The sequence below is a fragment of the Vicia villosa genome, linkage group LG3 (genome assembly GCF_029867415.1).
Source record: "Vicia villosa cultivar HV-30 ecotype Madison, WI linkage group LG3, Vvil1.0, whole genome shotgun sequence".
NCBI lineage: Eukaryota > Viridiplantae > Streptophyta > Magnoliopsida > Fabales > Fabaceae > Vicia > Vicia villosa.
The window spans coordinates 59,111,055-59,183,143 of record NC_081182.1 but is presented as its reverse complement, the minus strand read 5'-3'; the positions used below and the strand labels follow the sequence as shown (position 1 = coordinate 59,183,143).

Here is a 72,089-nt window from a genome sequence, read left to right as displayed (position 1 = left end):
CTTATGAAACTTCTTCTTGGGATTCTCCTTCTGAAGTTTTGGACACTCGTTCTTGTAATGTCCAGGCTCATTGCACTCATAGCAGACAGCCTTCTTCTTGTCAGATCTTCTGTCACCAGAAGATTCTCCTCGTTCAAATCTCTTTGAACTTATGAAGCCTCTGAACTTCCTTTGCTTGCTCTTCCAGAGTTGGTTTACCCTTCTGGAGATCATAGACAGTTCATCATCTTCTTCTTCAGATTCTGATTCTTCAGGATCTTCTTCTCTAGCCTGAAAAGCGTTAGTGCATTTTTTAACATTAGATTTTAATGCAATGGACTTACCTTTCTTCTGAGGTTCGTTTGCATCCAGCTCTATTTCATGGCTTCTCAAGGCACTGATAAGCTCTTCCAACGAAACTTCATTCAGATTCTTGGCAATCTTGAATGGAGTCACCATTGGACCCCATCTTCTGGGTAAGCTTCTGATGATCTTCTTTACATGATCAGCCTTGGTGTAGCCTTTATCCAAAACTCTCAATCCAGCAGTTAGCGTTTGAAATCTTGAGAACATCTTCTCAATGTTTTCATCATCCTCCATCTTGAAGGCTTCATATTTCTGGATTAGAGCAAGAGCTTTAGTCTCCTTGACTTGAGCATTTCCCTCATGGGTCATTTTCAATGACTCATATATATCATAGGCCGTTTCCCTGTTAGATATCTTCTCATACTCAGCATGAGAGATAGCATTCAGCAAAACAGTCCTGCATTTGTGATGATTTTTGAAATCTTTCTTTTGATCATCAGTCATTTCGCTTCTCGTGAGCCTTACACCAGTAGCTTTAACAGGATGTTTGTAAACATCCAACAGAAGATCCCATAGGTCAGCATCCAGACCAAGAAAGTAACTTTCCAATTTATCTTTCCAATATTCAAAGTTTTCACCATCAAATACTGGTGGTCTAGTATAACCATTGTATTGCTCAGCAGAGCCAGATGTAGATACAGGTGGATTTGTTTGAGTTTCACCAGCCATCTTTTACTGATGCTATTTTCTCTTCTTGAATCTTTTCTAAACACGGTTAAGTGCTTGCACCTTAGAACCGGCGCTCTGATTCCAATTGAAGGATAGAAAAACACTTAGAAAGGGGGGGGGGTTCAATTTGCACAATTATTTTTATCTTGGTTCGTTGTTAACTAAACTACTCCAGTCCACCCCCACGGAGTGATTTACCTCACCTGAGGATTTAATCCACTAATCGCAACAGATTACAATGGTTTTCCACTTAGCCCATGACTAAGTCTTCTAGAGTATCCTGATCACAACCTGATCACTCTAGGAACAAATGCTTAGACACAAGCTAAGACTTTCTTAGAGTATCCTGATCAACACTTGATCACTCTAGTTACTTACAAATTAATGTAATTAATTCTAAGAGTATTACAAATGCTTCTGAAAAGCTATAATCACAACAGTGATATTTCTCTTAACGTTTAAGCTTAATCTCACTAATATATTACAACATCAATGTAGTGAGCTTTGATGAAGATGAAGTTTCTGAGCTTTGATTTGAACAGCATTTCAGCAAGTTAATTATCAGCAGATTCGGTTGAGGATTGGGTAACCTTGCTTCTCATCAGAACTTCATACTTATAGGCACTTGAGAAGATGACCGTTTGGAGCATTTAATGCTTTGCGTGTTCCGTACAGCATTGCATTTAATGTTTCACGCTTTTGTCAACTACCTCGAGCCTTGTTCACGCTGTGTCTACTGACGTTGCCTTTAATAGCTTCCAACGTTCCTTTTGTCAGTCAGCGTAGCCTGCCACCTGTACTTTCTTCTGATCTAATGTTTATGTATACAACGTTTGAATATCATCAGAGTCAAACAGCTTGGTTCATAGCATCTTCTTGTCTTCTGACCTTGAAGTGCTTCTGAGCGTGATACCATGAGAACTTCAGTGCTTCTGCTTCTGATCTCAAGTTCTTCTGATGCTTCCATAGACCCATGTTCTGATTCTGCCTTGACCATCTTCTGATGTCTTGCCAGACCATGTTCTGATGTTGCATGCTGAACCTTCTGAGACAAAGCTTCTGAGCGCTGATTTGTGCATACTCTTTATATATTTCCTGAAAGGGCAATTGCAATGTATTAGAGTACCACATTATCTCACACAAAACTCATATCCTTGTTATCATCAAAACTAAGAATATTGATCAGAACAAATCTTGTTCTAACAGATATGAGATCGTCTTAAACAAGATTGTGCTTTAAACAAAGCTCGGGGAGGCACGTTTGCAAAGAAGGTCAAAAGGTTCCCATAGGGGGTTATTTTAAGGAATGTAGGGTTTCAGACAAAACTTGAGAAAAGACATTTTGAAGAAGATTACCCTATAAAGGATAGGAGACCGTCCCAAAGAAGATTGTACTTTAAACAAAGTTTGACAAGGTTCTTGGAGGTATAAGAGAAATCATGGACATGTCTTAAAAACTATCTGAAAAGATTGACGGGTGTCTTAAAGAAGATTACTTAGAAAGGTTCCTGGAAAGGTGAGGGATATTTAAGAGAAAATTACCTGAAGAGGCCTTCAGAAAGGGCAAGGAACGTCTTAAAGAAGGCTACCTAAAGAGGTTTTTAGAAAGGGGTATGTCTTAGAGAAGGCTATCTGGAAAGATTTCTGAAAATGACGAGAGACACCTGGAAAGGTTTGTAGAAAGAACGAGAGGATGTGTCTTAAATAATACTATCTGAAAAGGGCTCCTAGAAAGGATCATAGATGTTTGACCATGTCTTAAAGAAGACTGCCTGAAAGGATTAAGAGACGTCTTAAAGAAAACTTCCTAGAAAAGGTTCCTGAAAAGGATGTGAGGGTGGCGTTAACAACATTTGACACTGAGTGACCTTTTGCAACGTGCCCCCCGGTAATGGACTTGCCCCATGGGCTATTCAGAGTCCTTGAGAGATCCCATGGGTCTTGATTAGATTGCCCCATAAAATAGGATGATAACGGGCTATGCCTCGTGTATACACTAGCCATCCGAGTCAGGCGTAAGAGATATTTCTTCTTTGATATGCTTTTAAAGCTACTTCGCCAGTCGGTGGGATTTTTTTAGCCATTAGCCATGCCCCATGCAACTTCTCCCTGATGTAAAAACATTTGAATCTATATAGACCAGTGTGCCTTACGATGAAATTCATAAGATGCGAATGCATATGTCTGTCTTGAAAGCTTAAAAACATTTTTGAGTAAAACAAAGTTTTTTTTTTTAGAAAGTGATATCAACTTCAAGAGTTATAGTAGACCTTAAGGAGTCGGGGTACCTTTTGGTAACGGTATGCTTTCGAACTAACCATGCTTCAGTTAGGGCTTTTAAGGGTTGTAACGTGGCCCGGTTCACAGTTTTAAGAAATAAAGGATAATGGCTCAAAGTTTATTTGTACCCATCCCAATCTTCGTGACGTTCTCTAGTCCTACGCTCAGTTAACTATGCATTTAGGCTCCAAAAGACTTTGGGAATTATAACATTGACATTTATGATGGTTCAAAAACCAAAGGTTTATCTGCAGAGGCAGTCATCCTCCTTTTGTAATATTTTCCTTTTGTCGAGGGTATGTAGTGACGTCTTTTTTCACTTTATTATCCCTAATTTTTGCCTGCACTGTTTATTTAAAACTACAGTCAGCGGGATGCCCCAATTTTGCCTAAGTCTCCTTAATAGGTTTTGACTTGGCGGGCCTTGCGTTGTTTTTTTCTTTTTCTTTGCGGACATTGACTGCCAGGCTTAATTATGACGGAGAACCATCAGTGATTATGTTCAAAGGAACAATTTGGGATAATCAAGTTAACTGAACAGCTACCCTACCCCAGGTTATGCTTTGAGGGTTTTTATTTTGAACGTGAAGGAAAACTCCTACTTCTTAGGCTCAAAAGGGTTGACGAGGGATTAACATCCTTATATCTCCACTGTATTGGAATTGAAACAATGCCTGTACATCGTCAACACGGTCTGTTCGAAAGCGTACTGTATGAGATTGCGGTATCGTTTTCGTCATTCTCCCTCCAAAGGCTTACAGTTTTAACGAGAGTCGAATATCACAAAAGAAGAAAACCAAGTAAAAACCAGTTTTAAATATAGTGAAAACACTAGGAATAATCCAAGACACACGTAAGCAATGCATTAATGATTATTGTAAAGTACATAGCGTCTGTCATACGACAAATGTTTAAACAAACAGAAAAGAGATTGCAAATGCAAATGAAACTAATGATCTAAGAATCCCTCCTTCTAGACATCCATAGCATTAGACTTGTGCGGCTCTTTAGGCTGGCCGGACTCAATGACCCCTTCTTCAATTAAATCTTGCTTCCCCTCCACCATGCATATGCATCCTTGTTCAAGATATTGCCCCCAGTTGGACTAATCTTTGCCCCACAAACCATTGTAAGGTATTCTCGTAAGCTTCGTTGCATTCTAAGATGAACCCCTTTATAAGTAAATACCCCTTAAGTGCATATATAGGGGAACTTCTTTGTTGAACCAACTCCTGCTCGGTAACGACTTCTATTGCGTCGACTGCCCCAACATGAGGAGGCATAGGCGTGGGCGTAGGCGTAGGCGTAAGTATGTAGTTTGTATAATGAAGGGCAACCTGTTCTCCTTGTAGGACCAAGCTCTTTTGAACATTCAATGGTTGATTCTCCTCTCTCCATATTTTAGGGCTCTTCTTGAGTTCATTTATGAGTCTCAGGAAATCAGCCAACGTAGTTGTTGATTAGATAAGGGTGAAGACAAAAATGCAAATGTAAATGTATGAACGCATAAAAATGTGAATGCATGCGTATGCGAGAGACTCCCTTTTTTCTTATGTATTATAACTCCTTGTATGTAATGCCATGCAGACGTGCGACATATATAATCCTAAGGATAGCCTTAGAGGCGACATTAGACCCTAGTGAAACCTTGCAAGATAGACGTTATGACATGCCAATGGAAATCCCTTAGATTAGGGGGTGTGTAGAAGGTAGCGGCTGGTGACCGTTCAAGACAATCATCAAGTCTCATGGCCATCGAGAGGCTAATCAACATGTACCAATGAAGTTGTCCTTGGTGGGAAGGTTCTCTGTGTGGAACACAACTTATCTAAGGACGATATCAGATGAAGTAAAATCCCTACAAGCCAGGGACGAAAGATGTATAAATGGGAATCCAAACCCTATAAATTAGAGGGTGCGCGGGAGCAAGCATGGGTTGACCGTTCAAGACAGTTACCAACTCTCATGGCCATCGAGAGGCCAATCGACGTGCGTTAACGAAGATGTCCTTCGTGGGAAGGACGCGATTTTAAAGTATAATCCCTACAGGCTAGGGAATGCGTAAATGCAGGCGCGGGGTGACCGTTCATGATGGTCACTAAGTCTCATGGCTATCGAGAAGTCAATCAACGCGCGTAAATGGAGGTTTCCTTCGTGGGAAGGACATGGTTTTAGAAGTGGGGTCCCTGCAGGCCAGGGAACGCGTAGGTATACCTGCAAAAATTAAACGCAGGACATTCGCAGTATATAAATTGCATGCATAATAACCACGTAAGCACATAAGCCCTAGGTTCATAGGTTCGGCGTAACGGCTTAGGGTGCCTACCCTTCCCATTGGTATGTTCTAGAAGGTCTCATGGGATCGTTCGTAGCCGCCGAGACTTTTTGTCTGTTTGGATTTTAGAACAACTCATTTTATCCATGAGGTTCGAGTTTTAGGGGTAGGTTTCCAGAGAGATCAGCTAAATACCCAGTCCAGCCCTCAACAAGGTCGAGCCTCGTATCAGACCTTTTCGAATATTTAACCCACTCTGAGTGGAATTATAACAAGACTCGTAGGCGATGTAGTTCCCCTCTGGTCTTAATTATAATTCCCACGCTTAGGCTTAACAGCAATAATATATAACCCAACAGTGCAAATTAAATATATATTAATATAACATTTAAACATTTAATGCAAATATATTAGCATAAGCAATTAACATTTAGGCAAATAATAAAATTTAAATAAATAAATAAACAGAAATTAAATATTTATTTAAAAAAACATAACCCTAAACCAAACCCTAATTTTGGCAGATTTGCCAAACCCTAAAAAAGTTCGCCAAAAACCTAAAAAAGTTTGCCAAAAAACCTAAACCCTACCAAAACCTAGGAGCATAATAATTTACAGTTTTGTTATAACTATGGTCCCCAGCAGAGTCGCCAGTTGTAGCAACCTGCCCTAAAATATAGCTTTTAGAGTCACCACCTATTCTGAAGGGCGAATAGGAAACCCTACACAGTTTAGAGATTGGGTAAGATTATTATAATCAGGTCGAGGGAAGGTGTTAGGCACCCTCAACCCTTTCTTATGGCTTTGAATCTAAGGTAACAGTTTTATGGCAGAAATTATTAAGGTAATAGCTAAAGAATTGAATAGGGGAAAAATTGAGATTTTAGGGAGGGGGACTCGCCTTGGCTGTCCAAGTGCCTACGTATCTCCTTAGGGAGAATCAGAGTCAACGTAGTTCGGGCACAGGGTTGTACGCCTTTGAATTTGAATTGATATAGTTTGGAGGCTTTTTGAATGGCCTATCGTAGTTTGAATTTGATTTTGAAAGGCATTTGAATTGCCTAGGATAAAGATCCGTAGTGTCGTGATTTAGTGTGTTTTGAATGTTTGTTTGGGCGTACAACCCTGATTTGATATGGCACCGTTAGATGCGGTGACCAATAGATTTGGTCAGTATAGCTAACGGATTACGGGGCATTGCTGATTACTCGGATCGATAGATTGATCGTTGCGGGCAGCAAATTAAAATGTATTTTAATTTGTGTATTTTTATCTCTCGTCTAATGCGACTAATAGCTTTAGTCGGGTCGAGGAGAGAATTAAACTTGAATCGATTATATCATTAATAAATAAATTAGTATCGACTATATTATTAATAAATAAATTAAAATCAATTATATTATTAATAAATAAATTAAATGATAAAAAATTATTTCTCGTCTACTGCGACTAATGGATTTAGTCGGTTCGAGGAGAAAATTGGATTAAATCATCAAGAGAGAACAAATAATTAAACAATTAAAATTTCACAAAATTAATTAATTAAATGTTATTTTTAATCTTTGTATGGGGGTGCATGTTGTTAAGGGTAAGCAGAATTGGAGGGTGTCAATAGTATTAGGCTAAGCCCAGTTAAACTTATGGATCCATTTGATCCAGTAGGTGAAGGTGTATGGGATTATGGTGTACCAACGCATTCTAGTACGCTTGATGTAATCAGACAGCTCCCAAGGTCTGGCCTCAAGGCCATCGGATCTGAAATCGTAAGATGGAGGGTTGAGATTGCGCTGGCTAAATGGTGTACGATTCTGGGCCATACACGCAACCTTGGATGGCCACATGTCGTGATGTCACGAAGGCAGAGGGGGATAATGTTTTTTCTCATTGAGTTTTACAACTCATTTCCACGCAAACTCTCTCTCTCTCTCTCTCTCCAAGCGACTCTTCTTCCTTCCTCCCGCCTCTCTCTTCGTTTTGCTCTCCGCTCTCACCTCTCTCTAGCTTTTTCTCCCATCTCTCTTTTCTTTATCATCCATATACCCCCATGAAATTAAACATTCATGAACCGCAAAAAAAAGAACGAACAAAGACCAAACCGCGGCGGCACTTAAGAACTGGTGACGGCGCTCATGAATGGCACGGCGGCCGACGCGGCGTCGCCTTAGCGCGAACCCAGAACCACAAACATGACAACAAGCTACTATCGCAACAAATCTTAAAAGCTAAGTGGATTAAAGCTTACCTTTCGGTCTTGTTTTTCTGTAACGTGTGAGCCCCGATCTCTAATCTCCTTCTTCTTCTTTTGATTCGCAGGTCCGATTATGGTGGTGAAAGTCCAAACTTGAAGATTCACGGCGGCGCTTAGGGTTCTTCGTCCCTAGAAAATTTTCGTCCCCTCTCTTCTGATTTCTTTCTTAGATTTATAGTATAGGGTTTAGTCTTTAATTTAGGAATAGTTAGATTTGTTTTGATTTTGATTCAAGTTGTTTGTAAATTTCTAGATTTCATCTCGAGATTTGATTCATTTGTAATATCTTCTGATTCAATGAAAGAATATATATTTTTCTCAGATTTGCATTTGATTTCGTTTTTATTTTGTTAAGATTTGATTGTGTTTGAAGATCCATGGGCCTGGGCGGGATGAATGAGATTAGGGTTAGTTGGTGAGGGTTTGTGCAGCGGCGACCATGGCTGCGTGATGGAAGGAAACGAACAGTGTAACACAAAACCCTAGTTCTACTTGTTGACTAGGTCAACACTATTATTAAAATTAATTAAAATAAGATGGGTTAATTTAACTAATAAATATATTTGTCATATAATAACTTAATTAAATTAAATTGAAGAGCATTACAAATAGAATAATCTGCATTTGTACAAAAAAATAAAATGAAAATGATTATTTATTTAAAAGGAACGCAAGATTACCTTTGTTGTTAAACATGATTTTTGAACGTAATGATATTGAAAATAGTAATAATAACAGTAAAGTTAAAATTAATAACAATACTAATAAGGTATTAGTTAATAATATTGCAATAGATATTTAGCTTCTAAAAAAAAATAGACAAATGATTAGTGTAAGATGGGTAAATTTGCAAAATTGTATAAAATTGGATGCTTTAAAAATAAAGTAAATGGGCCAACTGATTGGGTCAGAAATAACTGTTAATTACACCCTATTATTTTTTTTACAAGGTTTTATAAGAGATTGGGTTTAACAATAGGTATGTTAAACCCCATGACTCCTAGTTTCAATACCCTTGAATAATTTAATAGGCGTGAATCGTATCGGGTAAATTTTGGGGTATGACACAAGTGTACTATTTTGCCTATGTAGTAGTAATAGAAAAATCTCAAGTATCGAATCTCAAGGACTGCTTGACGATACAGAGTTTTACAGCAATTTCAATTAAACAAAAGATATAAGGGGTTTTTGTTGATTTGATATTGTTGAAATTAAAGTAAGCAAGTGAACTATTGACGATGAACAGAGATGAGTAGATTGTTAGGGTTTGGTGAATGATTCTTCATGCAACGAATTTTCTCTCTCAATGCAACAACATACTTTTCATAGTTAATTACCGGTTCTTTAGAGTATCTAATCCTAAGGCCTTAGTGAAGAGATCTTTGACCTCACAACCTAATTACTATGTCCATAGATAATTGCGGTTATGATCAAGCATTCCAAAACAAGAATTTCCGCTGACAATATGATATCCCTAGTCCTAGGTGATATAAATATTATATGTTCTTAATCGTGTCCACAAATAATATGCCGTCCAGCTACACTATTCATTCATATTCATAATCCGTTTTTCTGACGGATAAAGCATTACTAACAGATGAAGAACAAATTAACAAATATGAAAATTAAAATAGTTATTGCATCAATTGAACAAATTCATCACAATCAGAATCAGGGTCACCCCCTAGCAATGGGGGGTTTAGCTACTCATAAAAATAACAGAAAACATAGTGTTAATTGTAGACATTACAGATAAATGAAGGAAATCCAATCTTCAATGGCAAAAGCTCATAGAATTCTTCAATCCTTGCATCAAATATGAGTTCTCCAGCCTTCTACAGTGTATTTTCGCTCCCAAAATCGCCGAACCCTTGTCCCAACGCGTTTTCCTTCTTTTATTCCAGCATTTCTGAGCTTTTCAGACCAAAAGGCACAAACAGTACGTGCACACGCGTGTGGGGACGCGTTTGGGACAGTGGGACGCGTCCCGGGACGTGTTTGGACAGAAGGGCATTTTTCCTTGGGTTTTCTTTCTCCCGAGACGCGTCTGGCATGCATGCAGAGTCAGGGACGTGTTTGGGACTATGGGACGCGTCTGGGCACTAGATGGCACTTTTCACTTCCAAACGCGTTTGGGGACGCGTTTTGGCAGCTGATTGCATTTTTCTTCTTCCACACGCGTCTGGGAACGTGTTTTGCCAGTTTATTCACTTTTCTTCAATTTTGCACTTTTCCGCCTTGATTTCTCCCATTTTATTTACCTGAGCCTACAAACACTATAACACACAACCAAAGCATAAAATGACGAATAATGAAATAAAACATAAAATAAAATACTTCAAAAGCAATTGTAATACGGTGAACTGGCTTTTAAAGAAAATGTTGCGGATAGCAAGAGTCACCATCGACTTTTATTTTATCCAATTTAGGAAAGGCTAAAAGAACAGGAAAAGACCTTTTAAAGAGATTTTGCGTTCGGGGGGTAAGTTATACATAGGGAAGGTGTAAGCACCCTTTGTATCCATGGGCTCTTAATTGCTTAGCTCACTTTGTTTTCAAAATGTTTGAAATGTAGTGTGTGAATAAAAAAACTTTGAAGAAGAACTTTAGCTTGTAAGATGAGCGTATCCTTTTTGAAGGTTTATGAAAAAGTGTAAGAAAGAGATTTTTAAACCAGAGCAAAGCAATTAGGGGCAAATTACCTGATAGAACATGGGGAAGGGGAGAAAGCAATAATAAAAACCCAACATAGCAAGGAGGTTTGACATAAGTAATAATTTAAAACAAGGAAGGAAATGAATTAGGTTTTAGGGTTACCGACTAATCGAGCTTTGACCGGCTGAGTAACCCTGAAAATTAAAAGGCAAAAATAATTAAATTAAATTGAATGTAAAAATAATTAAAAATAAAATAGAATCGGGGACTTAGCTTTGATCTGATATGGTTCGTAGTCGGAGGAAGTCCTGATGCTAACCCTGAAAATGCACAAAGAAAAGGAATTTTTTTCAGTGTAGGCGTGATCTTTGCAAACCCTGATTAGGGTACAAATTGACTAAGTTTAATATAATAAATGAAATCGAATTAATTAATTATTGGTTTTCAACCTAATTAATTAAATCGGTGAAAATAAGGTTTCGAATGAAATATCCTACCCTAATAAGTATTTTTTATCAATTAATAAAAATTAACTAAATAATTATTTAATTACTTAAATTCAATGAGAATAATTATTATCTATTAAATCAATTTAACAATTATAAAATAAGAATTTTTAAAATACATATTGTTTTATAGGAAGAAAAATAAATTGTTAGAAAAAAAGATTTGAATTGAAAAGGATTTTTTAAAAGAAATATGTTGAATAAATCAAATCTATAATAACATTTGAATAAAAAGGAAAACAAAGAAAATTAGAAACTCAGCTGGTAATCCTGCATGGTGAGGCTCTGGGGGACTATGGTATGCCAGCGGTCTTTGGTCCTTTAGATCTTAAGATCCATCCATCCATTGGTGAAGCGCTGAGGGCGCACCTTGGTCTTGCGTGGACATGCCTCATGGGATCTGCATCTAAACACCATGCTAGAAAAAAATATTAAAACGCCCTAGCCAAAAATCGAACCAGGGACATAGAGGTTGCAAGGAGCGCCTTTGGCCTTTTCTACTGCGTATTGTTAGTCGTGGAGATAACACATGAGATAAATTTTATACAAAACAAGATATTAACGGACCAGTCAAACCAAACATTCAACGTGGGCCCCCCACTTACGCGCGTACCCAATTAGGAAGAGAGAGAGAGAGTGTTCATTCACGAACTAACCAGTAAAAAACTGCCTAGACGCCACGCAATACTGTTGACTGGCCTGAGAAGATTCAAACCACCGCCTGCGGCGGTTACCTTCATCTTCTCCGATGAGGAGTTTTTCAATACCTGCGAAAAAGCCATGATAAATGCAGAAGGAAGACCCTACCCCCCCTATTTTGACCCTTGCGAGATCGATGCAAGCATTGGTTCGTTCTGAAAGTGCCTGCATAATGCTCCACGAAGAAATAGAAAAGCATGCCCTAACAATGGCACTTTGAATTCTAGGCATTTAGGTTCACATGTAATACGTTGAAATCACTATAAATGAACCCCTGAATATAATCATGCACTTAAAACATGTTAATTATGCATGAATCAGCGAATACGAAGCCAACAAAACTCACCTCACGTGAAGACGAAGGATGCGATTTCGGGTGGCTTCAAGCTTTAGCAAAGGTTGGGATGAATTCCTGGGATCTCCAGGAAGAGGACTGAACGCTCAGAACAGAATAAGAATGGCCGTGGAGAGAGTTCTCGTATCCCCTAGCTTATGAGAAATTCTTGAGAATTTGAACGTGCTCTTTGAGGCTGCCCCCCCCCCCCCCCCCCCCCCCCCAAAACCTCCTTTTTTAGATTGGGATAGTATATAGACTAAAGGATTAGGTCAAATGCTTTTAGATTGAATCTTTTTAAATCATGTAATTGTAACTTGATTTTCAATCATGTACAATATTTCCAAATTTGCTTCAAATCATGTTCAGTTAAATCAAATTGACTTGCTTTGGTGTCCAAGGCTCTTATTTGATTAATTTTTGATTGAGAAATAAAATCATGCGCCATATTCAAAGATTTGGTCTTTTCCTTTTATTTATTTTGGTTTATTTTAATTTAAATTAATAAAAACCAAAGATAAATGAGATAAAACCATAACCATGCATATATGGGCTTGAAAGGTCTTCTAATGTGTTAATATTCATGTTCACACCTCCCAAATTAGGCCCATTAATCAAAAATCCAAGTTTTGATCACTTAGGATTTCCTGTATTTTCTCAACTTTAGCAATGCGTATCTCTCTCAATTTTAACCCTATGAAGGTGTTCTTGACCATTTTAGAAAGCTCAAGGTGTCTTCTAAAACCTCCTTTTGGTTTCATCTCAATTGAGTTTACCGTGTTCAAGTTATGAGCTTTGAGAAAAAAAGGACCTTTTGTTGACTTTCTGAGCAATTGAGTGATCAATCTTTTGAATTGAGCCCGCAATTTTGTCATGGAGGTAGTTTGGAATATCATAAACCATATGAGATGCCTTGGAGCTTTTGATCCATTGACTATCTTCAGAATAACAAAAACCCTAGTTTCTTGAACTTTTTTTAGGAGGAGGAGTCTTTGAGCATTGTGCCTTGGTATGAGCTTGAATAAGAGGAATGAGATGGGCAAATTTTGGGGTATGACAGCAACTAAAAACAATTGTAAATATATGTGTGAAAACCACTGATCATGTATAGTGATCACAAGAGTTTGAATTATTTGTTTGATCAAAGAGAGTTGAATATGAGGCAACGAAGATGGTTGGAATTCATGAAAGATTATGATTTTAGTTTGAACTACCAACCTGGAGAAGCGAATGTTGTAGTCGATGCATTAAGTAGGAAATCATTGCATATGTCTATGTTGATGATTCAAGAATTGGAATTGTTGGAACAATTTAGAGATTTGAGTTTAGTTTGTGAAGCGACGTCTTCGTGTGTTAAGCTTGGTATGTTGAAGCTTACTAGTGGTATTTTGGATGAGATTAGAGAAGGTCAGAAATCGGATTTGAAATTAGTTGATATCATGACATTGATTAATCAAGGTAAAGGTGGTGGTTTTCGGATTGATGAGAATGGTATTATGAGATGTCGAGATCGAGATTGTATTCTGAATGTTACGGATTTGAGGAAGAGAATTCTTGAGGAAGGGCATAGAAGTGGTTTAAGTATTCATCCCGGTGCTACTAAAATGTATCAAGATTTGAGGAAAATGTTTTGGTGGCAAGGTATGAAGAAAGATATAGTGGAATTTGTTTATTCATGTTTGACTTGTCAAAAGTCAAAGATTAAACATCAAAAGCCGTCTGGTTTGATACAACCGTTATCTATTCCCGAGTGGAAGTGGGATAGTATCTCTATTGATTTTGTTTCGGGTTTGCCGAGGACATCGAGTAATTGTGAGGCAATTTGGGTCATTGTGGATATATTGACAAAATGTGCTCATTTTATTCCGATGAGGATGGATTATTCGATGGAAAGACTTACTAAGTTATACATTGAGAAGATTGTGTGTTTGCATGGTACTCCGTCGAGTATTGTTTCGGATAGAGATCCAAGGTTCACTTCTAGATTTTGGGAAGGTTTGCAAAGTGCTTTAGGTACGAAGTCGCATTTGAGTTCGGCGTATCATCCGCAAACTGATGGTCAATTGGAGAGGACTATTCAGTCGCTTGAAGATCTTTTGAGGTCTTGTGTTTTGGAACAAGGAGGAAATTGGGATAGTTTCTTACCTTTGATTGAGTTTACTAATAACAACAGTTTCCATTCGAGTATTGCAATGGCACCTTTTGAGGCTCTTTATGGTAGAAGGTGTAGGACTCCTTTGTGTTGGTATGAATCGGGAGAGAGTGTTGTGGTTGGGCCTGAGTTAATTCAAGAGACTACGAATAAGATTAAGATGATTCAAAAGAAGATGAAGGCTTCTCAAAGTCGTCAGAAGAGTTACCATGACAAGAGGCGGAAGGCTATTGAGTTTGAGAAGGATGATCATGTGTTTCTTTGAGTTACGCCAATAACGGGTGTTGGTAGAGCATTAAAGTCGCGTAAGTTGACGCCGCGTTTCATCGATCCTTATCAAATTTCGGAAAGGGTAAGAGAAGTGGCATATCGGAATGCATTGCCACCGTCTCTTTCTAATCTTCATGATGTGTTCCATGTGTCTAAATTGAGGAGGTACATTGCGGATCCATCACATGTTGTTCAATTAGATGATGTTCATGTGAGAGATAATTTGACGGTTGACACATCACCTATGCGAATTGAAGATCGAGAGGTGAAGAAGCTTCGTCATAAGGAGATTGCTTTGGTAAAAGTGATATGGGGTGGAGTGGCCGATGGCAATATCACTTAGGAACTCGAGGATAAGATGAGGGAATCGTATCCGGAGTTGTTTGTTTGAGGTAATTTTTAAGGCCGAAAATCTTTTAAGTGGGGGAGAGTTGTAACACCCTATTTTTATTAGATTTAATTAATTAGGATTATTTGATATTTGATAATTGTTTGTGTGTTTTATTTAATTATTGTTTGAGTTATAATTATTTAATTGGGTGGTAATATGTTATTTAGCTAATTAATAAATGGTAGAATTTTATTAGAAATTAGTTAAATGGGCTTAGTTGAGTGAGAAAGAGTATTGGGTGGGCTAAGCCCAATGAAAAAATGAGATTTAGGAGAGAATTTTGTGTCATAACCTAAATAGAAAGAAAAGAGGAAAAAGATAGAAAAGAAGAGAAGAGGAACATAAAAGAAAAGGAGAAGGAATTTGTAGATTCTTGAAGAGGGTGGACTAAGAGTTAGAGGTAAGGTGAAAATTCTTGTATGACAGACTCGGAAGTCAATCCCGATGTCAAGACATCTGATCTGTTATTAATGTAGCACAAGCAGAATAGAAGGATCCCCCATTATTTAATTACTCTTAGAGAAGAGTCAATGAGACCTGGGATCACACATGTTCAGCATACATAACCATATTATAAATTTATATGGTTCTGTATAGGAACATCTAACACTTCTGAACCTGATGTTATAACCAAAGTCATAACATCCATAACTGAACAAATAATGCAGAAGATAAATAACATAGTTAATTGTTAGCCTAGTTCGGTCTAACTACCTACTCTGGGGGCTACCAAGCCAGGAAGAAGATTCCACTATCAGTAGTACTATTCTATATAAACAACCTCTGGTTTGCAGATAAACAACCTATGGTTTACCTATTCACTATCCAATGCAATCTCTATCTCATAACTCCATCCAAGATAAGAAAACCTCTGCTCACTCTCTGGTGATGCCTAACTGTTACAACCCTGCAACAACTATTTACACAATTAACAATGAACACATACTTGATCTTACTTCACAGCTTCAATCAAGCTTACAATACTCAACTCTTACCTACAGGTTTCGAGTGAGGACAATCACTTCTCTAACCTACAGGCTTCGAGAAGGACAAGGCAGCCATCCCACAACCTCGGTGGTCTACCTACAGAAACCCTAATGATTACATCGTTAAAACCAGGTTTTCTATTTTTTCTAGGTTATAAAGGTTTCCTATTTATAATCTGATCCCAGTCGGACTTGGGCTTACAAATCGCAGCACTCTTGCTGTTACAAATATGCAGAAAATATTCTTCTACAAATAAGGTCTTTTAATCCTGAGTTTCCTAAATTAGAAATTGCTGAATCCAATCTTATAATCTGATTCTTTCTGAATCTTCAGTCTTCTGATCTGATTCTTCAATTATTCTTTTGACCTTTAAATATGCGCCACATAGGATTACATAATATTCACATAGAATATTCTGTATCTGTTAAGTACAAACTGAATCTTCCTTCCAGTTCTACAGGCGCGATGTCATGAGTTGATGTCATGACATTCCTTCTAACATCTTGCTTAAACCTGTTTTGTTCTTTATAAACTTGCAAGATTCACATTTTGACCAGTTGCTGCTATTATATGTTTTAGCCAAACATTAGACAATAATACAGGACAGACAGAGCATCAACAATCTCCCCCTATGGCTTATTTTGGCTAAAACTATTCTTGTAACAGTCAGCAGCAACTTCAACTTTCTAGACAACAAGGACTTGGTCATGTTTGCTTTCACTAGCAAAATCAGCATATGTATCTCTCCCCCTTCTTAGCCATAATATGACAAAGACTGACAATATGTCATATATTGCAACTGGATATAACGATAGATCCTGAGAGATACTTGTTGTCTGTGTCAAGAAATCCACTCCTAGCTCGAGTTCTCAAGAGAACCAAGACTGGATTCTTGTCGTTATTCCTTGTAACTCAGAACACAAATCACAATTTGTGTTTGTAATACGGTGAACTGACTTTAAAGAAATGTCGTGGTAAGCAAGAGTCGCCACCGACTTTTATTTTATCCAAATTAAAGAAAGGCTAAAAGAACAGAAAAAACCTTTTAAAAGAAATTTTGAGTTCGGGGGATAATTTATACAAAGGGAAGGTGTAAGGCACCCTTTGCATCCATGGTTTTCCATGGGCTCTTAATTGCTTTGCTCTTTAATTTTCAAAGGTTTAGAAATGAAATAAGACTTTAGCTTGTAAATAAGCGTAGCTTTTTGAAGCTTTTTGAGAAAAGAGTAGAAAAAGAATTTAATCCTGAGCAAGCAATTAGGAGCTAATTACCTTAACATTGTAAAAAACTTCTTTTAGCCTTTCAGGGCTATCCATACCATAGGAGGGTAGGAAGTCCTTTTATTTGGAGGTTGAAGGGTCGTCGAAATTATCGTTTGCCATAAGACGGTCCCTGCCATGAAGAGGGCAGGTAGTCTAAGGGAAGGATAGGAATAGTCATTATTAGGCAACCAAGAGGACACCTCAGCAATCAAAAGGGACTATGACATCATTTCTAGGCAACCTCGAAGGACGAGATCATATAACCGAACCGAAAGCAACATCATAAGGAATTGTGATCTTTAGCAATGAGAATGAACTGAGGGCAACATTTGCTGAGGCATCCTCGTATCCGAGGGACTTAACTATTCTGCACTGAAAAGGCAACAAGGCAACAAGCAACAGGAAACAGGCAACAAAAGGGGTTACCATAAAATGTGTGTAGGTGCACAATCACGTGATTCAATTCAGATAATTATCTTGTAAATTAGTTATTCTAAATTCATTTCGAGGTTGCACTCCCTAGAATTACTAATCACGCAGTTATAATAACAGTTTAAGTGCCTTCAAGGCCAAACAATACAACCCAGGAGCAGTTACAAAATATCAGCCATGGGGAAGGGGATGAAGCAATAATATGACCCAATAAAGCAATAGGTTTAACACAAGTTATAATATCAGAGAAATTAAATAAGAACGAGTTTAGGGTTACCGAAGGTTTGAGCTTTAATCAGTTGGTTAACCCTGAAAATCAATGAAGGAAAAATAAAAGGGGTGAGTGTAGGAGTAACTCACTGACTGTTTGAAGTAAACCCTATTATGGGCAAAAAGGCACAATAAAAATTAAATGAGATTTAAACAAGAAAAGAATTAGAAACTCAGCTTTTCGATCTGGTATGGCGCGTAGTCGAAGGATCTTGATCAACCCTGAAAGTCAGGCATGAAGAAGAAAAATGTTAGTGCACGAGTGATCTAATGACGACCTCGCAACCCTGATTATGACACAAGTTAACCATGGTTAATATAATATAAAAAACCCCGAGTTAATTAATTATTGGTTTTCAACCTAATTAATTAAATCGGCTAAAGTATATTTTCGATTAAATAATTATAAAACATTTTTTGTAATCGTATAAAAAAAATTATTAGAATAAGTAATTAACAAACTAAAATAAATAAATAAATAAATAAGCTAAAAGGGAATTATACAATAAACAATTTAAAAAAAAAATTAGAAAAGCTTAGCTTTGTTTAGGTGTGGATGGTCTCTGAGGGTGCGTGGTGGACCCTCAGCTTCTGATGCGTTGGATTTAGCCTTACAAAGATCCAGCGGCAAGGAGAATGAGGCGTATCCTACGCGTGCGTGAACCAGCTGCATGGGATATGAAATCACAATTAAGCAAGAAAATTGAAGGAAATAGATGCAAGAGGCAGAGATTGAACCCTTGCCCTTGCGGTGTAAAGCCTCAATGCACGAGCCTCTTCCACTAGATCACATTTGTTACGCTGTTGAGATGATCATTCAAGAAGATAATATATAAAAAAAACATGCAAATGAAAAGAGCGCGCGTAGCCAGCATTTAAATTCAGCCAATGGGACAACGCCACATATCATCTTCTTCATCTCTTGAGCCCAGTTTCTTTTGCTAAGATTTGGCTTCCCTCTTGCTGCATTTTCTTCCCTAGCCACAACCTGTCAAATTAAAGCTCAACGAAAACAACATATAAACCAGATTGGAGGACATGATTCGGCTTAAAATTATCTCCTAGTCTCAAATATATCATTAGTTTTGGTCAATTCCTCTTAATTCCAAAATCCCTAATTCGAAGCTTTCTTAACCTAGCAATGGCATAACGCTGGACCTGCACTTAAAACTCAATTAAAGTATCCAGAAATCTTGAAAACATGATTATGAACATGAAAATACAATCAAAACATATTTATAGTGCGTAAATCGTAGGAATCGACTCTTCGAAACGAAGTGCAAACCGTGACGTGTGAGGGGCAATTCGGGACGCGTTAATTGAAGCTGGTGATCTGAATAGCTTCAGAAATACCCAAAGAATGCGTTTGAAGCCTTAGAATGCTCTAACTCTCTCTATCTCCAAAAACGACTTCCACTTGTTCTTGAAATTTTGAGACCTTTGTGAAGAGCTTGGAGGCCGAATCCTCTCTTTTTTCAGGTCTGAATAGCTTCCATATATATATATATATATATATATATATATATATATATATATATATATATATATATATATATATATATATATATATATATATATATATATATATATATATATATATATATATATATATATATATATATATATATATATATATATATATATATATATGATGGATTTAGGTTAACAAAACTTGCTCAAATCTCTTTGAATCCAATAATTGGAATTTTGATTGAAACTTGATTTTTTTTCCTTTTAAAATTGGCCTAATTTTGAACTTCTCTTTCCAATCTCAATCTTCACGAAAATTGATCACATATAATGTCCAATTGGTGATTTTATTTGGTTAAAAAAATCTCTCCAATCAAATCTTTGATTTTTGTTTGAATTACTTGAATTATGTTAATTTTAAATGAATGAAAAATTCATATAAAATCTCATAAATTCGTGGCAATTAGATTTGATATCTTGGATAACTTGAGGATCAATATTGAACTTTAAAAAGTTGGGCCTCTCTTTGCAAGAAAATCCATTTTGCAGCCTTTTGTTTCACATTTTTCCCTTTAAAATTGCCCAACTTTGACAAGACATATCCCCCTCAATTTTTAGGATATGGAGGAGTTCTAGGACTTTTTGGAAACCTCAAAATATCCTCTATAAGCCACTTTGGAAGCTTTTTTACATTTGAGGATTTTATCTTGATGATATGGGTGTCATACCCCAAAATTTGCCCATACTATTTCTCCTATTCCAATTCAAATCAAAGCATAAAGCTCAAAGACACTCTCTCCTAAACAAGGCTCAGAGAACTAGGGTTTTATTGTTCTGAAGGAAAATCAATGAATCAATGGCTCTAAGGCATCCCATATGGCTCAAAATATCTCACATTACCTCTATGACAACTATCAAGTCTCAGCTTAAAGGATTGGCCACTCAATTGTTCAGAAGGTCAACAGTCGACTAGATCGACCTAAAAGTCAACTATGGTCAAAGTACAGTCAAAACTCCTGATTTTTTGTCAACATACTTCGATTGAAGTATCATTCACCATTTGATCAATAATTGATCATGGTTCATCAAGGAAAGATCAAAAATCAACATTTCAAAAAGTTTCTAAATTAGGGTTTGTATAGGAGAAAGTCAACTGAACTTTGACCAGCCATAACTCTTACATGGAACATCATAAATTTTCCATCCAAAGCTCAATTTGACGGAAATTTGATTCTCTACAACTTTGTCTCTCACATGCCAAGTCTAAAAATGCTTCATTTGAGAGGTATGGACCAAAACATTATAGGTCCTTTTCAAAAGTCAACAAAAAGTCATTTTTTTCAAAAGGACACACAAGGAGCATGGAAAATTATTTTGATATGAGACCAAAGACACTGGATAGGGGACTCTCTGAGGTTTCTAAAAAGTCCACAAGATTGAAAAAATATTGAGATATGAAGAAATGGCATGGTGTACAAGTTCACCTGTTTTTAAGGGTGTACAAAAGGAAAAAAACCTAAAACTCAAAATATTTCTAAATGGGCTTGCATTCTTTTTGTTCTACCCTTATGATAGGCCCATCCACGTGTTGAAAACAAAGGCTTCTTATTTTTACAATTTTATTAATTATTTTATGGTTTTAATTCATTTAAATCATGATTTAATTATATAAAATATAAAAATAATGCAAGATTTGATTGTGCTTCAATTTTAAGCCAAGAAATATATCAGATCTCACCCACAAATAATGCCAATTTCGTTCATGATGCTTGGAGCCCAAGAAAATCAAATTTTAGAAAGATTTGGATGCATATTTCAATCAAATTTCTTAAAAAATCAATCTCAAGATTCAAAGAGATTTGATCCAAATTATCAACCCTAATCCATCCATATAAGTACACAAACAGTCCAAGGGCAAGGGTTCACAATTTTCTGCAGCCAAAAACCCCATACCCGAGTGCAAAAAGTGAAGAAAAAATCAAGTTCGATTTTGGAATTACAAGAGGTTGCAGAGAGATTCAAGGATCCTAACACGTTCAGTGAAGGTTGCTGAAGCTATTCAGATCATCACCATCAATTTGCACGTCTAGAAACACCTCTAAAAGCTCACGGTTTGTGTACTTCTAAATCAACTTCGATTCCATTTATACATGCATCATAATTGAATTCTAATGATATATTCATGTTTGTATTGACTCTCTGATCGATTCTGGAAATTTAATTGCATTAATACTCGGTTATGGGAGTTCTACCATTATTAGGGTTTTGGATCTTGAATTAGGGTTCTTTGATTTAGACCGAATTAGGAAGAAATATAGGTACCAAGGGCTTCGCGTGGACAAGACAGACTGGAATATGGTATCGATTTTAATTTTTATGTGTGCATGAAGATTTTGACGGTTTATAGGTTGTTAGCTACGAATGTAATCGTAGCTAATTCGTAGCTAATGTTATCCAGAATTTGCAGGTCCTGAGGTAAGAGATGATGGCGTGTCAACGCATCATTGGAGAATTTGAATCTCGCGCGCGTGTTTAACCAATGCTTGTTTTTTTTTATATATTTTATGATGCGCATTCAATAAACAACTAGCGACGTTTGGTTGGGTGGCAAGGCATTTGTTTGGTAATCTAAAGGTTTAGGGTTCGATCCCTGGGCTTTATCCTTTTTTTCAATAAAATGCTATTGCAGATCCTGTGCATCAGATTTGGAGTCATTACCATGGGCACTCAGAATTACAACCATTGGATGGCCATCATCATAGATCTCACGCACAAGACTGGAGGGTGCATACCATGGATCACACGCCCGCCCACATAGGATTGCCAGCTGAGTTTTCTAATTCTTTTATTTTCAACATTAATTATATTTAATTTATATTTCATAATGAAACCTCTTTTAATTTCTCTTTATATAAAAAAAATTATAAGCACTTTTTTTTTTAATAATAACTATTTTATAATTAAATAATTACCTTGACTTAATCATTAGTAATTTTTATTGGAATAATTAATTAATTAATTTAATTTGGTTTGTTTAATTATTTAATTAGTTTAATATTTTTGTTAATTGGTTAAAATATTCATTAGGGTTGGATGATTCAATCGAAAATTTATTTTTGCCGATTTAATAATTAATTATTTATCCTATTAACTAGGGTTAACTTGTGTCCGAACCAAGTCTTACGAAGATCACTCCCTGCACTAAAAATATTATTTTTTCTGTGTCTTTTTCAGGGTTAACTTTTCAAATGCCTTCCGACTACGCGCCACGTCAAACCAAAAGCTAAGTTCTGATCTTTCTTTTTTATTATTCAAATTACTTTCACCTTTTATTTTAATTTTTGCCTTATAGGTTTAAATTAAGGTTTATTTTCAATACCAAAGAACTTTCATACACTCACTTCCTGCTACTTTGCTGCTAATTCTCAGATGTTCAGAGTCAATTCTTGAGGCAACCTCTGCCCATCAACCTTCATCAATCAAAGCTAAGTGTCCTTTATCCTTTTTCTTTTATTAGGGTTAATCGTACCTGATTTATGAACTGATAATGCACTCATCTATGTTTTATTTTCTTTTCCCTAATTTTCAGGGTTTGCCAACCGCCAAAGCTCGGATAGTCGGTAACCCTAAAACCTTGATCTTATTTTATTACTTGTTCAAATCTATTGCTCTATTGATCCCGCTGGTTTCATTCTCCCTTTCACCCGCTGGTTTCTTTTTCCCTTCCCCGTTATTGCTTTAATTATGCTGCTGTGGTTAGTAATCCTAGGGAGTGATAACCCTGAAATTGAATATAGAATAATTAATTACAAGATAATTTTCTGAATCGAATCACGTGATTGCTACACCCACGCACACTTTTTGGTGATCCCTCTTTTTGCCTTGTTGCCTTGTATTCTTTGCAGAATAGCCATGTCCCTCGAATACGAGGATACCTCAGCCATGTTGCCTCGATTAAGATCATAAGTCCCTAATGATGCTGCCTTCGATACACCGATATGATCTCAGCCCTCGGAAGTTGCCTACGAAAGGCTGAGGTATACTCTGGTTGCCTACGAAAGGCTATTCTGGTTCTTCCCTTAGACTACCTGCCTCTCTATGGCATGGGACAGTCTTATGGAAAACGAATTCTCGATGACCCTTCAACCTCCAAATGAAAGGCTTCCTGCCCATTTATGGCATGGATAGACCCTTTCACCCTGAAAGGCTAAAAGAACTGATTTTCTACATTATTGAGGTAATTGCCCTAATTGCCTTGGTCTGGCTAAAACTTTTTCATATTCTTTCTCATAAACCTTCAAAATGGCTACGCTCATTTACGAGCTAAAGCCCGTATTCACTTCTTCTACATTTTTGAAATCAAAGAGCAAAGCAATTAAGAGCCCATGGAAAACCATGGATGTAAAGGGTGCCTTACACCTTCCCTTTGCATAATTACCCCCCGAACTCAGTTTTTATTATTTAAAAGGTTTTTCCCATTCTTTTAGCCTTTCTAATTATTTGGATAAAATAAAAGTCGGTGACGACTCTTGCTTAACCGCGACATTTCGATAAAAATTCAATTCACCGTATTACAATGGGCTTTGACAAAAAACTATTTTTGGTTGACTTTCAAAAAGGACCTATAATATCTTGATCCATATCTCTCAAATGAAGCACTTTTGGACTTGGCTTGTGAGAGACAAATTCGTAGAGAATTCAATTTCCTTCAAATTGAGCTTTGTATGGAAAATTTCTGATGTTCCATGTGGAAGTTATGGCTGGTCAAAGCTTAGTTGACTTTCTTCTATGAAACCCTAATTTAGAAACTTTGGATTTTGTTGATTTCTGAACTTTTCTTGATGAGTCATGATCAATCCTTGATCAAATGATGAATGATACTTCAAAATTAGGTTGTTGACAAAAAATCAAGAGTTTTGACTGTACTTTGACCACAGTTGACTTTTAGGTCAAACTAGTCGACTGTTGACTTTCTGAGCAATTGATTGGTCAATCCTTGGAATTGAAGCCTGAATTTTGTCATAGAGATAGTTTGAAATATCATAAGCCATATGAAATTCATTGGGGATCTTGATTTATTAAGTTTCTTCAGAGGAATCAAAACCCTAGTTTATTGAGCCATTGTTTAGGAGAATGTGTCTTTGAGTCTTGAGTCTTGGTATGAGCTTGGGAAGTAAAATGAGATGGGCAAATTTTGGGGTATGACAGCTGCCCCAGTTCAATCTTCTTAAACCTTAAGATGTAGAATGGTTTGTATGCCAGTCGGTATCTGGAGGTGGAAGAGGATTGAACACTAGAATACCCAGAAATTTGTACCATCGGGGAATGGGCTTAGAGATGCTATCCGGATGTTGGGGATATGAAGTGGGCTTTAAGATGCCACTTGTCTTGATAAGTTTAGAACAAGTCATATGTTATACTATATCTGAACTTGAAGTGTTGAGAAATAGTTGTTGAATGTTAGTCGTGTCAGCACCGTTCGTAGTGCCTGAATTAGACTTTGGAAAAGCTGATCGTGTCTACACCGTTCGTGATGATAGAATTAGATCTTTGAAGGTTGATCGTGTCAGCACCGTTCGTAGTCACTGAATTAGATCTTTGTCGTGTCAGCACCCTTCGTAGTAACTGAATTAGACTTTGGAAAGTTGATCGTGTCTACACCGTTCGTGATGATAGAATTAGATCTTTGAAGGTTGATCGTGTCAGCACCGTTCGTAGTCACTGAATTAGATCTTTGTCGTGTCAGCATCGTTCGTAGTAACTGAATTAGACTTTGGAAAGTTGATTGTGTCCATACCGTTCGTGATGATGGAATTAGATCTAAAGTCTCTTGATTATCTCTGAACTATTCATGGAGAATACCCGAAATTAAGTATCAGAATTAAATCTTGGTCTTGATTATCTCTGAACTATCTCTGGAGAATACCCGGAACTAAGTATCAGAATTAAATCTTGGTCTTGATCATCTCTGAACTATCTCTGGAGAATACCCGGAACTAAGTATCAGAATTAAATCTCTATCTTGATTATCTCTGAACTATCTCTGGAGAATACCCGGAACTAAGTATCAGAATTAAATCTTGGTCTTAATTATCTCTGAACTATCTCTGGAGAATACCCGGAACTAAGTATCAGAATTAAATCTTGGTCTTGATCATTTTTGAACTATCTCTGGAGAATACCCGGAACTAAGTATCAGAATAAAATCTCTGTCTTGATCATTTCTGAACTATCTCTGGAGAATACCCGAAACTAAGTATCAGAATTAAATCTTGGTCTTGATTATCTCTGAACTATCTTTGGAAGATATCCAAAATTAAGTGTCAGAACTAAATCTCTGTCTTGAATGAGCGTTAGAATTAAATCCTTGACTTGATTATCTTTGCACTATATCTAGAAGATACTATTTATTTGGTTTGTAGGAATAGACTGAAAAAGCAGTATTAATTTTATGCAATGTCGTGATGCATATATTGTAATGTCTATTTTTGAAATGAATGAGATTGTATGCATATGCCATGAGGCGTTTATATATTATGTGTGTGCCATGAGGCGTATGATGTATGAATGCAAAATGTTTGTTAATAATGATAGAAGATTGTAGCAGCGTCTGGCGGGGAAAATAAATTCTTGACTGTTGTGGAGAATACAGAACCCGAGGATACTTAGCTGGGGATTTTTGGCTTCTGCTTGGGGATGAGAGCCATTTGAATGATTGATCTTGATGTACCCTGACTGGGGATAAGAGAGATGAATAACTTTGTTTGACGAAAAGAGAAGTATCGACAAAACGGCAATGTCGGAGATGTAAACTCCATTGAGGAAGTAAATCTTTGTTGGGATGGGGACATTTGAAGATATCTTCTTAATAATTACTCTGTGGGGACATGATCCTGTGAAACCGGTTTTGTGGGAAGGCATGGATGTCTTGAACGTTGCCCCCAGTATTATATTAACTGTCATTCCTGGATTTGTATTGATTGGGACACACCAACAAGTGTTGGTTGAAGTGTCAAACAGGCTTTGCACAACTGTGCCCCTGCTAGTAGGGACTTTGAAGAGATTCGCCTTGTGAGGACCTTTAGACATGTATTATGGGTGATGCCCCCTAGTACCCATAAACTTAGGGTGATGCCCCTGACTGATCGGAAATTATCTTCAGACCCACTTGGGTGCATGCCCCTGATTGTTTGGCATTCTTGAGAGATTCTCGGAATCTTGACTTGGTTGCCCCTAGATCAATTGGCATTTGTGAGAGATTCTCGGAATCTAGACCTGATTGCCCTGTATTGACTGGATGGACTGCGTCATGCCCCTTGCATATGTTGACTTCTAATTGAGTCAAGTGTAAGAGTTATTGTTACTGAAGTGGTTTCGTCTGTCGGGATGACTTTTAGTCATTAGTCGTATCCTGTGCAAATTCTTCCTGATGCTAACATTTGAAATTATGTAGCAAAATATGTTTAATAATGAATTCATGAGATGCAATGCATATGTCTTTCTTGAGTTTTTGAAAAACATTAAAACAGGATATGTAAAAGCGTGATATTTGTAAAAACGTGATGTTTGTAAAACGAAATATCAACTCAGCATTTTTGATAAACTTTAAGGAGTCAGGATACCTTTTTGGTGACAGTATGCTTTCGACCATGCTTCAGTTAGGACTTTCAAGGGTTGAAACGTGGCTTGGTTCACGGTTTAAGAAACAAAGGATAATGGCTCAAAGTTTATTTGTACCCATCCCAATCTTCGTGATGTTCTTTGATCCGATGCTCATTTAACTTTGCGCTTAAGTCCTAGCAGTGCTTTGAAGTCGTAACATTGACATTTGATGATGGTTAAAGCACCGACAGTTTATTTGGACAAACAGTCATCTTTTTTGTAATTCTTTTTTCTTTTGTCGAGGATTTATAGTGACCTCTTTTGACTTTGATTTTTGTTATCCCTAACTTTTGCCTGAACTGTTTATTTTGAGATTACAGTCAGCGGGATGTTTCAATTTTTGGTAAGTCTCCTTCATTGGTTTTGACTTAACAATTTTTCTTTTTGGTGGACATTGACTGCCTGAATGAATGATTGCGGGAACCCATCATTATTTGTGTAAAAAAACGGCTAGTATAATTGAGTTAACTGAGTAACTACCCTGCCTCGGGTTATGGTAAAGGTTTTAATCTATATGAGAAAGGAAACTTCCACTTCTTAGGCTCAAAGGGGTTGACGAGAGATTAACATCCTTATATCTCAACTGTTTAGGAATTGAAACAATGTCTGTACATCGTCAACATAGTCCGTTCAAAAGCATACTATCATTTTTGCCATCTTCCCTTAAAAAGGTTTACAGCTTAGCAGGAGTTGAATGTTACAAAACACATGCAAAGTAAAGACATAATTTAAAATGAGTGATAGCGAAATAATTTATTCAAGACAAACATATGCAATGCACTGATGACGATTATTAAAACAGATAATGTCTATCATAAGTCGAATGTTTAAACAAACAGAATTGAAATTGCGCATGAAAATAAGATCTAATAATTAAAAAATTCATCCTTCTGGACATTAATCAGTCTTGTCGTGATTAGGTCTGGGAGTAGTGATCACTACAGGAATCTTTGGATGGTTGAATTCAATTTCACCAGCATCGATCATGTCTTGGATCTTGTTCCTCAGCGTCCAGCAACTATTCGTATTGTGACCAAGGCTACCGGAGTGGTATGCACATCTCGCATTGGGATTATAGACGTGAGCGGAAGTACTAGGATTCTTGGGGGGATCCTTTAAAGTAATCAACTCTAACTTCAGCAAGTATTGTAATGCCTGAGCTAGTGACATATTGATATTTGTGAACTGACGCTTAGGGGTGTCTGGCTTGTGTCGTTTTTGTGGAACTGGTGTAGAGATCAGAATCGTCCCCACATATTGGTTGCGTTTATTAAGACCTTTCTGATTGTACACAGTGTTAGCCATGTAAGGCTTCTCAATTGAGTTGAAGTCAATGATCTTGTCATCAATGAGGTCTTGAATCTTGTGCTTCAATTGCCAACAATCCTCTGTATCATGACCAAGACTATTCGAATGATATGCACATCTCGCATGGTACTTATACCCAGGAGTGGGATTAGTAAGAAATGAATATGGAGGCAATAGAGTTATCAAGTTCTGATTGAGCAGTTGTTGCAGAACTTGAGACAGCGGCATGTGTAACAGAGTAAATGATCGCTTAGATTTGGATATCTGATTATCTGAACTACCTTGCTGCTTATGTTGACTCTTCTCCTTCTTGATCAGAAGTGTCCTTAATTCTTCTTGCCCCTTGGCCAAGTTAAGGATCATCTCTTGGAACTGGTTGTTCTGAGCTTGAAGATTTTTGACTGATTGCTCGAGATCCATGATGCTTAAATAAACATCGAGGAAGGATGAGAGACCTGCTATGCGATGTTATGAATGCAGATGCAATGTTTTCAAGGATCTTTAAGGAATTTAGTTAGCAACATTAGAAATTTAATCAATCACAGCTTCGTCTAAAGAACCTTGGCTTTCGTTTTTAAGCGTCCTTCTTTAAGAATCAAGCTCACCATATCGAGTGGGTCATCGCCTCTAATTCGGGATACCTCTGAATTTGAACGCATATGGCTAGAGGAAAATAAATCCTCTTGCCCATTGATAAGTGCTGAGCCTTTGAATGGGAAGGTATGTGGCTAGAGGAAAATAAATCCTCTTGCCCCTCGATTAGGAATTTTGTCCTTGATAAGAGCACCTGAAATTGTGCGCCCTAAATTCCTAAGATCCTTGAAAGGGTTAGCTAACATATGATGTTATGATGTTATGACGTCATGATGTCATGCGAATGCAATGCATTAGGCAAAGCGCAAGGTAATAAGGACAAGTATGTCCTACAATCAAAACCTGCAAGGAAATTATGTGGTTAGATAACAAACAAGTCACACAAGAGTCCTTGGGTTAAAAGGCTTGCATGGCATCTGACCAGGTAACTAACCTTCCCCAAAGGTACTTCTATGGATAAGGATGAGATCAGCAACGGGTTCTACCGAGTTACCCAGAATTGTCAGCCCTTATAAAGCACCCTCGAACATGATATATACATACCATGCAATGATACTTTGAGAAAGAACCTATCTGAGCTGTAGTATCGGGTAGCGACTATGCTCTCAACATACATCAAGAGTAGTCCCTCCACTACGTTCCTAAAAGTCAAGATGGGTTAAAGGTAACTAAAGGTCCTTAAGCTCCGACTCACCCACAGACATCCGCACGAACCTCCCTCATACAAGAGAAGCATGCAAACACCCATAGAGGCCTAACTTAAGCGTGAACTCTCATATTGACCAATCCTCCACATACATGAAGGAGGTCTCCATGACTATGCCACTTCCTATCTTAGGTGTACTTGAATCCAGGTGTAGGATTCGTCCTTCATTTAATTCCCAAAACAACCCTAAAAAATAAAGCAAGCAAAGCAAACAATAAAAAACAATTAAGTGATCCTAAACTTTTAAGGTAACCCCTCTTTTATTCGAAAAATCCCCAATAGAGTCGCCAGTTCTGCAATACGATGAACTGACTTTAAAGAAATGTCGCGGTAAGCAAGAGTCGCCACCGACTTTTATTTTATCAAATTAAAGAAAGGCTAAAAGAACAGAAAAAACCTTTTAAAAGAAATTTTGAGTTCGGGGGGTAATTTATACAAAGGGAAGGTGCAAGACACCCTTTGCATCCATGGTTTTCCATGGGCTCTTAATTGCTTTGCTCTTTAGTTTTCAAAGATTTAGAAATGAAATAAGACTATAGCTTGTAAATAAGTGTAGCTTTTTGAAGGTTTTTGAGAAAAGAGTAGAAAAAGAATTTAATCCTGAGCAAGCAATTAGGAGCTAATTACCTTAACATTGTAAAAAAGTTCTTTTAGCCTTTCAGGGCTATCCATACCATAGGAGGGTAGGAAGTCCTTTTATTTGGAGGTTGAAGGGTCGTCGAAATTATCGTTCGCCATAAGACTGTCCCTGCCATGAAGAGGGCAGGTAGTCTAAGGGAAGGATAGGAATAGTCATTATTAGGCAACCAAGAGGACACCTCAGCAATCGAAAGGGACTATCACATCATTTTTAGGCAACCTCGAGGGACGAGATCATATAACTGAACCGAAAGCAGCATCATAGGGACTTATGATCTTTAGCGATGAGAATGAACTGAGGGCAACATTTGCTTAGGCATCCTCGTATCCGAGGGACTTGACTATTCTGCACTGAAAGGCAACAAGGCAACAGGCAACAGACAACAAGCAACAGGCAACAAAAGGGGTTACCATAAAAGGTGTGTGGGTGCACAATCACGTGATTTAATTTAGATAATTATCTTGTAAATTAGTTATTCTAAATTCAGTTCAAGGTTGCACTCCCTAGAATTACTAACCACGCAATTATAATAACAGTTTAAGTGTCTTCAAGGCCAAACAATACAGCCCAGGAGCAGTTACAAAATATCAGCCATGGGGAAGGGGAAGAAGCAATAATATGACCCAATAAAGCAATAGGGTTAACACAAGTTATAATATCGGAGAAATTAAATAAGAACGAGTTTAGGGTTACCGAAGGTTTGAGCTTTAATCGGTTGGTTAACCCTGAAAATTAATGAAGGAAAAATAAAAGGGGTGAGTGTATGAGTAACTCACTAACGGTTTGAAGTAAACCCTATTTTAGGCAAAAAGGCACAATAAAAATTAAATGAGATTTAAACAAGAAAAGAATTAGAAACTTAACTTTTTGATCTAGTATGGCGCGTAGTCAAAGGATCTTGATCAACCCTGAAAGTCAGGCATGAAGAAGAAAAATGCTAGTGCATGAGTGATCTAATGACGACCTCGCAACCCTGATTAGGGAAAAAGTTAACCATGGTTAATATAATATAAAAAACCCCGAGTTAATTAATTATTGGTTTTCAACCTAATTAATTAAATCGGCAAAAGTATATTTTCGATTAAATAATTATAAAACATTTTTTGTAATCGTATAAAAAAAATTATTAGAATAAGTAATTAACAAACTAAAATAAATAAATAAATAAATAAGCTAAAAGGGAATTATGCAATAAACAATTTTAAAAAAATTAGAAAATCTTAACTTTGTTTAGGTGTGGATGGTCTCTGAGGGTGCGTGGTGGACCCTCAACTTCTGATGCGTTGGATTTAGCCTTACAAAGATCCAGCGGCAAGGAGAATGAGGCGTATCCTACGCGTGCGTGAACCAGCTACATGGGATCTGAAATCACAATTAAGCAAGAAAATTGAAGAAAATAGATGCAAGAGGCAGGGATCGAACCCCTGCCCTTGCGGTGTAAAGCCTTAATGCACGCGCCTATTCCACTAGATCACATTTGTTCAGAAATACCCAAGGAATGCATTTGAAGCCTTAGATTGCTCTGAGTCTCTCTCTATCTCCAAAAACGACTTTCACTTGTTCTTGAAATTTTGAGACCTCTGTGAAGAGCTTGGAGGCCGAATCCTCTCTTTTTTCAGGTTTGAATAGCTTCCATATATATATATATATATATATATATATATATATATATATATATATATATATATATATATATATATATATATATATATATATATATATATATATATATATATATATATATGATGGATTTAGGTTAACAAAACTTGATCAAATCTCTTTGAATCCAATAATTGGAATTTTGATTGAAACTTGATTTTTTTCCTTCTAAAATTGGCCTAATTTTGATCTTCTCTTTCCAATCTCAGTCTTCATGAAAATTGATCACATATAATGTCCAATTGGTGATTTTATTTGGTTAAAAAAATCTCTCCAATCAAATCTTTGATTTTTGTTTGAATTACTTGAATTATGTTAATTTTAAATGAATGAAAAATTCATATAAAATCAAATAAATCTCATAAATTCGTGGTAATTAGATTTGATATCTTGGATAACTTGAGGATCAATATTGAACTTTAAAAAGTTGGGCCTCTTTTCAAGAAAATTCATTTTGCAGCCTTTTGTTTCACATTTTTCCCTTTAAAATTGTCCAACTTTGACAAGACATATCTCCCTCAATTTTTAAGATATGGAGGAGTTCTAGGACTTTTTGGAAACTTCAAGATGTACTATATAATCCACTTTGGAAGCTTTTGTCCATTTGAGGATTTTATCTTGATGATATGGGCTTTGACAAAAAAAATCTTTTGGTTGACTTTCAAAAAGGACCTATAATATCCTGATCCATATCTCTCAAATGAAGAACTTTTGGACATGGCTTTTGATAGACAAATTTGTAGAGAATTCAATTTTCTTCAAATTGAGCTTTGGAAGGAAAATTTCTGATGTTCCATGTGGAAGTTATGGCTGGTCAAAGTTCAGTTGATTTTCTTTTATGAAACCCTAATTTAGAAACTTTGGATTTTGTTGATTTCTGAACTTTTCTTGATGAGTCACGATTAATCCTTGATCAAATGATGAATGATACTTCAAAATTAGGTTGTTGACAAAAAATCAGGAGTTTTGATTATACTTTGACCACAGTTGGCTTTTAGGTCAAACTAGTCGACTGTTGACTTTTTGAGCAATTGATTGGTCAATCCTTGGAATTGAAGCCTGAATTTTATCATAGAGATAGTTTGAAACATCATAAGCCATATGAAATGCATTGGGGATCTTGATCTATTTAGTTTCTTCAGAGGAATCAAAACCCTAGTTTATTGAGTCATTGTTTAGGAGAATGTGTCTTTGAGTCTTGAGTCTTGGTATGAGCTTGGGAAGTAAAATGAGATGGGCAAATTTTGGGGTATGACAGTGTTCATAACTCATATCACAAATCACAACAAGAACGATTCCTATACTGAAGGTTGTATATTGTGGAACATCTTTGTTGTTATTGCAGAAAAATCCATGGTAGAGACCATCAACATCCCCAGCCCGTGTTTTTCTTTTTCTGAGATGGTTTTGGTATAGCAACCTATTACAATACCAAACCCAGACTCGACTCAAAAGAACACACATGAACGACATTTTGAGAGAGTTTTATTTATGCAATTCACGAAGATGCTATTATATAGCAAATGAAGATTATAGGAAATAACGATGGTCTTTGGTCTTGTTCAATGGTCAAATGGTTAATTAGGAAACAGTTCCAAAATCTATTACTCTTTCCAAAGCAGTTTTTAACTGTTTTTCTGATAGGAGTTATCTTAAATTACCAGTGCATGCATAGTCATTGAATGAACTTTACACCGACCGCTGATGTGTAGATAAACTTCAATTCAGATTTCCTTGTTTGACTGTGAAGATTCAATGTCTTTAAACATGTCATGACATTATGTCAGACATTGTCACTTTTCTTTCCTTCAGGCACATAGCCCGAGATTCCGTAAAAGATTAGGACTGAGCATCATTTGGACCAATTAACAGACTTCATACTTACTCACTAGTCATAAACATAGACTTCTGTTGTTTTTGAACACCTTGAGACTGTTAGCACACAACTACCTCATTAGTGTAGAGAAGGAATAATGGTTACTAGTTGCGCATGGTTGACTTGAACCATTCAAATAAATGACAAAAGTATCCCATTTTCTTCATGATGTAAAAGTATTTTTAACCAAGAAATTTCTCTTGACAAAAGAAGTTACTCCCCCTATCCGAGATAGTCTGAGCTCCCCCAAACAAAATAAGCTTGAAATGATGAATGGAAAATATAAGACTCATCTTCATATCTTCAAGAGCCGCACCCTTTGTTCAACAATCCTGCTGAACACACTCATTATAGCAAATTTGTTTCTCACAATAAATACTTACACCAGAAGTAGAATGTCATAACATCGTGTATGACATTTGTTCTACCAGTATTCTCCACAAGTTTCTTCCCTTTTTTTTCAATAGACCCTTGCCTAAGAACTTATCTCCTTCAGAAACGATCAACAGATGACCCCTTGATACTAAAATCATACACAGAGAGGTTGCCACAATCTCAATAGACAGAACTGCCACTCCTAGAATTTTGTTGAGCATAACCCTACCATGTTTGAATCAGATCATAGTCTGCTTAAGACACTTCAAAATCCTTCTTGATGAGGTGTTTTTCAATCTCACACATTGATGAACATACTCCTTGAACAGAAGAGATTCTCTTTTATCCTTAGCTATGTTGATCCGATCATAGAACTTCTGTCTTCATAGACATCTTCACTAAGTAAAGTCTTCATCATGAAAGTAATTATGTGTGGCCAGAACACATTACTTACATCCAGATCAGAACCTGCCCATTCTAATCCACATTATGTCCAAACTGCCACTCTAAATAATAATGTTGCTTTTTCAAACTTCTATATATTCCCAGTCCTTCTACCGGGGAATATGTACTTTGTGATGTTGATACCTAAGATACAAGTTCATCTGAACTCAAACAAACTCTTGATTATCCATAGAGATAACACTTCCCTATAGAGGACTTGGAACACAAGAAACGAATTGTGTTCACGACTCGAAACAAGACTCTTTATTCTTTACCAAACAATTGTAAAGAATGACCTCAGACTTAACAGGGCCTGAACACTACCCTTAAACCCTATGATTGACTCAATTAGACAATCATAACCTAGACTCTAGACACTTCTCATATTCGAAAGAAGAACATGAGGGACTAAAACAAGACTCTAACAAAATGAAAAGACTCTATAATCCTGAGTAATTTAAACAACATACCTGGACTTCACCCAAAGTCTTAATCAAGAAATGTTATTTGAGAACAAACTGCACCAGGTGGACTCGTGCATAGGTTGGATCATGCACTTAGATTAGAACAAGTGATACACACCACCAATTCATGTCGTCAGATGATAATGCAAAGAATATTCTTTGCTGGTCTTTGAGAATAAACATGACTTGAGTTATGTTCTGAGGTTTTTGTGTGACTTTGTTCTTCTTTCTCCAAGATTATTCTTTGAGAGACTTTTCAAAAGGATAGAAGTAGAAAAACATTGTCTTTGCTGATCTTCATACTCTTTTACTCCCCCTGAGATATACAACTTTAGGACATCTTCGATGTTCGTCCTTGAAGTTCCCTTCATTTGGAATTTGCCACAGATTCCAAGTTTAGAAACCTCAGTTTGCTTGCTACATAAGATCCAGATTGCCACATTATGTAAATTGAAATAGAAGAAACTATGAACGTATAACCATAAATTGATCTTCAATATACACGTCTGAGTTGTTTTATACAGATCTTGTAGATATCCAGCTCCCGTCAAGATATTTAACAGAATCAGTATCCCACATCAGAGACTCTTGCCTTCTTCTTTGATGTGTGATGATAATTGAGAACCCATGGTTGGAAGAACTTCTTCTTAGCATCCAGGTTCTAAACCTAATAAGTACCAAGTCTCCCGTCAAAGTACTTACCAGCTTTTCAGTTAGAATTTGCTACTCACACTAGGTCATTCTGACTGATTACCTTTTCACATTCATACTTTCTGTTCTTGGCAAATAAATAAAATAAATGAGGATTTTAAGATGTTGTAACATCAGATGTGACATCATCCTTCATGGTTCTTGTTAACATCTTTAATGTCAAATTGACAACACTCAGGTTAGTAGCAAAATAATACAATAATCAGCAGTATCCAAACACATCAAGGGATAAAATAGCCAGCATCTCAATAACTTTTTCTTCAGACTTTAATTCTGATTTTGAGATGAAGGATGCCATGGTCTGTACCTATAGAGGAGATTCCCTCAGCTAGGTTTCTGGAACAGACTTAGTCATAGCATAACACTGAATTAGTCAGATCCATCTGACTTCCTTGATTTCAAATCATACTACCCTTTCTGGATAACAACTAGGGCAGTACACATTCTTAACCATATTTCACTGTGATTGAGAAACAATATTCAGCTCCAACAACTTCTCTATGGTTATGAATACTTATCTAGTTTCATTGATCAGAGGAAACTTACAGATATAGGCTCTTCAAAAGTACAACATAAAGGATTAGAAAGGAATACCTTCCTGAGTTTTTCTTAGTGGAACTGAGCACATGTTAATCGTGTCCTAATTAACTTAGCCAGATGTCTCCTCTTCCAGACCAGGAGTAGGTTCCAAACCAATGTTCTCACACTACATTAGTTTAGCACCAAAACATCTATTCTTCAGCTGGTAGCTGCATACCAGTTCTTAATGTCCCAACATCAGATAGGACATCTGTTCCTCCTTCTAGGAACACCTCAACCTTGAAGATTTCAAGGTACACACTTGCATATAATTATGAATATCATTGATCAGGTGACATTCATCAGCTCTAATAAACCATGCCATTATGAGTGGACTTGAGAGGATACTCAAGTATCTTTGACACTTTAATTATAGCTGTCAATACCGGCCATACATTCTGTTGAACCTTCATAACCCTAGGATTCTCAGAGACTATGCAGCGGAAAATAGTCATATATCAACATAATTCATACAATGCTTACTTTAAGTGTTAGTAGTAAGCATGACAACTACAGATTAATTGCTACTCAACCTTGCACAAAGCTTGCTTCTGCACCAAGCAACTGACTAGACCAAACCACCTGACTTGACAAACTTATAAACAACAGAGGTTACCTTATCAACATCTTCACTCCCGCATGAAGGTTTTGATGAGCTTCTTCTCTATTCATTGATACCAGTCGAATTTGTTTTTAAATTCAAGTTCTTCACTCCCGCATGAAGTCCTTGGACTTAGCACTCCTTTTTCCAGCATCAGAGCTCTTAGGTCAGGTTGGTTTAATCACATAGGCCCATCCTCCACTTCAAGGGACCATACAATATGAACATTATTTGTTCAAACACTCTTCTACTGTTACCACAACCAAAATTTATTCCTTATGGATCTCATCCAGAAACAGACAGGATGCCTGCTCTAATACCAATTGAAAATTCTAGTATGACAGACTCGGATGTCAATCCCGATGTCAAGACATCTGATCTGTTATTAATGTAGCACAAGCAGAATAGAAGGATCCCCCATTATTTAATTACTCTTAGAGAAGATTCAATGAGACCTGGGATCACACATGTTCAGCATACATAACCAGATTATAAAGTTACATGGTTTTGTATAGGAACAGCTAACACTTCTGAACCTGATGTTATAACCAAAGTCATAACATCCATAACTGAACAAATAATGCAGAAGATAAATAACACAGTTAATTGTTAACCCAAATTGGTCTAACTACCTACTCTGGGGGCTACCAAGCCAGGAAGAAGATTCCACTATCAGTAGTACTATTTTATATAAACAACCTCTGGTTTACAGATAAACAACCTCTGGTTTACCTAGTCACTACCCAATGCAATCTCTATCTCAGAACTCAATCCAAGATAAGAAAACCTATGCTCACTCCCTGATGATACCTAACTGTTACAACCCTGCAACAACTATTTACACAATTAACAATGAACACATACTTGATCTTGCTTCACAGCTTCAATCAAGCTTACAATACTCAACTCTTACCTACAGGTTTCGAGTGAGGACAATCATTTCTCTAACCTACAGGCTTCGAGAAGGACAAGGCATCCATCCCACAACCTGGGTGGTCTACCTACAGAAACCCTAATGATTACATCGTTAAAACCAGGTTTTCTATTTTTTCTAGGTTACAAAAGTTTCCTATTTATAACCTGATCCCAGTTGGACTTGGGCTTACAAATCGCAGCACTCTTGGTGTTACAAATATGCAAAAAATATTCTGCTACAAATAAGGTCTTCCAATCCTGAGTTTCCTAAATTAGAAACTGCTGAATCCAATCTTCTGATCTGATTCTTCCTGAATCTTCAATCTTCTGATCTGATTCTTCAATCATTCTTTAACCTTTAAATATGCGCCACATAGGATTACATAATATTCACATAGAACATTTTGTATCTATTTAGTACAAACTGAATCTTCCTTCCAGTTCTGCAGGCGCGATATCATGAGTTGATGTCATGACATTCCTTCTAACATCTTGCTTAAACCTGTTTTGTTCTTTATAAACTTGCAAGATTCACATTTTGACCATTTGCTGCTATTATATGTTTTAGCCAAACATTAGACAATAATACAGGATAGACAGAGCATCAACATAAGGGTTTGAATACAAGTTCTTGTAGAATCTATGATTGGGTAATGTATGTGTTGTGTGAATCTCTTCATTCTTTGCTATTTCATGAGTAATGTATGAACCCTAATTTCTATGCTATTTTCTATGGATTTACATGATTAAACATGATTTTGATGGTATATGTTGTTCAATAATGATTAATACTGGTTGTATTTGATGTTTATTGATGTTTGGAAGTGATTTGGAGTGGTAGGATGTGATTTTCGCAGTTCTGAGTTTTGATGTTTTTTTCTCAAAATCGCAGGCCCTGATGAGTGTGAATAATTAGCACTCATTGGCTTAATTCATTTGTTTTACATCAATAAACCTCAACTTTAGCCAATATTTGGTATAGTTTACGTTATAGTGTATATATTGCGTTATCGTGTAAATATCATTGAGTTTAATTGTTTTCATCTCATTTTTGTAGGTATTAAAGCATTGATATTTGTTCATAGTTAGATAGAGTATTGAATAAGCTTTCCAACGCTTCGAACCGGGCGCAAATCGGAGTTACGGTTCTCAAGTTATGGCCGAAACAGTGCAGAATTTTTGATGTTTCTGGTGTGTTTCGCCGGGCGAATTTTGGGCTCGCCGGGTGAGCCTGACTGACCAAAAAAGTGAAAAAGTTGCTGTGTTGAGCCGCCGGGCGAAGCCGTTTTGCCGCCGAGCGAAGCGGTGCTGATATAAACTCGTTTTAAGGGCCAAAAACACATTTTTTTTTTAGGTTATGGTTTGGGTATTTTTTTGCTCCAACAAAATGGCGCCGTTGCCGGGGATTGGTGTTTTATTGAATTTGCATTGCAATAGTTTCTATAGTGTTGAGTTTTGTATATATCGCACATATTGTATATTCTCACTTGTTTATATTGATACTTGTATACGTTTACAATACTCGCACATGTTTTCTATACTTGTAAATTTGTTATAGTATTGTTTGTTTCCTTTCACATTTGCTTGTGTGTGGTTAGGAATAGCTGGGCGGATGTAACTTGGAGGAACGTTCTTAAATAAAAGGCGTTGAGCTTACGACGTAAAACAAGCATGTTTATTCTTTTTAGTTTGTGTTTAGTTTAGGTAGTGTGATGCAATTGTCTAAACAAATTTAGATCGGACAAGTTCTTAAATTTCAAATCTTCACTTTTAAATTTGTTTAGACAATTTCATATGATCTTTTAGTTTGTATATATTAATAGTTGTGTGTTTGTCTTTGAGCTTGTTTTGAGTAGCTAGAGGAATTTGAGGTGATTTTCCAAGTTTGATCGTTTCGACTTGAAAGTGTATGGTAATGATTTTGTTAAAGTTTTGTACACGTTCAAGGTATGTGTTTATCGATTTCTAGACTTTAGCATATTCATGATACTTAGGCTTTTTACAACTTTTTTGTCATTCATTCTTTTGTATACTTGTTCGTTTGTGAATCACTTTAGTTCCCACCTTTTTGTGAGGTAGCTTTCCATTGTTCACATATGCTGGAGACCACAATTCTTGTTCTAACTAGATTTTATTATGCTTAATCTTTTGTTTGTGTTGATTATATGATGCATGAAAGTGATCAAGGCATTTTTGTTCCATTTTGAGCACAACTACCTTGGCCAAATAGTCAATTTACCTTGTGAGTGTGTGATCATTAGTAACCCCTTTGAGCTTTTTGTCAATGTCCATTTTGTTTTGCTAAATGCTTGTCTTTAAGTGTTTGGTTTTCCTTTTTGTATGGATGTTGATTTCTTTTTTCTTGAACCCCCAACTTTGTGTTGTTGTATGAATTTTTACCTTGTCTTAGAAAGTAGGGAGTATTCACATGATGATACAGTTGAATTCAAGTTGAGAAAAAAATGGTGGTGCACTTGTGGTTGATTTCTATGAGGTTGAAAGAGAAGAGAAAAAGGAAGAAAAAAATGTGAAAAAGAAGTGAAAAGAAAAAGAAAGAAAAAAGAGAAAAGTTTTGAAAAAGAAAAGCAAAAAAGTATGGAATAATGTTGTGTTAATAAGTATGTGCTTTGGTGTAAAATTTGGGATTCGGAAGAAGTTTAATTAGAATTTCGTGTTTGAATCTTTGGTGAATTGATCACTCCCTTAAGTTTATGCAAGTTTTTGTTTCGATTAGCCTTAGGAATTATCCCTTGTTTGTTCACCCGACCACGTTACAACCTTGAAAAGCCCTTGTGATTCGTGTGTTTGTATTTTCAATACGATTTTTTGGATGATTGCATAATTTAGTTTTTTGTTTGCAAGATTGTTGGATGAGTGAAAATATCCCACTTTTGTGTTTTTCATTTATCGATGATTGAGTGCTAGGTGTGATTCATTTGTGAACTAGTGTTGTTTTAGAATGTTTGGTATGTTCTTTGTATTTAACATTTGTGTCATGTTTATGTTATCGTCGTAGTTAGTGGTAAGTATTTTTCTTTGTGTGTACCGTTTTTCACTTGAACCATACATTTGTTTCCGTTTTCAAAACTTGTTGTTGGATAGTTGCTTGGATGTTGCTTTTGTTTCTTAAGTTGATTAATTCTTGTTTGAGGACAACCAAGTTTAAGTTGGGGAGAGTTTGATGAGTGCTAAATTGTTGTAAATTTGAGTGTGAATAATTAGCACTCATTGGCTTAATTTCAATTTTTTTACATCAATAAACCTCAACTTTAGCCAATATTTGGTATAGTTTACGTTATAGTGTATATATTGTGTTATCGTGTAAATATCATTGAGTTTAATTGTTTTCATCTCATTTTTGTAGGTATTCAAGCATTGATATTTATTCAAAGTTAGATAGAGCCTTGAATAAGCTTTCCAACGTTTCAAACCGGGCGCAAATCGGAGTTACGGTTCTCAAGTTATGGCCGAAACAGTGCAGAATTTTTGTTGTTTCTGGTGTGTTTCGCCGGTATAATTTTGGGCTCTCCGGGCGAGCCTGGCTGACCAAAAAAGTGAAAAAGTTGCTGTGTTGAGCTGCCGGGCGAAGCCGTTTTCCGCCAGGCGAAGCGGTGCTGACAGAAACTCGTTTTAAGGGCCAAAAACACATTTTTTTTAGGTTATGGTTTGGGTATTTTTTGCTCCCACTCCATCACCAAACATTTTTAGGTAGATTAGCTTAGAAAACAATTACGGAGCTTGCATTTGGATGATTGAGGTGGATTGATCATCAATCGGAGCTGACAAATTGGGAGATTTTTGGTTCATTTCTATTCTTCTTTGTGTATTTCTCTTTGGTTGGGTTTTGTATATGATTTTACTTTGAACTCATGTATATTTGTTGATCATGGTGTTGTATAAAGCTTTCTTTACAAATCATTATTGATGTCTTCCTTAATCTTTTTGCTTTATATTTGGATTTGGGTTGTTATAGATATATACCTCACAAATCTTGATTAAGGATGGATATCTATTAGTTCTAAATTCTAGAGATAGTTTTTGGAGCTAATATTCGTTGTGGGTATCGAAGCTTAATGCCTCTGTGTTGTTTGTGTTGGTTGAGAAATCGTCGAAGCGAGCAATACAGTTGTCTGTTTTGTTGTTGAGGTTGGCTGAGAGATCGTCGCCGAGATGATATAGTAGTTCTCTCTATTTTGGGTTAGAAATGACTCAGGGTGTGAGCGGTGCTTGATGATATTGATGAATATTGTAGGTTGAGTATAACTGATCGATAAGTTTAAGTTTGTGAGAAGTAGATTATATGCAATGCCTGATAAGTCTCTTTTTTCTAAAAAAAATGAATTCTTTTTGTGTTGATATTTACTTTTCCGTTTTTATGCTTAAACAATTTAATCTAAACTCATAACTTTGGAAACTGTTGAACGACGATTCGATATCACTAATCCCTGTGGAGACGATAATTTTTCCCGGAGTAATACTTACAAAAATTTTGTTGCTTTCCGCTTTACCGCTCCAACAGGCCCTGCTAAGCAGAGCTGCGAAAATGGAAGTTTCTCCCTAACTCCGCTGGTGGTCCGCTGAGCGGACCCTGCTGTATGCAAAATTTTCCAACCTTTGAAATGTCATAACTTTTGATCCGTAACTCCTTTTTAGGTGTCGTTTGAAGGATATTGAAGTTTAAATAATTGTATATATGATAGAATAGAATGGATTTGCACTTGTTTGAATAATTATGATGATAATTGGCAATAACATTTACCTATATGTGTATGTTATGGATGAATTGTGCATGATCAATGTTCATGGATGCCTTATGTGATATGATAACCGTGAATTATGTGATTGATTGCTAAATGCTAATTGATGTTTTATATTGGTGGAATGTCATGTTGTGTAATGTTGTGCAAAGTTGGAAAGATGTGATTGTGTAGTTTAAGAGATAGAGAGATCGTCTTAAATGCATGAGTCTTGTTTTGTTGCACATGTACACAAGCATGAGTCTTTGAAAGTGGCACTGTTAGGTAATCTCGCGAAGGTTATTTACTTGTCCCAAACCTAACGAGTATGGGGTTTTAAATCTTAACGAGTATGGGGCTTTGAGGTGGTTATCTAGTCTAGAGAGAATGACAATCGGCATGACCGGAAATGATAACGGAGGGATCCACATGCATATCGCATAGAGTCAAACTTGAGTCGCACGTGTCGGTGTGAAATGTTGTTATGTGTGATTATGTGGTATGAATGTGTGGGTGTGAATTTGATTGATATGCATATATGTGGAATGATGAATCATTTGATATGAATTAGTGAATGTGATGAGAATGAGATATATGTGATTAATACATATTTGATGTGAAATGTGAAGTATATATATATATATATATATATATATATATATATATATATATATATATATATATATATATATATGAGTGATATATGTGTATATATGTAAATCGTCAATATATAAGGTTGTGAATTTGATTGTGATGCTTAATTGTATTGAACATGTTAACTTTATATTGGAGATAAATGCATGTTTTGAGAAAAGTGAAGAATTATGAAATGTATGCTTACTTATGTTGCATTTCCCATTATTATATTTTCTATTGAGAATTTGAATTCTCACCCTTCTGTTTGAATGTTACCCTTGGTTGGTAACATGCAGGTTCAGAAGAGTAGTTGCTTGATTCGTGGCTTAGCCGGAGAGCTCCGAGGTTTCGTTTTGAATAGGTAGTGAGTCATATGCTCTGATCATGTAACACTTGGAGGTTTTTCTTAGACTTATGTTCATGTTTGAATATTGCTATTTTCTATGTTTTGTTGAATATTGGATGTATGTGATAACATTTGGATATGTTAATTGAAGGCCGTTGTAGCCTAGAATTGTGATTTTCAAGTAACAAAGATATTGATATTATTTGAATTTGGTAGATGAATATAGTATGGGATATATTCATTGAAATCTTTAATAGCAACTCAAATTGTTTTCCGCAAGCGTTTATGCATAATGTATGATAACATGAGATTACATTTGTGTTACAATATGATCTTTGGGTATTATGGACGTTGTATGTATGTTATTTCGGGATTTTCATTTTGTGAAAATCAACATGTGGCGCCCTTTTTCCTTTATGCATGCTTACTCTGTTTGATCGTATGATATATTTGGGGTTAGAAAATGGGTGTTACACTTAGCAGTCTCAACTTGTGATTCATCATCATCAGACCAAGAAACAGAAAAACCCTTCTTTTATTTCTCGAGAAAGGTGGGACATTCAGACTTAATTGTACCAAAACCTTAACATTCAAAACATTGAATCCCTCTATCTTGATTGAACTTCTCTTCAGTTCTATTTATTCTTTGAAAATCATAATTCTTGTTGATGTCATGTGCAATGTTCTTATCATCAGGTTTAGCCCTTATGTCTATTCTCTTCAATATCTTGTTAAATTTTCTCCCAGGTAACACAATGGAATTTGACATATCTTCCTCAATATCAAGCTCACATTAGCCCTTTTCATCTTCAGTGTTGGAAACAAAAGATATGCTCTTGTTCTTATTTTCATATTTGTCACTAATAGCCAATTCAAATGTTTGGAGTGACCCAACAAGTTCATATATTCTGATGCTACTAATGTCTTGGGCTTCTTCTATGCGTGTCACCTTCATGCCAAATCTCTTAGGTAAAGACCTGAGAATTTTTCTAACCAACTTTTCTTTTGACATTTCCTCTCCCAAGGCACATGTAGAGTTGGAAATATCAAGAATGCTCACGTGGAAATCATGAATGGATTAATCATTATTCATCCTAAGATTCTAAAATTGAGTAGTGAGAAACTGGAGTCTTGACATTTTAACTTTTAAAGTCCATTCATGAGTGGTTTTGAGAACTTCCCGTGCATTTTTAGCCACAGTACAAATATTTATCAACCTAAACATATTTTTGTCAACACCATTGAATAAGACATTCAAAGTTTTGGAGTTTCCAAGAGCAAGTTCATCTTCTTCTTTAAACCAATCCTCTTCTGGTTTCAAAGTTTCATTCACATCTTTGTCCTTCACAACAGGATGGTTCCAACCTTTTAAGCCAACTATCCAAATTTTGTTATCCATAAATTTTAGGAATGCTGCCATACGTGCCTTCCAATAGTCATAATTGGTGCCATCTAAGAGTGGTGATATGTTGTTGAAAACTCCTTCTTTGTCCATAGTATCAGAAAATATCTTACCAAAAAATATCTTCCTTGGAGCTCATCCAAAACAGAACAGGGTGTCAGCTCTGATGTCAATTGAAATTCTAGCACACAGATACCAGATGTCAAACTAGATGATATGACACTGGAATCAAATCAGTAACAGCAACAAGAATAATTATGTAGATAAAATAGGTTGCTGAAAGTAAAATAACATCAATAATTATTTACTGAGTTCAGTGCAACACCTACATCTGGGGGCTACCAAGCCAGGAAGGAAATCCACTATAATAGTATTATTTTGAAACTTTAAACAACACTTGTTTACAAGTTTCTCACCAAATCACTATCAATACAATTTCTACCTAAGACACTCCTAGATATGAGAACTCCCTCTCATTTACTACTAGTCACAAAGCGGTAACAAACTCTCAATAATAACCAAAAGATAAAAGACACTCTCCCAAGAAAAAATCAGTTTTGTTTAAAAGCTTTTGACTAATGAACAATATGAAACTTGACACACAATTCACTCTTGCTTAAAAGCTCATGAGTGATTGACAATGAACAATAAAAATCAATCTCACTCTGATATTATCAAAGACATAATCGAGTGGACCACAATGAACAAAGAACACACAAAAACCCAAGAGAATTTCTTTCCTGACCCCCTACCTTTTTGGTCACCCGCGGCGAAAACCCCAAAATGCCCTTAAACTTCGGAAATGAATTTCCAAAGTCACCTTTTATGAGAAAAAAATATGGTTTCGAAAATGCACTTTCGAAAACATCTTTTTTTTGAAAAAAACTGATTTCGGAAATGTACATCCGAAATAAAGTTATTTTCCATATAATAGGTGAATTCGGAAGTGCATCTCCGAATTCACCCCCCTTGGAAGAATTCGGAAATGTACTTCCGAAATAATGTCTGATACAGAAAAAAAATAACAAACAACGATGATTCGATTTATTTAAAGAATGAAGATTACAAAGATCACATAACATAAAATTAAAGTTACATATTGTTAAACACGGGTAGGTGAGGATGAGTCAACATTTTGATAACGTCGGCCCCCGATCTTTGAAGTTTCGCATCCAACTCGATCGGACCCTTCGAAGAAAATCGGTCGAAAGTTGACCACAAAAGCGCTAAATCCTCGTCGTTCTTGACTTCAAATGGGGTGAACTCAATGTCTCCCTCGTCGTTAAGCGAAGGTGAGCGGTATTCAAGCTTGACAACCTTCCGATTTTCCGGATATTGCAATAGAGTGTTGAGCGACGTTATCAATTCCGCGAACGGCGTGTCGCGCGAGAAGCGGAATTGGAACGACATCGGGTAGCAACTATTGAAGTAGACAAATGCTAGGTGGGGGTAGGTTTGTGTCATTGGTGTTATGTGGTGTGATGATGATGAAAAAGATTGTGTTGTATTTATAGACTTATTGGAGTAATAATGACCCAACAAACCTTATCTTGCATTCAGTGGATGTTTCGGAAATGAACTTCCGAAATAAGTCTAAAAACAACTATATTTCGGAAATGAACTTCCAAAATTAGCAGAAACAGAGGTGAAAAATCAGATTTTGTGCATTGCATTTTGTTTTGAGATGACCATAACAAATACACATAATAAATCAAGATAGGCACAACATAAATAATGACAACATTAAACATAATTATATTATATATGTATTGAATCGGTTTGATTTTACATGCTAAACGATAATACATACAAAAAATGACACGCACCGGTCATTACAAACAAAAACGGTCCAGTAAAAATTAAAATTCGCCAAACCAATCGGTGGCGCTTAAATCTAAAATCGGTATGTTCTTCGACCGCTCTCTATTTTTCTCACGCTCTTGCTTCATCATTTCTTCAAACTCCGCCATTCTTTCAATGAAAGGATCCGGCCAAGTCTCCGCCTCATTTGTATGATGTGTCGTCCACTGACAAGAAGTAGCCAGTATAGGACACCCCGGTTTCAAAAAAACTTGCACACATTGGCGCGATCTTAGATACCCGATACATATGATGCGGCTCTACGCGTCCAAAGGCGGTCGACTATGAAGTGGAAAGAATGTCTCACATAATCCAAATCTCGTAAAATCGACACACCCGATCGTATGCACTTGCTATTAGATGGCCCATATCGGGGAATAACATCCACTTCGAAACTGGGGTGAGACCGATTAGTGATGGAACAAGTGAATCATGAAGTTTATCAAAGTTTTATTGATTTTCATAGAATCGGCCGTAGATGTCCCTATGCGAAGTCAACTCCGAAATAAGTGCCCGTCGAATAAGAGTGTGATTTTCTTCTCCTTTTCCGAGAAAACTGAAAACGGCCCCATATCCACAATTGTCATCGGTGCCAACATCAACTATGTTATCAATATATTTGTGCATAAAAAGCGGCATCTCATCAATGTAGATCATTGGAGATTTTTTCATCGGAGGTGTGCGAGTCGGCTTCGAAATACGCACTCCTTTGTTAGCACTACACTTGGACTTTGGTGTTGGGTGAATCCGGGATCAATGATCAACATGTTCAAAGTAGGAAGGAGGTCGTTTGGTTGATGTGTCATCTTGGGTATTTTTCGGCTTTTTTGGCACACCTTTGGTTTTTACCGGTTGAGATGGCGGTTTCAAATTGGTGGTCTCCGGAAATGCAATTTTTCGCAATTGTTCTTTTATGTGCATTTTCATGGTGTCATCCGCTTTAGAAAACTTATCCATTATCACTTCCAACTCGTCGGAGATGGTGATTTTGGAATCATTTTCTTTCAGCGGCTCAAAATCATCAAAACGGAGCTTTTTCCAATGGTCAATTACTTCATCCATGCGTACCGGTGAATTCAACTTCATATTTTTAGAAAGTATACAAGCACATGGAAGCCCAAATGTTTTTCTAATTGTGCACCCGCATTTAGAACTATCCGGACTCGTTGTCTCCGCCCGCTTCGCCTCATGAAACATAAAATTCAATCCCGAACGGGATATGTTGTAAATCAATTGCGAGAATAGATTTTGGCCCTTAAAACGGTGTTCCATAACCGTCTTGCTCTGACCGAAAGATGTTTGAATTTCATTGTGTCGATTTTCGACAATTTGGTTCACGGTGTCCCATCCCCGACACAAATCCCCCTTGCTATCACCCAACCATCTCTTCAACGCCGCATGTGCGGATTCAACTCGGTTAGTTGTAGTGCAACCAAGATGTCTTACTCTATCTGTCCATGCACAAACAACGTTTTCCTTTACTTTGTCAAGGATAGTGGATTCGACATAATGACAAAAAGTCTTAATAGAAACACACAAAGACCTAAAGTGTACCAATTTCTCGGTATACAATTCTTCGGAACGTGCATCTAAAATCTCCCTCCATGCGGCCATAATCTTATCCACCACAACACCGGCTTTGATGACTTTATCGTTTTCATCTGGTCTATCTTTCGTGCCAACCGCGGGTTTGAGCTTACTTCTCACATTGCACGTTATGTGATATCGGCAAAGTAATGCGGTCGATGTCGGGAAGACGGTATCGACCGCATTCATCAAAGCATTGTCTCGGTCGGTAACAATGACACTTGACATATTCTTTTGATCAACCAACAAAGACTTGCATATTCCCAAAGCCCATGTAAATTTATCTTCTTTTTCATATTCCAAAAAAGAAAATCCAACCGAAAATGTCTTGTCCGTCGAGGTCACACCGACAATCTCTAGAAGCGGAAGCCTATACTTGTTGGTCTTGTACGTCGAATCCATCACAAGAATGGTTGGAAATGTGTTGAACAATTTGATACTTCCGGGATGAGTCCAAAAAATGTCACGCACCGTAACTTTGTCCTCACACGTTTGGAAGCTTGAAACGTATTGGTTATCGCCTAATAGTTTCAAAAGTTGTTGCATTTCCGACCTCGGGCCCATTTTCAAGACTTTAAGATTGTGTCGTTCATTGTATACTCGCTTGATATTTGAAACACTATCCAGTTTTTTTCGCTTCAAATCGGCAAGTATGTTTCTCGGTGCCACTTTGATTATCGATAAATCCGAAATAACATTCTTCTCTTCGCGGGACAACAGACACGCCATTGGATGCCCATGTAGCTTGGCTTCCAAGGCATGATTATGAATTCCACAAATGACGCTTAAACGCCACAAATCATCAATCCTCCGAGTCATGCGCAACTTAAACGGACACCCACACTTTCTCGATCCCGTGTCTTTGTGTTTTAACACCCGTTTGTTGGTACATACCTCTCACCCCTCTCGCAATTCAAAACGACAAAAGCTTTCCGTCTACTATTTCCATTGTCGGACCTTAATATAACAAAGTCAAATCCAAGTTTACTAGCTTCTCTACGAACCCAATCAAGCAATTGTTCACGACAAGCGAAGCTCCTATCATTTGTAAAGTGTTGTCGTACATCCACCGCACCGATCATGGATTTAACATCGTTAACCGGCTCATTATTAACGTTGACATCTTTCGGAACTACTACGTCATCGGCGACAATGTTGTCCGGATGAACCATACCTGACATATGCAAAAATATGCTAAAATGGTCAAAACTGTTTTTTTAATTCTGCCAAACATTATTTCGGAAGTACATTTCCGAAATTTGTTAGGTGACTTATTTCGGAAATGAACTTCCGAACTGACGGAGTTTTCATCTCTTGAATCAACAACAATGTAGTGAAATAGGGGATAAAATAAGTGATGTTTACCTCAAATTGTAGCTTTCTATGCTCCCTTTAATGTGATCAACCGTTTGAAACTTGATTTTGAGACGAAAAATGGATTAATATTGATGGAAGTTTCAGAGAGCGTTTGAGATTGTTTCGGAAATATACTTCCGAAATAATACCTGATTGTTAAAACCAACGTATATTTTGAATTTTCATGCATTTCGGAGATGCATTTCCGAAAACACCAAAAAATTGGTGTTTTCGGAGATACATCTCCGAAGAAGGGGCAAGTTTGGAATTTCGTTGGGGTCAGGAAAGAAATTCTCAAACCCAAAACCCTTATACCATGCACATGGCTTCTTCTCATCAATTTTTAGGTCTTGAGAGTCTTTATAAATAGATTCTTGTAGTATGGGCTTTCACTCTTCACGCAAATCTAATCTTCCAGTTGTAAATTTTCTACAAAATCTTTTTCACAAAAATAAAAACAAATCTTCAAAATTTTCTAAAACCAATCCGGAGATACATCTCCATAAAACTTATGGAGTATAAACACGAAGTTTTGAAATAATTATTATAGAAATGCATCTCCAAACACAATTTTGAGCAAAATAAGATGATTCGCTCACGAAAGCATTGGGTGTGTAATATGGGATGGATAAAGTAATACCCATCATTAATATATTACATACCTCTAAGTCGGAAACAAAATGCCTCTGAAGCTCACCATTCCAAATATTAGAATCCTGCGTGTCTCCTTTCAACTTAAAGCAATTCATAGTAGTCTATAAAATTTTAACATGTTCATGCATATTCGTATCAAATGTTGGGAATGCTAGTCCGATTGTACCAATAAGTGACATAAATGTAGATGCCGTGAAATTACAAAAGCAACCTATAAAGTAAAAAAAAATCCTAAAGATTTTCTAGCACAATATACTGTCTACAGAAACACCAGCAGTTTAAATTACACAAAAACTTGTCCCAGCTTTCACCCACGTCTGGTATAACTGTATAAGACAACCAAAACGGGCTTCAAGAGAAGGTGGATGCACTGCAATGGACATGATTTCCTGCAAAAGAAACAACGAATCAGGGCAAGGGCAGGGGCAACTCCTCGCATAGCTATGGAGTAGCAATGGCCATCCCATAAAAACTATAACAGTAGGGACTAGAAATATAAACAAGTTATTTTACCCTTAAAATATACTCATAGAACATAAAAACAAAGGCTAAATAAACTATGAGTCCAAGTAACAACATGGCCCCATGATGAAAAGATGCATGTCTAAAACAAGTGTAGCAATTCAGTTTATGTCTTGTACCAGTAAATAGAGTTGAGATGCATGATAAAATAGAGTTTGTTACTAATAATTTTTAGTTGCTATTTGGATACACTCCTAACAATTTTAGAGCTGTTTTATTGTATGAAGTTCACGTGGCTTAAGAAAAAATTTATTATTAGGCCCAGTCATATAAACAAGACTAGCCCCCAAGATGACTAAGGGGGTAAACTCAAGGATATGATAATATTGTGACTTGTTAAAGGTGGATTCTGAAACTTGCATTTGACTGCTAGCAAGAGTTGAAATGCAGAAATTATGATTCCAAACTTCAAGATGGATAAAATTAACCGGCCTTACCCCACTAGATCTAGATCACAAAATTAGAAAACTTGTAGAAGCAAATTCAAAGTGATAGGAAAAGATAAACGAAATACCAAACCAAATTCAATGGAATGGAAGAATGGCTTCCCGTTTGTTAAAAAAGAGCCCAACCATCCCTAAAAAACTGAACAAATTGATGTCGAATAAAATCCAGTTGAACATGAAAAGTGAAGCTACCTTACACACGCCACAACAGAATATAAACCAATGTTTTCAATCAAGGAGTTCCTAGGACCCAGAAAGAGGTTATTGGGACTAGTGAGCCTTTGGTGCATCATGTGGAGGCCAGAGACCTGGAGGGTTTATAGGCATAGAGGAAAGCCAACAAGAGGAGTGTGAGATCATTGATGAGGTGGCAGTTTCTAGAAGGGAGGGGATAACCTTTTCTGTTGCATCAGTTGTAATAAAAGAGTAGTGGATCTATCATGGTGAAATCTTGGATTTAGTTATGTTGTTAGAACGGAAGGCCCACGCTCTCAATACCAGTTGTGCCCTGTGGCAGTAGGAATACTCTATTTCCTCTGCAAATCCCTTATTTTCTATCAATTGCCAAGTTATGAAAAAAGATAGTCCCTCTGGAATGAAATATAAGCAAAAGTGGTATGTGAAAAGTTTATGTTTCTAGTTAAAAATTAGATCAATTTTCCATATACCTTTGTTTGCTTATGTTTCATTCTAGTGGGAATGTGTAAAGTGGTCAAGTTGGAAAAGGGGCCGTGGAACTTAATTTAACAAAAACAGCTTCAAATATAAACCTGGGAAATGCATTTTCAAATAGGGCTAGTTACCTGGGAGAATTTGGTCTGTGTGGGCATTTCCACAGGAATCCATAACCCCCAAAATCAATTATGAAACTGAATAAATTGATGTCTCTATCATCATACTCTACTCTCTGTGGAACTTATGCTAGTAGTCTACTCAAATTTTAACCCCCAGAATGAATACAAACTCATAGGGCCAATTAGAAGTTTCTAAGAAAATTGATTACCCCCTATATAATATAAAATAAAAGCATGCATAAATACTAAAGAAACATTATTATTACCATGGTGCATGAGTTAGTTAGTTTTTAATAGAACAAGATCGGACGACGGGTGGTCCCTTTGAAGCAAGTGGGCTCCAGACATGGGCCTGGAAAGTTGTAATGTTGACAGGATCAACATGGGTAGCAGCATCTTTTGTTGCTTCAAAAACATGGGTAGCAGCATCTTTTGTTGCTTCAAAGGTAATGTAATAAGTAGTAAGAGGTATACGACAACAGGTTGCTTTGACAATGTTATGAAACTGGTACTTTGAAACCTAAATAAAACAAGAGTAGAATAACAAATAAGTCAACGAATGAATAAACATATATATGTTTTTGATGGTGGTTAAGTAGTTTATAACCTGATTGTTTTCATCATTGAACTTTATCAAAGCAAGCTTGGAGAGTTGAATGAGAAGATCGCGACAATCATCAGTCATGGTAGTAGTAATGGGTCTGGGAAAGTTATTGCCACATTTATTTGCTAAGGGTGGAACAGGGATAGCATCGAAGGGACTTATGTTAGCAGAGTCTCGTAAATAGTCGGCAAGTGCCTTAGCTTCTTCCTCGTCTATCTTAATCTGAGCCTTATTCCTATAAACAAAGCGCGCGCACCCAAAAATATAAGGTTGAGGGTGATCGTCATAACGGCTTGAGAAGTCTTCATAAACCAGATCTTTAAATGGTTTCGTTCTATAATCCCATTTTGGAAATGGCTCCGGTTCCGAATCGGATGCCGACTCCAGCTCCGATTCAGACTCCGATTCTGATTCCGATTCAAGTTCGGATTCCGATTTCAGCCGCTTCCCTCTTTCATCGCAGCTTTCCGATGGAATTTCAGGTTCCGATGTCAATTTCAGTTCCGGTTCCAATTTCAACCGCTTCCCTCTTCCATCGCAACTTTCCGGTGGAGGCATGACGCCGAGCAAGTCGGTATCCATTGACATTCTGCAATTCAGATATCTAAACCCTAAACGTACACTCTTTTAAACCATCCTTATTTTTTATTTTTTTTTCGGGTAGAGGTGTAACAAGCTGAGTTTGGAACGTGACCCATAACCAATCAAAACATAAGACCACCCATATCTAAAGAACCCATTTGAATTCTTGGACTCAATTAGGATGGCATGCAGACCCGCACCTGAATCTGAACCCGAGTTAACGTGTGAAAGTTTGAGTTGATTGGATTTGAGTTCGAGTTCGAGTTTGGATGAAAAATCTGAATCAAACGGATATGGGGTGTTAGTTTGCCACCCGAACAGCATTTGAGTTTGAGTTCGGATTCAGTGTCTATTTCAGGTGCGGGTTTGGGTAGTGTGAAACCCGCAACCGACCCGTTGTCATCCCTAGACTCAATAAATATTTTCTATTATTTTACTTTTCAATTATTTAAACAACTCCTTTCTATTTTTTAAATATTCATATAATCTATAAAAAAAATATAATAGGTTCTATTAAACAGTGCATTATACCTCAAATTTAATTTTATATTATTATTTTTACCCCATTTTAAGTGTAGGAGCATTATGCAGTATTTTTTAAATATTCATATAACTATAAAAAGTTTATAATAGGTTCTATTAAACACTGCACTATACCTCAACTTTAATTTTATATTAATATTTATCCCACTTTAAGTGTATGAGCATTGTGCAGTATTTTTTAAATATTCATATAATCTATAAAAAAATTTATAATAGGTTCTATTAAACACTGCACTATACCTCAAATTTAATGTTATATTAATATTTTTATCCCACTTTAAGTGTAGGAGCGTTGTGCAGAAAGACGCTTGCAAACTAAAGCACGCTACACAAGCAAATTATCCATAATTTTCTAAAATGGTTACTTAAGAATATGTGAAAGAACGGTAAAAATTTATTGATATTCATGCTCTAATTATATATTATATATAATACAATATAGTATATGCACCGATATAATGGGGAAGGGCATTGGTGTCCGATATAATGGACCTTTTTACTCATTATTATTAATATTTAATTGAGAAGCGCGCACAACCAAAAATATAAGGTCGAGGATCATCGTCATACCGGCTTGAGAAGTCTTCATAAATCAGATCTTTAAATGGTTTCTATAATCCCATTTTGGGAATAGTTCTAGTTCTAAATCTGATGCTGACTCCAGCTCCGATTCAGACTCCAATTTTGATTTTGATTCAAGTCCAGGTTCGATTTTAGCTGCTTCCCTCTTTCATCGTAGCTATTCGGTGGATGTGGTGTGACGTCGAGCAATTTAGTATGGAGTTCCATCGACATTATGCAAAACACAATTCTGAGCCGGATATCTAAACCCTACACGAAGACACCCATCCTCTTTATTGTTTTTTTAAGAATCCTGTTTATTTTTGTGGGGTATATGTGTAAAATGCTGAGTTTAGAATGTGACCAGTAACAAATCAAAAAAATCTATAGGCTAAATACCCTTTTTCGTCCCTTATCTTTAGCTCGGGGTCCAATTTCGTCCCTTAATTTTAAAAAAGTGCAAATAGATCCCTTAACTTTTTAAAACGGCGCACGTAAGTCCTTTCGTCTATTTTGTGTAAACGGCCGTTTAATTAAGCTTGCGTGGCATGATGAGTTGGATATTTATGAGTTGGATATTTATAGTTCTTCAGCGCCTTCCATGGTCATATTTTTGTGAAACGATTTCTGCAAAATTGGGGGCTAGGGTTTAGTCACGAACGGATTTTCTTCATCCTTCTCCATGAAATCTTCTAGTGGTTCTTCATCTATGATACAAAGCTGTCATGAAAGTTTGAATTGGAAACCGGTTTGCCACTTTGGAGATAAGGCAATTCTAAGAAGGGCGACGAAAGCTAAGAGTTCTGGGAAACATTTATGGGGATGTCCTCATTATAAGGTATGTTTATAATTTAGATTTTCCTTGAATTTTTTTCGTCATTCAAACTGATGAAGGAAGGAACCCTAAAATGCAGGGACAAGGGCAACCTGGGTGTGGCTTCTTCTAATGGTTTTATGAGGAGAGTGAAGATACTAAGGGAAAATATTTGATGTCTAGGTTGGAAAAGCTTGATAAGAAATTTGAAGAATTGCATATGGATGTTAACAAAATAAAGCTGTCAAGTGAAGAAATAAGGAAAGAGATATATGAAAATAGGAGGCAGTTGAACAAGATGATCAAACTGGAAAATTTTTGGATTATGATGCTTTTTATAGTGTTCATAGGTCTGTGGTTTTTCATGTAATGAATAATAACTTGTTATTGTACAAGTGTGAATGTACCATGGTTTTTCATGTAATGAATTATGCTTTTTTATTGTACAAGTTGAGTGCATCCAACGCCTTGTTATTATAAGACAACATGTACCAGTTCAATGTATCCAATTCCTTGTTATTGTACCAGTTGAATGTATCACAATATGCCTTAGTTAAGTTGAATTATCACAACAATATAACACAATACTGTAAAAACATTACATTAATAATTGGTTCATAATATTACATCAGAATACACAAACTAGAAGTGGTTCATAATTACCAAAAGTGGTTCCACATTGTACTGTAACCCAAAAGTGGTTCCACATTACCAAAAGTGGTTCATAATAGTACATCAGAATACCAAAAGTAATCCATTAAACATATGACATAAAACCAACAAAGACAAATTAAACTAAATGTGACAGGCTAAACATTTTTCTTGGATCTTTTTGTAGGGGTAGTCCTCCTAGTTGTTGGACCAATGTCATTTTTTGTTGCACTTAATCTGGTGGCAGGTTCAGGTGGCACCCATGGAGTTGTTGTCTTTTTGACACCCAGCTTCTTTGACTGTGCAGCAGCAGTTGGTTATTGAGCAACCTTTCCTTTGGAAGCTTGAGAACTCTGAGCAGCTGGTTGTTGAGGGGCCTTTCCTTTTGAAGCTTTAGCTTATCTTGGTGCAGTCACTTGAGAACTCTGAGTCACTTGAGAAGCTTGTTGAGTAGCACTCACTTGAGAAGCTTATTGAGTAGCAGTCACTTGAGAAGCTTGTTGAGCAGCAGTCACTTGAGAATTGCCAACATCAGACCTTGGTGCAGCTTGTTAAGAAGTTCCACTCTGAGTCACTTGAGAAGTGTCAACATCAGGCCCTAGTACTTTACAAGTTTTTTTGTTATGACCAGACTTCTCACACCTACTACATCTAACAATCAACCTTGTTCTCCTTATTTTTCTATCTGTGCCATCAATCTCACCTTGTTCACGATTTCTCTTCTTTTTAGGTCTACCTGGCATCCTTCTATGCTTTGGAGGCCTAACATCGGGATATGGTGTTTTTACCCATAAATTGGAACCATTAACAGGATAAAGCACAGACTTGTATACTGCAATGTACCTACTCTTTCTAAAACACTCAGGGATGTAATCTTCATACTTAAAGTTTCTACTTTTCATACATGCTAGGGCATGAACACATGGCAATCCAGTAAGTTCCCACTTTCTACAAGAACATATGTGGTCTTTCAAGTTGACAGCTAACATATCAGCTTGATTTTCAACATTTTTAACTTCAAAGTAATGTTCATCTGACATCCTACATTAAATATGTGTACCAGATATTAACAAAATTGCAAAGGCTCAAATAAAATGAAACAACTAGTATTCTCAAATAAAATTGCAGCTGGTTTACCTAACAATCCATGAGTTGGTGAAACAACTAGTTTTCTCAACTTTCTTTATGATGTTTGGTAGTACTGCATCATCACTCAGCTTTTGGAACCTCATCCTATTTGTTGCCCACCTCTCCATACAATAAATTCTAATATCTTCCAGCATACTGACTAAAGTCTTTGACATGGAATCAAGGATTACACTATTGAATGATTCTGACATGTTGTTAAGCACGCAGTCACATTTGTTAGTTGTCTTGAAGAATGCCCTACTCCAGCATCTGGGAGGTGTCTTCATCATGTTGACAAAAGCATCATTATTCAATTGCTTAATTTCCCTCATTTCTCTTTCAAATGCCTGGACATATGTTGATTTTGCAACCTTCCAAATTAACTCTTTGTAGACCTTCCCTGGAAATCTTTTTCTGAAGTTGTTGTACAAGTGTCTGACACAAAACCTTTGCTCAACATTTGGCAAAAGCTCATCCATAGCTGGGAGCAGACCCTGCAAAAGACACATTACAGTTATGCAAACAATAAGTCACATTACAGCTATGCAAACAATAAGTAATAATCATGTTTAATTCAGACGTACACACCTTTTGTTGGTCTGAGATGAATGTGTAAGTCAGACACTCTTCTCTGCCTCCTAGGTCATCAATCAATAGTTACAAAAACCAAGTCCAACTATTCCTATTCTCTCCTTCTACAACAGCAAATGCAACTGGTAGCATTTGATCATTTGGATCCCTTCCAATTGCTGCCAGGATCTGCCCACCACATAATCCCTTCAAGAAACAACCATCCAGCCCTATGACATGTCTAGACAGTTTAAAACTTTGCTTACATGCTGCAAAACATATATAAACTCTCCTGAAATATGGTCTTTGGTCTTCTGTACCTTCTGGAACAGAATCAAGGTTGAGCTTCACAGTGGATCTTGGGTTTGCCCTAAGCAGCTCATGACAATAGTCTTGGATTCTTGCATGGTCTCCCAAAAAAGAGCCATCAACCATATCTCTAGCCTGAACTCTTGCCCTTATAGCCTTGGTCTTGTTGACACCCACATTCCATTTCTTTTGAGCCTTAGCCTTTATATCCTTTATCCTTAACCTTGGATTGTTTTTCAAAGAGTTTTAAAGCCTCTTGCTAAGCCACTTGGTAGTCATCATCTTCACATTATAGTCTCTACTACAGTCATGCTTGTCAACTACTTTCCTTAATTGCCATGACTCTTCATTTGGTATTTTTGCACAATAAGCTTCCCATGCACAACCATGCTTGCATCTAACCCTAACCCTCACTTTTTCATTCTTAGTGAATCTCATATTTCTACCACTTTGTACAACGTAAGTTGAAATGGCTTCCTTGAAATCCTCTCTTGAACTGAAATAAACACCTACTTCCCATTTAAAATCTGCCATATTATTTTGCAATTTAAACATTGGGTATCTCTTTCTTCTAACAGCACCACTGCTCTCATCACTATCACAACCACTTACTAATTCCTCACTCTCATTATCACCTTTGTCTTGTTCACACTTATCTCTAATACCACTGCCTTGATCCTCCTCAGCAATATGTATGTTTTCAGTTAGATCTGCCAAGTCTTCTTCCTCTAAATCATCCAAACCATCAGATGAATCATCAAAAGCTACTTCCATTGCACTATCATAATTCTCATCCTCACTATCATTACTGCTTTCATCATTACTACTTTCAGCATGCACCTCATAAGTTCCCACATGATCCTCTTCTTCAACAGTATCCCCCACATGATCCTCTTCTTCAATAGTATCCCCCACATGAACCTCTTCTTCAACAGTATCCCCCACATTAACCTCTTCTTCAACATTATCTCCCATAACAGTTTCACCCCCCCCCACATTAACATCTTCATCAACATTATCCCCCCTCACAGTTTCATCCCCCCTCCCCACATTAACCTCCTCTACAACAGTTTCCCTCACATCAGTTTCACCACCTCCCACATGAACCTTTTCTTCAACAGTTTCACCCACAGCATTAGTAACCTCTTCTATAAGAAACTGTCAGTATTCTGGCTCAGCTGTCGTGTGTTGAATATAGATGTCACATTTTTTATGCACCCTATAAATATCAATTATTCCTAGTGCTCCTTTGTCATCAACCAATTTAGACATGCCTAATAATGAGGGGACTTTGTACCAGATTTTCTCGAATTCCCTATATCCTAAATCCTTAAGCACACCAACAAACTCAAAATATCCCCAAGTGTCAGCATCTATTCTCAAGTTAGAAATCGCTCCTTCTTCATACACACTATGGTCATCATCAACGAATTGACCACTATGATAAATGGTTAGTTCAAGATACTCCTCCATTACACCTAAATCATAAAAACCCTAAACTGAATAAGAATCGAGTGATACAAACCCTAAATAACAAACATTGTGAAAATCCCCAAATGTTATCAAACCCATAATTTTACTATCACCCTAACAGCACAAATCAGAAGAACAGGAACGAAAAATAATGAACTGACATACCTGAGAGCAAAGGAGAACCGAAACGTGAATCTTGACTCGAATCTTTGTTGAGCGTCGCATGCACACATAGTTGCTCGAGTTTTTCTCTTCTTCACTTCTGCAACTCTAACGTTTTGTTTTTTAGGGTTTGAAGCATGCTTAGAATGTACTTAAAAAGAGTTAGACACGTGGATAAACAATTGCCTATGTGGAAAATAAATAAATAACACAACTAACGGGTGGGAGCGGAAGGACAAACGTGCGCCGTTTTAAACAGTTAAGGGATCAATTTGCACTTTTTTAAAATTAAGGGACGAAACTGGACCCCGAGCTAAAGATAAGGGACGAAAAAGGGTATTTAGCCAAATCTATATCATATCAATAATTTATATGATTTAATGGAAAATAATACTATCTTTCAATTCAAATATATCACTCGTCATTTTATAATAAGCAATTTAAAATTAACAAATCCAACCTGATTTAATAAGATTTATAATCGTCGGATCATCCGGACATCATCTGTAATATCCCATATTTCCTAAGCATGTATATTTGTATACTAAGAAGGATTAGTTGTGACATTAAGGATTTGGTTGGAATTGAACCAAATGGCATCTTGGTAAATACCATTTAGTTGGAGGGCAAATTGGTCCAAAGAGAAATTATAACATTATAAGGGTTTGTTTGGCTTAAAGGATCAGAATGGGAAAGAAGAAGAGAGAGCTTAGAAGCATGGGAGAGAAGAGGAAGACTCATGTTCATCATCTTCATTCTCCATTTTCGCAACCCATAGACAGCCTCCACTAAAAGTGTCGTAACTCTCTGCTCGTGGCTCCGATTCAGGTAATTCTCGAAGCTTTGGATTCTACACGAAATTCTCTTCAGTTTACATATAAATTTCATACTCATAGCTTAATTATTGACGGAGATAAACAAGTTTGAAGATTGATGATTGGTGCTGAAAATGAGTACAAGGGGGTTACGGGTTTGTTCATATTAGAGGTGAAGTTTTGACATCGAGAAGAGTCCAATGGCAACAAGAGCATCCTATTAACCTCCATTTAACCAAGGTGAGTTCCATTAGATAGAACTTGGGTAGGAATGGGGATCAATTACATGTTGAACGGGTTAGTGAGATCATGTATGAATGTGTCAGTGTTTGGATAATTGTTGTTGCATGCTTGATCAATTAGTACAAATGTGTTCTTTTGATGTCTTTGCATGTCCTGGTATGTTGATACAAGTTAGGTTTTGATTTGGGATGGATTGAGATGCAAAGAATGGTTGTTAGAACCTTAAATCCGTGTTCTGCACTGTCAGGTTCGCTACAGCGAACTCTGTGTTCGCTGCAGCGAATGTCTGCAGACTGCACTTTTGTGTTTCACTAAATTGACCATAACTTGAGTTCTACAACTCGAAACGGAGTGTCGTCAGAAGCGTTGGAAAGGTCTTTCAGTTCTCTATGTGATATTGCTTAGATAACATGATTTTGAAGTAGATATAAATTATGGCACATGATTAGGTGTTGCTTGGTTTTATAATAAGCACAATTTAGCCTTGAGTTATGTCAATAAATGTTATCCTTGGGTTGAACTTAGACTAGGATGTTACCCTAACTATTAGGTTGTATAATGTTATCCTAAATGAGTATATGTATATTTACTATATCTTGTTATTCAGTTATCAGTGGCTGCATATAAAAATTTGGGGCTTGGGGACCCCAAACGCGTTTCTGCATTTCGCTGATTTTGCAGAGTTCGCTGCAGCGAACTTTCATTCGCTGTAGCGAATGATTCGCTGTAGCGAACTGTGTAGCAAATAAACTTGGGAGTTGAATTGATTTATTCGTTGTAGCGAACTTTCATTCGCTGTAGCGAATCGGGGCTTCGCCGGGAGTTCTCTGTAGCGAACTAACCTGGATTTAAGAAAGTTTGCTTCTCTTTGAGTTCGCTGTAGCGAACAGAAGTTCGCTGTAGCGAACTAGTCTGATGCATAATTGATAATTATCCCCTATGAGTGCAGTTTCGCTTCGTATCGAAACCGAAGGCCTCTTATGACTTGTTTAGCATTCTGATATGTGTTTTATTTGCATATGACCATGATATGACTGAAATCCCTTGGATATGCTTGTATGTTATGAAATACAAATTGTGTGGGTTATATTGTGGCATTATTATCACTGATTTCGTTTTGTTCCTGTTGAACATTCGAATATGATTGCCTTTGTGATGGCTTACACTGTATTATATGATGATCATAGTATGCTTTCCATTGTTCCGGTTGAACATTTGGAAGTTGTTTGCCTGTGTAGCTGGATGATGTGATTGATATATGCTTGAATCGGAGTAGGCCTGGCTAATAGATGGTAAATCGCTTAAGACCACGACTATTGTTGTGTGATCTTTAGTTCGTGCCTTGCTGTGTGGTCTGGGATACCTTGTTGTGTGATCTTGGTATGTCTTACGCACCTGAGCTACCATTGCGATGCGCTGAGAGGGTCTTCTATGGCGTTCCTCTAGCAGGTAAACATCTACGTGCTTGGTATGGGGAGGTAGTGGTACCATATAGGATGCACTTCTCAGTAAACTCACCTCTAGTGATGTCACGTAGACAATATTACTAGGCTTTCACCCGGTGAGCTCATGTAGTCGTGATGGCGTTTTATACATTGTAGCGATCACATCTGCGTATAGTGATTGACGGGGCTGTGATGCCAGGTAGGCAAATCACCGCTGTAACTCGTTGCGGATAAACCACATAGGATTATTCGTTTCACTTGCGATGTGCATGTACAAGTCTCTCGACAATTAGGCATGAGACGTAACTCATCGAGGGTGCGGATGCGTAGTCTATGTAGCAGGCAAGTAAACTTACTCCTGGATTCCTCGTACATGGGTACGGGTCTGCATATCTGTTTGTACTTGGCTTGTGCTTGTTATTGTTGCCTCATTAGATAGTTATGGGACTTCCAATGGTGGTGTTACCTTGTTTGTACTTGTACCCAGCCGTGAGGAAAACCCGGATTCTCGGTGAATCCATTTGATTGCATGAACCTTGTAGAACCGAGCGAACCCGTAAGATAGGGGAACTCACTGAGATTTAGTAATCTCACCCCAATCATATTAATTTTTTTCAGGAACAGGTTAGAAGTAAACTGATTGCTTGAAGGATTGCTTTGAAGACTATGGACAAGCAAATGGCAGGAAGACCTCGTCAGACGTTATCTTTCCGCTGTGTATTGTTGAAGACAAGCCGATTGTATACATCTTAGTTGGAAACTTGAATTGTATACGATTTTAATTTCTTGTCTTTAACGCTTATGTATGTTTCTTGTACCATTTATAGCATCACTACATATTATTCTAGACATATATGTATGGGGTGTTACAGTTGGTATCAGAGCAGGTCGATTCTTGTCCCTGCCATGAGACATCACTAGCAATTATCTTCTCCCTCACATGTGTGTGTTGCTAGCCCGAATTTTACTATCGTAGTATTCGTTCGTTGAGCCTGGCCAGCTTACTGACTGTATATGCGATAGATAAGATCGTGGTAGAGCCACTACGAGGATGCGTAAGATCCGAAACGACTCGAGCTGAAGCAGTCGAAGCCAGTTGAGTAGAGGGAGCGTTGAGATTGTCCGCCATAAGGGGAGTGTTGGTCGAGGAATCGTGGACAACCCAACTGTCGTGGTAAGGTTTGAAATGATTGGGAGTTTTAAGATTTCGATTGGACGAAGTTGGATCCTTGTTGTAGTGGAGGAAATTCACGTAGCGACTGAGTAGGAATGGAGTAAGTAAATTCTTTGATAAAGCTCAACTTATAAATTTGTTGCTCGATCATGGTGTCAGTAGCATACATGGATGGAGAAACGATTGAATGGAAGACTTTTGGGAGTTTGGTCAGAGATGTTGGATCTTTTAGTTACTCTGTCCTGGGCAGTACTGGGATGGATAAGGTGCTACACTCTGACTCGTTCTGGTGTAGCCCAAGTAGTAGGTACTTACCCATTGAAGGACTGATCGAACAAGTGGAAGTGGTGATCTTCTTTGGGAAAATTCCTATACATCAGTTTTGGTGGAAGAAGCTGCTGCATCTTCATGCTCATTCTGAAATGCGTGAGTCATATTTTCTAATAGATGTGGGGCAGTGTTGGTATGCAAGGTAGGATCCTGATATGGAAATCGTGAGACACGAACCCGAAACTCTCATAAGGTAGGTGGGATAAGGATCCATATGTCGTGCTCGATGATTCAGGATTATGGGAACAGGTGACAATGAGATGGATTAGATTCTAACGCTATGCTTATGAGGAAACCTTGGGTGGTCGTGGTCACATGAGAATTTTAGGTTTCTACACCGTGCGTGTTCCTTGATTTGTCAGATTGGTGAACCTTTGCGCTTGAGTGTTCGATATTTGAGATATGTGTGAACAATGTATCCTGGATAACACGATGCGTGGCTATTCTCTAACCTTGGTGAACACTGCCAGAGTGGATGAAGTGTATCTTGGATTAGCTCGATGTGGGATACACCTAGAGGAGTATTGGTAGATCCTCAGTAACGTAGACAATGTTGGACTTGGAAAAGTAGAGGCACATTGGTTTTGGAAGCGTCGTGGAGTTTCAAAGGAAGATGTTTGAGGCATGGAGTATGATCTCTTGTTTTGTGACTAAAACCTTAGCCGTTATAAATGTTGCTTTGGGGAACGCAACCAAAGGAGTCAATTTTGTGTCAGATTTAGATACGAAGGGCATTAGATGATTGTGTGATTGAAGCGCGTCTGAGAAAGGATTGTTACATAAGTCAAGTCGCGTGAGTTTTTAGAAGTATTGTCATACCAACAGTGTGAAGTCGTATGGTTAGGAAGAGTTATCGCAACAGCTGTAAGGTTTGGATATCGGTAAGATAAGGCAAACTCGTACTCAGAGAAAATATTTGGATTCGAGAGTTCTTGAACCAAGGCATGTTGACCGGGTTGTGTTCGAATGAACCTAATCCAGGATAATGGAAGATTTGGTGACTTGATTTTTGGGATCACTCAACCTCAAGAAAAGTAGTGGGCGATGGGTGTGTTTAAGATTCTGGCGTGTGTTGTATTTGGACGAGTGCCAAGGAGGAACTGTTGCTACTAAGAGACTAAGTGTGGTGTAGTAAAGGAACTAAGTGGACCATGGACAAAGTGTAATTCAGAGGATTGCAAGAAGTGTGTGACAGGTGGAGATCAGAGTAGCGCAACCGATAGGCAAAACCAGATGATTATGTAGTGGGTATGGACGAACTACTTGTAGGATTTTGTGTTGGAATAGAGATACCTTCCTAAGAGAAATCACTAGATTAATATATTGGTTTGATTCTATCTCTCAGTGATCCGCTACAACCTTGAGAGGTAATGTTGACGGACCGGCTTAGAGGAGGCTTCATGATTGATGTGTGATCAAATGTTCCCCTGGTAGACGATCGGACTTGTGAGTATTGTGACCATTGAAATGATGAAGCCAAGTGAAGGATGCCACTTGACAGAGACTCGTTGTGGATATGTCTTGTGCACTTATGAGCGTGCGCGAAAACTTGGATGATGGTTGTAGGACTGCTGTTAGAGTTTACCCCTTTGTCAATGGAACTTTATGGGAAATTGTCGGATATCAAGGTTGTAGTTGCAGGATTATTCACCCTTGTGGCTTGCATCTGTAGTCGTGCCACCTAAGGCTGAACCAAGGATTGAAGTAAAAGTTTTGTCGTACTGAGACAGTAGACTTAGAGTAAGTCAATTTGAGCATCTGGGAATCAGAATTCGGGAATAAGGAATTCAACAAGCATCTACGTGACACCTTATGGATTCGTTTGGAAGTGAATCTAGAATGTCGTCATTAGAAAGAGACAATATTGCAGGAATGTATGGACTTGAAATGATGAATGAGGCTAAGAGAAGGAAGTGTAAATTTTGTGGCTTAAGTTGAGTAGGATTGGGCTTAGCAGACATTTCAGATGAGAATTGTCCAACCAGATGAATTACCAAGAATCTTAAAGCTACGCAGACACGGTGCAAGAAGTAAGGTTGTGAACCTTGGAAGGATCATTCTGAAGTATGTTGATGCGGAGTATCAGAAGAGATATGTTGTATGTGGACTACAATCCCAGTCAAGAGTGTTTGGACAAAAGTGTATAGATGAGTTGTGTTTCTTGGGTGGAATGACTTTCAATGGAAGTCGTGAGGTTTATCTAAGGGAGGAATATGTAAGGATCGTTCACCCCCTCGTTGAAAGAAGATGTGAGAAGCTTGTTATCATGGTGATTGGAAAGAATTCGAGGACGAATTCTATTTAAGGGGGGGAGAATGTAATATCCCATATTTCCTAAGCATGTATATTTGTATACTAAGAAGGATTAGTTGTGACATTAAGGATTTGGTTGGAATTGAACCAAATGGCATCTTGGTAAATACCATTTAGTTGGAGGGCAAATTGGTCCAAAGAGAAATTATAACATTATAAGGGTTTGTTTGGCTTAAAGGATCAGAATGGGAAAGAAGAAGAGAGAGCTTAGAAGCATGGGAGAGAAGAGGAAGACTCATGTTCATCATCTTCATTCTCCATTTTCGCAACCCATAGACAGCCTCCACTAAAAGTGTCGTAACTCTCTGCTCGTGGCTCCGATTCAGGTAATTCTCGAAGCTTTGGATTCTACACGAAATTCTCTTCAGTTTACATATAAATTTCATACTCATAGCTTAATTATTGACGGAGATAAACAAGTTTGAAGATTGATGATTGGTGCTGAAAATGAGTACAAGGGGGTTACGGGTTTGTTCATATTAGAGGTGAAGTTTTGGCATCGAGAAGAGTCCAATGGCAGCAAGAGTGTCGCACGCTCGCGAAATGATGAACAGAGTCGCCACCAATATATTTATCCCAAAGAGGGAAAGGAATATCAGAAAACCTAGAATAAGGATAAGAGAAGGTCTTGCGACCAGAGATAAGGTACGGGAGTCGGTTACGCGAGGGGAAGGTACTAGCACCCCTCACGTCTGTGGTACTCCACAGGATCCACTTATGTTTGTTCTATTCTAAGGGTGTATAAATCTAAAGCTTAATTACTAAGGGAATGCATGCAAATGAAAGAAAAGAAACACGGGGAAAATAAGGTTTATAAATAATTGTGCTCGCTTAGGCCCCGCGACCTAATGCCTACGTATCCTTTTCAGGAATCAGAGCGTCGTAGTTCGGCTCTTTAGTTTTTGTTTGTTTTTGTGTTTTTTAGTTGAACAGTTACATTCGCACTCCGCTGCTCGACCTCTGGAGTCTTAAGCTGGGAATGGAGCGGAAATAACGTGTCCGATTAGGAGAAAGAATGCCCTGAAGGCAAGAGAAAGAACGCCTCGGAGGCAAGAGAAAGAGAAGAGAGAATATTGGTTTGTGTTTTTTATGTAACTTCATGATGAACAAAACCCAATACAAGGCTTCGCACCACTTCATTACTTTGTTTAGGTCTGAGCCTTTATTAGATGTTTTAGACGTTTTTGGTTGGTGATTTTTAAGGGATTTTAATCTGCGAGTTGAATCACATAGAATGTATGATGTCAAAGAAACAGATTAGGGAATGAATCCCACTCATTTCTCTACATGGATAGAGAAACAGATTAGGGAATGAATCCCACTCATTTCTCTAATAATCGAGAAACAGATTAGGGAATGAATCCCACTCATTTCTCTTTGTAGTGATCGAGAAACAGATTAGGGAATGGATCCCACTCATTTCTCTCTCACTAAGTGTTCGAGAAACAGATTAGGGAATAAATCCCACTCGTTTCTCTCCCACTTTTAATGTGATTCGCCTCTTCCTTTGTTAAGTGTTTTAAAGTTGAAAAGGAAAATAAACAAAACTAGCCTAAGATGAAAACTAGCCTAATAGGATGGGAACCTCTAATTCCTAATGTTGTCATGGTTTCTACCTAATGGTTAGGAGCAAAAAGCGGCATGAGAATATAAGCATAAGCGGAGATCGAAATTACAAGTAAAAATACAAGTAAATAACGATACAAGAATTAGTGTAAAATGGCTAACATAAACACTTGAAAATATGGTACAAGACATGAAAGTGAACAATGCAAAATAGTACAAAAATCGAATTTAAAATACTATTATTTTTATGGTTTTTTATGTGCCAAAAAGACAAGAATTTGATCAAGCAAAAAGAAATGAAATAAAAGCCTAAACTAATGTTTTTATGAACATTTTTATGTGTCAAAATATGTATTAAGGGTCTAAAAATTAGTAGGAGAAAAATTAGCAATTAATCACCCAAAAGAAATGGCAAAAAACTAACTAAAGATCTAAATCTAACATGAACCGGGGGTGTGAACTGAATTAATGGTGTAATTAGAAACCTGGGCGCAAGGGTATTGATGGCCCAGCAGAGTTATTTTTATACAGTTTGCCAAAAACGAAGATGGTGTATGGGCTTTCAGGGAGTGTAAATTGCAATTCGTATGGCCCAAGACTTGTGTTTGACCCATTCTGATTATTATCATTATTCAAGAAAAGCAAATAATTAATAATAAATAAAACAAAAAGGGAATAATTGTAATTGGGGGAAATAGGGTTCGATGCTGAACGTCGTTCCCAATTCCCAACCTCAAACTTTTTCGCTCTCTCGCGAACGACGGCGCGGTGGCCATCATCCACCGCTCGAACCGCCATGAACTGAACCGAAGAAACCTCCTCTTCATCCTCCTATCTCTACTTCTCCTAATTTCGCGATTCTCTATCTCTACCAAATCTAAACCTTAACCGAACCCTAAGCCAAACTCAACTCACGATTGCATGGCTAAATCAAGAGAAATCTAGCGAATGACGCATTCAGATGATCCACATAGCATCACGAGCAAGAAAGAGATGAATATTTCGAATCGAATGAATAACGATACTTACCTGATGCAACGCTTCTTGAAGTTGGAGACGAAGAGAGCAGAATTCGGCGCGGTGCGAAATAAACGCAATTGAGAATGAAAATTCTTCAGGTGGCCTTCTAATCCTTACGCTTTTCTTGTTCTTTGATTCTTCTCTGAATTTCTCCTTCCACTTTATTTCTTTGCGTTCTCTGATTGCTGTGAAGATTGTCGTATGCGTGAGATTGAGGGCTGAAGGTGGAGGCTTAGCTCTGTTGTAGCAGAGTTTCAGAGGTTGAATCTCTGCTCAACAATGGAGATGAGCGTATAGTGATGGTGAGGGTGAGGTTTGATGAATGATGAAGGTTTTTGTGCGGTGGTGATGAAGGGTGGAACAGAAGATGAAGATGGACTGAGGTGATGGAGATTGAAGGGTGAAGGTGGAAATGAATCGAATCGGAGCCCTGAAGCTGATGGTGTGGTTCTGTTATATAGCTGAAGATTCAGGTGATGCCCCTAATTTTCCTTCTGAAATTCTGTTATGAAGTTTGTTAGGGATCAATAACTGACTTTGGGATTCTGTTAGAGTAGTTCTAGGTTGTTAGGAAGTTATATGAGTTAGTTAGGGTAGTTACAAAACGGTTTAGGTGGTTAGAGAATTGTTCACTGAATATGCAGAATTTGGTATATGCTGGCTGTTGATAATTAAATGTTAATATATGGTGTTGTCTTGTTTTTTTGTTATTGAGTGGGACTGGTGTAGATTGGTAAATCTGACCGATAAGTGAACATAATTTTGCAGGTTCGGAACGAGGATGAAACATGGATCGGCAACGTAGCGCGGAGACCAGACGATCAAGAGCTGGATGGGGACTTAAAGATGGGTGCTTGATTTGAAGCTGCAGAGAGGTTAAATTGAAGCTATAGAATTGGTGCAGGCCCGGATTGATGATGTCGCTTGCTTCTGTAGTTTGTGAAAATTTGCGAGTCACCAAGGTGGATTATGTCAATGTGCACCTAACAAGTTACCGAACTTAATGCAATAGTCTGTTGTAATTCAACCTGTAATATTCATGGTTACATGTAGTACTTGGAATTCACTGTACAAAGTATTTTGGGTCTTGAATATATACATGCCGCTTTGAATTAATGATATTTGAATGGAATAGAAATAGTGATGAATCTAGATGCACATTTGAGGCCCACCTTGTCCATTTGCATCTTAAATCAACCCTGGCGTGCACTTCATAACAGATCGAACATTAAGTTACCTCACGCTTGTCCCTTAATATATTTTTTTTTTTACTGCTTTGAAGAGATATAAACAAAAGATGCTGGGGCTATGGTGTCTCGTAGTCTTGTGATCCAGTGATAATAAGAGTCCACTTACATTAATTAAGTCTCGAGATGTAGCCAATGTAAATGTTTGTATCATACATAAAGAAGATTGGACCAATTCTTGCCGCCAAACATAGAATTACAATGATGATACCAATAAGGGAAGACCATACACCAGGGTCCTTGATCCTTTAATTACGTATTCGATAAAATGCATGTCTTTATTGATGACCTATGAGATGTATGCAAATAAATGGGAAATTTAAGCCAGTTAGCAATAAAAATTAAATGGGCAAATTTTGGGGTGCAACAGCTGCCCCTATTTAATCGTCTTAAACCTGAAAGTAAGATTGACGCTAGCCTTTCGAGCATTCAAGGTGGAAGATGATTAAATATCAAGTAAACCTGAAAATTTGCCTGATGAGAGATAGTATCACGGAGGAAGAGATGGTGTCAAATCCACTTAGGGAGATTGTATCAACTCTGGGTTGAGCAAGTTAACTATGGGTTAAGAATGGAATAGAATTCAACTCTGGGTTGAAGGAGAAAAGTGGGTCAACTCTGGGTCGATAACAGGAACAAGAACATCAACTCTAGGTTGAAAATAAGAGATAGATATCAACTCTGGGTTGAGAGAAGGAAGGATGAACAATTAGAAATGACTGTCAACTCTGGGTTGAATGGGAAAGAAAGAAAGATAACCGTCAACTCTGGGTGAGTGGAAAAAGGATAAGGGTCAACTCTGGGTCGATTAAAAGACAAACATCAACTCTGGGTTGAGTAAAAGGCGACCGTCAACTCTGGGTGAGTGGGAAAAGAAATCAATTCTGGATTGAACAACGGACAACCGTCAACTCCGGGTTGAGTGGGAAATAAAAAAAGGTAACCGTCAACTCTGGGTTGAGTGGGAAAACACAAAAGATAACCGTCAACTCTGGGTTGAGTGGGAGAAGACAAAAGATAACCTTCAACTCTGGGTTGAGTGGGAGAAGACAAAAGATAACCGTCAACTCTGGGTTGAGTGGGAAAGAGAAAAGATAAGAAGTATCCGTCAACTCTGGGTGAGAGGGAAAAGGCAAGGTATCAACTCTGGGTTGAATGAGATATAACCGTCAACTCTGGGTTGAGTGGGAAAGAGACAACCGTCAACTCTGGGTTGAATGGAAAAAGACAAAGGATCAACTCTGGGTTGAATAAAAGGTGACCGTCAACTCTGGGTGAGTGGGAAAGACAAAAGATAACCGTCAACTCTGGGTTGAGTGGGAAAGAAGACAAGGATCAACTCTGGGTTGAATAAAAGGTGGTCGTCAACTCTGGGTTGAGTGGGAAAAAGGAATCAATTCTGGATTGAATAAAGGAGGACCGTCAACTCTGGGTTGAGTGGGAAGAGAGAATAAGACGAACATCAACTCTGGGTTGAAGAAAGATGAACATGATTGACTTTTAGGAGATGACACCACAATGGTAACTCTAAGTGCCTCAGTGGAAAAACATTTGGTTGCTTGTAGAGAACCCATCTGATGAGTAACTTGGCTTACTTTTCATATGCAAATGTTTGATTTATTTTATGCACTTCCGGAGATGCAATGCTATGGATTCTATATGCAGTGTACTGATTGATTAGGGTTTCTGCTTTGTGGAATAGATTAGGTGGAGTTCTGAAACTCTGTTTGAGAATCAAGGTGGGGTGAATGCCCCTGATTATTGATGATTGGATTATTGTGGGAGAGATGATAATGAAAATGCAATGATATGCATGATGTATGTATGATTATGAATGGAATGATTGTTTCCAAGATAACAGGGATGGATGGAGGGTTCCCTTGCGGAAAGATTGCTTGAAGGATAGAATTGGTGAAGGTGAGGTGCTTGGCTTGACTCCTCGACACCTATCTCGATATCTGACACTTGATTGAAGATGAAGAAATGACTTGATTCTATATTGCCTCAGCTTGTATAATCTCTTGAGGAAGATTTTGATAATGCTTGAATCACGGAGATGGTCTGCCCCAGTGTTGATCATGGGTTTGAATGCCCCAGATTGAAATGAACTATTCCACCAGATGGATGCTTCAGGTATTTGCTTTGTGGATGGCCAACATTTGCCTTTGTAAGACTGCTCGATAGAATTTCAATGTTGAACTTTCCTTGGTATCAAGTACTTACTTTCAAGTTAGAGACAATTCTGTTTTGAAAGATAATGGGAATGCAATGCACATGTTAATCTCAAAGTAAAAGTTTTTATTTGTCAAAATGTTGTACTGATACTAACACACGTGACAAGCAACATTAGGAGTCAGTTTTGACATGATTTTACAGTTTGTATGCTATCGGAACGAACCCTGCTTCAATTAGGACTTTTG

The 72,089-nt window shown here is 37.3% G+C and overlaps 2 protein-coding genes across 2 annotated transcripts; both read right to left on the bottom strand.

Moving 5' to 3' along the window:
* Window positions 1-50,463: 50,463 nt before the first annotated feature.
* LOC131655867 (uncharacterized) lies at window positions 50,464-53,423 on the bottom strand. Its single transcript, XM_058925667.1, has 3 exons — window positions 52,727-53,423; window positions 52,386-52,639; window positions 50,464-50,746 (listed from the first exon to the last, which is right to left on the bottom strand). The coding sequence occupies exons 1-2, from the start codon at window positions 53,309-53,311 to the stop codon at window positions 52,403-52,405; spliced, it is 822 nt and encodes a 273-aa protein (XP_058781650.1). The 5' UTR covers window positions 53,312-53,423; the 3' UTR covers window positions 50,464-50,746; window positions 52,386-52,402.
* A 3,002-nt stretch (window positions 53,424-56,425) lies between these two features.
* Window positions 56,426-58,007, bottom strand: LOC131658154 (uncharacterized). The gene is made up of 3 exons (XM_058927483.1): window positions 57,705-58,007; window positions 57,012-57,496; window positions 56,426-56,915 (listed from the first exon to the last, which is right to left on the bottom strand). The coding sequence occupies exons 1-3, from the start codon at window positions 58,005-58,007 to the stop codon at window positions 56,426-56,428; spliced, it is 1,278 nt and encodes a 425-aa protein (XP_058783466.1).
* Window positions 58,008-72,089: the final 14,082 nt, after the last annotated feature.

What these genes read in the sequence shown, in the direction of transcription:
- LOC131655867 (XM_058925667.1), bottom strand. Translation starts at nt 53,311, where the DNA reads ATGTCAATGGATACCGACTTGCTCGGCGTCATGCCTCCACCGGAAAGT. An exon ending in TCAATGATGAAAACAATCAG is followed by an intron (nt 52,640 to 52,726) that starts GTTATAAACTAC and finishes TGTTTTATTTAG; the next exon opens with GTTTCAAAGTACCAGTTTCA.
- LOC131658154 (XM_058927483.1), bottom strand. Translation starts at nt 58,007, where the DNA reads ATGGTTGATGGCTCTTTTTTGGGAGACCATGCAAGAATCCAAGACTAT. An exon ending in TGCTACCAGTTGCATTTGCT is followed by an intron (nt 57,497 to 57,704) that starts GTTGTAGAAGGA and finishes TGTCTTTTGCAG; the next exon opens with GGTCTGCTCCCAGCTATGGA. An exon ending in ACCAACTCATGGATTGTTAG is followed by an intron (nt 56,916 to 57,011) that starts GTAAACCAGCTG and finishes TATTTAATGTAG; the next exon opens with GATGTCAGATGAACATTACT.